The following is a 67261-nucleotide window of genomic DNA, read 5'->3' as shown; positions in this document are numbered from 1 at the left end:
AACATCACTCATCATCAGGGAAACACAAATCAAAACCACACTGAAATACCACCTCATGCAGGTCAGAGTGGCTAAAATGAACAAATCAAGAGACCATAGATGCTGGCGAGAGTGTGGAGAGACGGGCACCCTCCTACACTGTTGGTGGCAATGTAAACTGGTACAGCTGTTCTGGAAAACAGTGTGGAGGTTCCTCAAAAAACTATCCATAGAACTCCTTTATGACCCAGCAATAGCACTGCTAGGGATTTACCCAAGGGATACTGAAGGGCTGAGGCATAGGAGCACATGTACCCCAATGTTCATAGCAGCGATGTCAACAATAGCCAAAACATGGAAAGAGCCTAAATGTCTATCACCTGATGAGTGGATCAAGAAGATGTGGTATATATACACAATGGAGTACTACATGGCAATGAGAAAGAATGAAATATGGCCATTTGTAGGAAAGTGGATGGACCTTGAGGGAGTCATGCTAAACGAAATAAGTCAGGCAGAGAAGGACACATACCATATGTTTGCATTCATAGGTCTAACAGGAGAACAGGAGAAACCTAATGGAGGACCAGGGGGAGGGGAAGAGGGAAAGAGAGTTGGGGAGAAAGAAGGAGGCAAAACTTGAGAGACTACTGAATATGAACTGAGAGTTGAAGGGGAAGGGGGAGCGGGGAAAGAGGTGGTGGTGATGGTGGAGGGCACTTGTGGGGAAGAGCACTGGGTGTTGTATGGAAACCAATTTGACAATAAACTATTTAAAAAAAAGAAGAAAAAATAAAGACCTTTCTTAAACATTGCTGTCTTTGTAACGGCTGTCCTGAATTTGCTTCCTTGTCTGTGTGATTCCAAAGCACTTTGCAGATCTATAGGTTAAAAAGCACACTTCAGGGATGCCTGAGTCGCTTAACCAAGTGACTCTTGATTTAGTTCAAGTCTGGATCTCACAGTTAATGAGTTTGAGCCCCATGTCCAGCACAGAGACTGCTTCAGGTTCTCTATCTCCCTCTTTCTGGCCTTCTCCACCTCTCTCTCCCTCTCTCTCTCTCTCTCTCTCTCTCTCTCAAAAATAAATAAAAGTTAAAAAAAAGAAAAGAAAAAATTGAAAAAAAAGCACACTTCACTGCAACTATACGTATGTCAATTCACAATTAAGGAGAGGGGTGGCTTTGACCTAGCACAGTGCCTGGCACACAGTAGATACTTAATAAATTATTATTTCATATAAGCTTTCATAATTCATACATTCACTGATACCAATTGGCATGGGTTCATGAATTGGAGAATGTGGATTCTAAGCAAACTCTCAGACGTTAACACTTTTAGGCAGCTGAAATCTGAGGGGTTTATAAACTCAAATCTTTGCCTTGGATCACAAAGTCTGATTAAACAACAACAACAGTAACAACAACAACTGTTTTTCAGAGTCCAGCAGCCTAGGCTCAGATCACATCACTTCTTCCAAATGGTAAGATGGATTTTAGCTTGAACAATCATTTATTCAATTTCTACAGAGTACAGAGCTTGGGTTTGGATATATGCAGGCTATTTGATCATACCAGTTTAATTCTATTCTTAATTCCAGAGGATGCTAGGGGTCCCGGATGGAAACCCAGACTCGGTACCCTGAAGGGGTTCAGTTTCCGGCACATCCAGCTGTGTCTGAATGGCTGCCAGTGTGGAGTCACCAGCAATTGATTTCCTGGAGGTGTTCTAAAAAGCCTCATTTTAAGAACCTCACCCCCCACTCCCCCGTGATGGAAAGGTAAGGAATGAAATCCTATACGATGGCATATTTTGAATTTAGCAAGAGTATGACTTCTGGCACAATACTACTGGCATCAATTAAGTAAAATGTGAACTCAGACCATAACTACGTTTCTTTTTCTTACTGCTCACATACTGGTGACAGAAATACTTTTAGCCTTTCAGAAAGTTGCTCTCTGAAGTTGCTCAAAATATAGAAGTATGCCTGTAAATTTCTGTGTAAGCTACTCCCAGGCAATGCTGGTCCATAACTCCTTTTTCCTACATCCATTTCCTCAGAAAAAGAATCTTCCCACACAGCTACTAAGCCAAGGACAGCTGGCTAATTACTTGGTATTCATAGCCCTTCCCTCTTTCTTGCCAGAGTCCTCATTTTGCTCAGGTGTCCATTCCTGCCTCTCCTAGTCTATATAATTAAGAGGGACCTGACACAATCCCTGGAACCAAGGTGATGATAATTAATCTAAAGGAACCAGTCCATGGCATTCCCTTGACAACTGTTTCTGACACAGGAGAGTGCTTCTGGATTTTTTTGGCTCAGACTAAAGTGAAAGACATATTCCATCATCGGGCAGTGATTCTGCTCTCTTGCTCTCTCTTTCTAGATGTGAACAAGAGACCATGTTGCTATAGTTGCTGTTGGCAACCATCTTATGACCAAAACAAGAAGGGCCCGGAGGATGGAGCAAGCACGCTAGACAGCAGAGCAGAAAGTTAGAAAAATCTGGGTGCCTGATGTCTCCGCTTGAGCTACTGAATTCAAATCACCCTGCGGTTGACTACTGTACTTCTTGCCATTTGAAATAATAAAGTTCCTTATTGTTTAAGCCTGGATGAGTCATGTCTTCTGTCACTGCAGTCGAAACCATACCAATGAAGTATTGTAGAAACAGCTAATTAAGAAGGCTGAGAATGCAAACTTTTGTATTATAGACAAAAATTAAAGTTAACCTGACTCATTTAGTTATTTGCATAATTGTTATCACACCACATAATAACTAGATATAGATTATAAACAATGCACACAAATGACTAATTTTTCAAGGAAGGTGACATAGAGCAGGAAAAAGCATACCTTATTCAGAATCATGGGTAGAAATCCACTCCTATTTCTAAGAAAAGGAGCTACTTGTGAATTTGTGATCAGCTCCCAATCGAAAGGAGCTGCTGTTTATTGAGTACTTGCAGGAAGCTGGGCACTGTCCTGCGTGGTTTCACACAGCTGAATCCCAGCAGTCATTAAAAGAAGTCACGCAAAAAAAAAAAAAAAACCATTAACAAAAAGGGGGGCGTGGGTGGCTCAGTTGCTTAAGCGTCCGGCTTTGGCTCAGGTCATGATCTCACGGTTCGTGGGGTCGTGCTGACCGCTAGCTCAGAGCCTGGAGCCTGTCTTCAGATCCTGTGACTCCTTCTCTCTCTGAACCTCCCCTGCTCATGCTGTCTCTCTCTCTCAAAAAAAAAAAAAAAACATTTAAAAGAAGTCACACAAAACTCGTTCCACTGGTGCAGGTGCTGGGGCTGCTCAGTTTTGAAATGAAAGAGCACAGGGGCTACGTGTCTTCCCTCTGCTTCATCCAAATTCCACACTTGGGTTCCCAAGGCTATGGACTGTTCCCTAGCTAAGTCACTGTTTCCCAGTGCACTATGCTCCGAGGCCTGGCTCCAGAGGAATTTCCAGAATCAGCCAGTGCAGTGTCAGAATCGAATCTTCCATACAAACTGCTAGGCTCCAGTGTTAAGGCTTGGTCAAAAGCCGAGAGCTACCCCTTTCATCAAGGTAAATTGATCTCAGGTGCCCCCCCCCTTGTTATTTCTTCCCAAAGAAACCTGATCAGTGCAATTCCAGAAAATCCCATCAGGCCTCCCTGAGTTCTTGTCTGAAAGGCCTGTGCTTGGGCTGTGACTTCATAACTCTTCTGAGATCATGACCCGATCCAGCTATGAGAGGTTTTGTTTTACACCAATCTAAGAATGCTTACTTTTCTATGCTGGAAAAACAAGGGGCCTGTTCAAGTAATTCTTCATTGGATAAAAGATTTTAAATACTTACATAAAAATAACATTCAAATTATAAACACAAATTAGCATGGAAAATCAGATCATTACACAAATGCTGTACCATTTTATTTTTATTTTAAAAAAATGTTTATTTATTTACTTAGAGGGGGAGAGAGACTGTGTAAGGAGGGGAAGGGCAGAGAGAGAGTGAGAGAGAAGCCCAAGCAGGCTCCCAGCTGTCAGCCCACAGCACAATGTGGAGCTTGAACCCACGAACCATGAGATCATGACCTGAGCCAAAACCAAGAGTCAAACCCTTAACCTGATTGAGCCACCCAGACACCCCTATGCAAATGCTATATCATGTTAGTGGTCCTATGAAATTCCATCTAGAAGAATACCATAATTTACTTAATCTAATATTGAAATTTTAGATTGTTTCTAATATTTCTCTATTATAAATTTCTTTGCCATGAACACCAGATGCATAAGTTTAAATATTCCTGTAACATTTTATTTTTTAAATTATTTTATTTTATTTTGTTTTAGTTTTTTGTTCCTGTACCATTTTAAAAAGGCTTTTCAAATGGAAAGTCTGAATTTGGGGAAATCTATGATCATTATTAAATGAATTTGGGGATTGCTTTATTTTATTTGTTTTTAATTTTCATTTTTGAGAGACAGAGACAGAACATGAGCAGAGAAGGGGCAGAGAGAGAGGGAGACACAGAATCTGAAGCAGGCTCCAGGCTCTGAGGTGTCAGCACAGAGCCCAACGTGGGGCTCAAACTCACGAACTGTGAAATCATGACCTGAGCTGAAATCAGGCACTCAACTGATTGAGCCACCCAGGCACCTCAGGATTGCTTTAGAACATGTCGCTAAGTCTATCAGAAAGATTATGAACTAGAACTACATAGCTGTTCTTTTGCAGTGCAAACACTACCCATCCAAAGGATCCTAATTCCTATTCCTTGACTATTCCCTTGCCTCTGTCATGTTGGACCCCACTTGACCCCCAAATCTACATCCTCAGTCTTCCATGTCTCCTCATTGTGACCCTCAAGTGACTCTTCTTGATAAAAAAATGAAAAAATCTTTTATAATCTCTACAAGAAAGAAAAAGAATTTTCCTTGAGCCCGAGTTAGGACAGCGGTCCAGGAAACAAAATCTTCACAAAGAACAGAGTACTCTGGAGAATGGATAGTTTTTACTATTATATACTTTTTACATCTTGTAAAAGCTCAAAAGATAGGAATCACCAGTGTTAACATCAAAGAATGCAGTGGGTAGGAGCATTGATCGAGGTCCTAAGGACAAATGGTTTTCCTTTAGGCATCTCATTCACACAGCAGACGTACAACGCATGCTTGGCAGGCTGTAAGTGAGGCTTTTGGTTTAAACAAAGTTTTTGTACGGTCATGCTGACTTAGAAATCTAAAATGCCTTGCTTACATATCCGACCGTTAGAGAGTTTTCTTTCATCACCCTTAACCAAGGCCTTGCTGCATTTCACCCAGCCAGGCACTGGGCTGCTCCCATACGCCCAGGCCAATCCTTCTCTGCTTTCTTCCTCAGCTCTATTTAGGACTGACAGCTTGTATCAGCCCTGCTCTCAGGTGAAGCACAAAGAGCTGGACACACCACATGAGAGTTTAAAAGTATGCAGGGCTGGGGGCACCTGGGCGGCTCAGTTGGTTAAGCTTCCGACTCTTGATTTTGGCTCAGATCATGATCTCATAGTTCTGAGACTGAGCCCTGTGGCGGGCTCTGCCCTGACAACATGGAGTCCGCCTGGGATTCTCTCTGCCCTTCCCTGGCTTGCTCTCTCTTTCTCTCTCCCTTTTTCAAAACAAACACACTTGAAAACAAGGGAGGGAAGTGTTAGGTAGGGAAGAATGAAGAGCAGTGCTGAGGCCAGAGAGCTGAAAAACTCAGGGAAACCCACTTTTAGAGCACAGATCTGGCACTTTCCCAGGGACCTTTCAGCCATGACATTCCACCGTGGCGCTTTCTGTCCTTTTTCTGACCCAGGATAATGTGTCAGCAAGTGCATTTGAGCTGCAAGTTTCATTCATGTTTATTTTCTGTTTGCAAGTATCTGGGCTCCTACATTCTACTGAGATGCATTGGCTTCTGCCTCTTTTTCTCCTAACCCTTCTTGGATCTCCTGGGGCCCAGGGGCCTCTCTGGCATCAGGCTCTCTTCCCAGTGGAGAGGCCGCGTTGCTCAGTCACTTATGCAGTCATTCATATTCATAGAAAAGAGTAAAGACAGTTTTCTTAATTACACTATTTGATGCTGCTGTGTGTCTCCCAATTTTCTGTGTGTGGTTTCGTCTGTGTAACAGGCTCTCTGCACAAATTCAACACCTCTGATTGCTGGGCAACGTTCTCCAGGAGAGCAGGGAATATGCAAGAAGAGAAATGGACTTCCAGGATTCTGTTTAACAAATGCTTATTTGACTGATCTTATTGGGGTCAGGGGCCTGGCTGAGCTGCTGCCCTGTGATTCGCATGTGCGAGCCAAAATTAAGCTTCTAATTTGCATTCTTCGTTTGCTAATGAAAGTTCTCTTTTGTATTTACCAGCAACTGAAGATTTCGACCTCACTTGCTCCTGAGACCACTGTGAATGGAGGGAATGAGTAATTTGATGGTCTTTAACACATAAAGGGAGCAACGCTGTGGCCTTTTACCATAAAATTGAATTTTGTGAAGCGATCAGTAAACAGTTACAGAGTGTGGAGAAAGTAAGGTGTAGTAGATTCTGTGGCCTCCCTCTAAAGGCACTGAGTAAAATCAGTAAATCTAGATTTGTTGGTTAGAGTACTGTAATCTCAGTCTGGTCGATAGGATTTCAAAAGAACATCTGGAAAGCAAAATAAATACCACTGGATATATTTGCTTGTAACATCTTAACAGCTAAATTTCTCTAATTTCAAAATTCAGTTTTTATCAGATGTCAGTTGGTTAAACAAAGCAGATTTTTTTCTTTCCGTTCATTTATAGACTAATGAGAGTCAAATATGTTTCATTTTGGCCCTTCTGAATTCACGCCATCTGAATGCTCGAAGGCATCATTGCTTGAAAGGCAGTCTGAGGCCATGCACGATCATGGCTAACGTTAGTATCAAAACTTCTTACTTGGGTAGGGCTGAACTCAGATTTGAAGCAAGCTAAGACTCCCTTGAGTTTTTCTTTCCTTTAATATCTGCTCTTTCAAGTCTCCCAAAGAATGAACTAGCACATATATTTAATTTGTTTTCAATACAACTGTAATTTTCACTGAATCTAAACTGGGATTCAGTCTGTCACTCTGCTAGTCCAGGGACCTTCATCATTTAAATTCATGAGCTGATTTATGTTAAAGGAGTAAAAGACCAGAGACAGAAATTTTGCGAAAAGCATCGGAGAGCAGAGTGGAGGGAGGCAAAGGACCTTATGGTGTCCTTCCTCAGCCTTACCCCTAGGTTGGATTTGATCTTCTAGCAAGAGAATGTTTGCAGGTGGAAACTAGAGCCTATTTTCATGGACTCATCGTTGTACACAGTGGTCAACAGCTGGGTTTGTTACAAAAGATGATGAAAAATAGGGGAAGGAAGCATTTTATGTGGCGCAGGAAAAGTCATGCAGCTCTTTTTGGCAACCCAAGAGCCTTGTACCTTTTGAAGTCAAAAGAGATGGTTCCAAGGGTGAAACGATTTTGTCATGGTGAGAAATGGCAACTGAGAGATGCAAACCATTAGTGGCTGCGGTTAATGAGGAGGCTGAGGTTGAAGAACAGGATAACGCAGGATTGGAGCAATGCGATACTTCCCCAGGTCTGCACCTAATAACTGAGCTGGAGGTTGACACTCCCTGACTAGGCAGGTGGGTTGACCAGCCAGTGAAATTGAGTATTAAAGTGATTTCTTTTGTGTCTGTGGACTGGTAAAATCCAGAAAAGTTCAGAAAAGTGCTTCTATTTTTTTGGTAAAGTTTATTTATTTTGAGAGAGACAGGAATAATGTGAGTGGGGGAAGGGCAGAGAGAGAGGCAGAGAGCAGGCTCGGCACTACCTGTGTGGAGTCCGATACAGGGCTCACACTCAGAACCTGAGATTATAACCTGAGCCAATGCTTGGGGTACCTGGGTGGCTCAGTCTAGTTTAGTGTCCGACTTCAGCTCAGTCATGATCTCATAATTTGTGGGTTTGAGTCCTCCGTTGAGCTTTGTGCTGACAGCTCAGAGCCTGGAACCTGATTGATTCTGTGTGTGTGTGTGTGTGTGTGTGTGTGTGTGTGTGTCTGCCCCTCCCCGTCTCAACTCTGTCTCTCTCAAAAATAAATAAGTATTAAAAAAAATAAAAAGAGCCATATGTTTAATCAATTTACCCACCTGGGTACCCCAGAAAAATGCTTCTGTTTTAGACAGCACAAACACCTGCTTGGGACCCCAGATTTCAATTCACTTGGAAACAGAGACATTGCACTCTTGCATTAGGGAACTTTGAGTTAATGTCAAATTATTGGGAGAGAAGATCACTTTTTTGCTATATATCCATTATTTTGGTATATTTACACTTGATATCTTTTTCAAAAATTGGCTAAGAAAGACTTTTTTGTTTGCTTTGTGTAGTTTCAACCATCCCGCGGTCCTCCGAGGAGTGACACAAATAAATGCCTTTGGGCAGTCTGGATGGTTTGTGGGATGAGTTTGCCGCCCTTTGACAGAGAGAGGAGTGAGAATGGAGGAGGAGGAGGGTGCAGAAAGGGGGTTCTGGTGAAACTTCTAGAATGTGTCCTTACCGTGAGAACAGTAAGAAGAAGAGGTACTAAGAGAAACCCTTCAAACATTTAAAGAATCTGTCACTCTTTAGCAACCTAAATATACGAGTAACTGCTTATCTAGTAGTAGTAGTATATTTTGTGTGCCGTAGTGGGGGCACGTTGTAGTTGCTCGCTACCCATTTGTTTCCTTAAGTTGAATTATGTGGACGCCATTTTTCCTAGTGGACTGAAATCCCTCTCTGACTCTATAGGTAGATGGCCCTCACCTCAACTTCCTTCTCAGTGCTTGCTTCATGGAAGGAGCAGTTTTGATGCTGGGTCTCAATCCCTCTGGATCTTCTAAGTGTCACTCTATTTAATGTATCATACCAGTCATAAGATATGGCAATATTCATTTTTATAAAAATCCAAACATACGTAACTGACATAAGAAGTTAAAGTGCAGCAATTCATACTAGTTCAAACTAATAATGTACATCACCCTGTTATCAGCAAGCAGGACAGTATGAAGTGTAGCCTGGATGAACAATGCATGATGTGGGTAAACTTGGCAAATGCCCAATTTGAAAGAAGCTGTAGTTCACCATTTGGCTATAAAAATCAGTGTTTTCACATCCTTCATATCTTGGCATTAAAATGAATGTGTTCAATGTTCCAAGCAAAGGCACCGATTCTTTCAGCTGTCTCAAGTCCTTCTGGTAACTCATTACATTCTTCCCAGAGAAAATGATGGATTGTGAATGAAATAAGGGCACTTTTCATTAAATATTGAATATTAAACACTAAAAGAACTTTTTTCCCCCAATAGATCTAACACAGAATATGCTATTTGGAAGAGTTATTTTCATTGATCCTAAATGTTTTGGTTCTTGTTTTTTTTCCCTTCATCTGTTATGGAGGTATCTCAAGATTTTTCTGTATACCTCTGTCCGGTCACAGCTGATAGCATTAAGAAGCTAAACAAACAAACAAATGAATATTCTAATTATTATTGTCACCAATTTTCATTTTTTTCCCAGTTCGAGAGTTAGTCTTTCTCAGAACTTGGAAGTTGCCACAACCATGTCACCTACCATAATAAGAGATGTGACATTCAAGGTTAGTGGTATAAAAATTAAAACACTATTTATATGATCGATGCTGGAAGATCTCTGAGAGTAAGTTGGTATAGGCATTCATTTTTTATACCTGAGAATGACCAAAGTTGTGTACTAGATACATAATATATTTTAGATGATGAATAAATGTGTGGATAAAGTGAAGAAACAAAGATGTCTATGGTTATTCTGGGCCTCCTATTATTTTATATATATATATGTATATATGTATATATATGTAAATTCTGTAATCTGGGAGCGTGTGTGTGTTTGGCACCTGGAGGGAGCTTTTCTGTCTTACATTGCTGTGTAACAAAATATGAAGCTGATCAATTTGTTAGTGATTCTGATAAGAGGACTAGACTACTTTTGCCATTTGATTAATTTCTTAAAAAAACTATACATGTCAAAATAATTTTTGGACTCAGGGGAAACATTCTAGATCAAACTGCTATCCTCCTGAACATCCATTATTAACATTTAAAATTTTTGTAATAGACATATTATTTTGGAATAATTTAAAGTCAGGCTCAAAGGGAGTACTATCATTCTGCTTACTTTCTATTTATTCTAAACCAGAAACAAGTTGAGCAAAATAGTATTTGTCTTAGCTTATTTGGGCTACTATCATAGAAAACCATAGACTAAGTGGCTTAAACACTTTCTCATGGTTCTTGAGTCTGGAAGTCCAAGATCAAGGTACTGAGAGATGGGATGTCTCCTTAATAGATGGTGGCCTTGCTAGGCCCTAATCTGACAGAAGGTGCAAAGGAGCTTGTAGGGTCTCTTTATTAGGGCACGAATCCCATTCATGAAGGCTGTGTTCTCATGACCTAATTATTTCTTCATGGCCCCACCCTCAAATACCGTCACCTTGGGGGGTAGAATTTCAACATATGAATTTCAGGCGCAAATATTCAATCCATAATGGTATTATTATTTTCATGTCTGATATTTTAAAGATTTCTTTGTTTGAAAGAAAACAGCCCAACAAAATTCCATTTTTGAATGAGCACTACCTGATTTAGACTGTTATTTTGCTCTTTATACTCTATTGCAAACAAGTGAATTTTCCATTGTTTCTACCACACTTCTCTGTATCCACACTGTCTTATGCCTTCTCATTTGTTCAGGTGTGTTTTGAATGCCTCCCTTCCTGTCTTTTCCACCTAATATCTTCTCTGCTCTTTCGTATCTTACTCCTATTGAATGTTCAGCAGATATCCCACTGCCTCTCCAAGGCCTGCTCTTGCTGACTTAGCCTGGAGGACTTTCTCTCTCTTTCCAACTTCTTTTGCAACCATAATAGTTGGGGAATTCACCATGCATTTCCTTTTTCCTTTTCTTGGCGTTTTGAACTGCTAGTTAAATCTTGTGCTATTACCTAAATTTTAAATGTTTGCATTTGGTCTTTTCAGCCACTTTGTAAATTACTGCTCTACAATAATTCTTAATTGCCTTTTTGTCTCATCCTAGCACATAGGAAAGTGCCTTTGTACACAGCATTTCTTAGTGAATATTTGTAACTTGATATGGTTGAAATTCTTTGTTTTGAGTCTGATTAGTAACTGTTAGTGTTGAGTACATATCCTTGGCCATGTATCTTATGACTATTTTTGTGTATAATTTAATTTAATCCTCAGTGCATGAATAAATTAGGTGTTTCTTTCTCCATTTTATAGATTCAATGATTTTATGTTGAGTTGCATACTTACAAATTACATAAGAGAGAATGAGGGGACAAAAGTGAATTGATAGGATCTGTTATGTTTCAGTAATACAGAAAAGCAGCTTTTTTGTGAACCATAAAACTGCTATAGTAGAGGTGTAATAACTGATATACACATGCAATGTTAGCTCTTTGGGATCTTAGAAAGGCGTCTCTGGTTGGAAACACAATCATATCTATTCTTGGTGTCATTTTCTTATGATAGCATCTAACCTACTGCTCATTAGACATCCACTTAAAAAAATTATACACTGAATGGTATCTAAAGCAAAGCATCAGACAAGAAACTGGGTAGAATCATATGGAGGTAAATTCAGGAAGCAGAAGTGAGAAAGTTGGGAAAGTGCGACGAGGAATGTAGAAAAGTTAATGAAGGGTATGTTTTTGAGTTGGTTACAGTATGGAAAATGGAGGCTCCACCATGCTGAAGACCTAAAGAACCCATGCTTCAGAAATATTCTGAAGAGAGGGTGGAACATTTATCCATCATTTCTTTTCTCTCACTGATTCCTTCACGTTCCCCTCATCATTTCTTGTCCCTCTCTGAAGAGGCATTAACTCCTTTCTAATCCTTGGCAACCTCTGCTCAAGCTGAGTAGTTTCCGCAGGTTTGGAGAAGGCTGTGACAAAGAAAAGCAATCACTCTGGTTTGCTGGAGATGGGAGAGTAGCCTTGTGTGAGGAGCTGTCCACCACAGCTGTGCTGAAAAATGGGGGCTAAAGAGGAGATGGAGCACAAGCCTCCACAAGTGGCTGCTGCCCACCATGCAAATCTATTTGCACAGATTCATCTCCATTATCTCACCTTGATAACAAATCTTGAGGCAGAGTTGGCAGTTATGTGGAGTGGATGGGGTAGACACATGGAGCACTGAGTGGATTTTCATGTCAGACAAAATAGTATTTAATCATGAAATTGAACATGTTTTAAGATTAATATAAATAAGTGGATGGTGTTTGAGATTTAGGAGGTCTAGGACTTTTTAGTGTGTATATGCAACCTATAAACTTAATAGGTATTATCTGTGGCATAAAATTCTTTCTTTTCATTAAATTTAGTTCATTAATAAACACATTCATACATATCCATTAATAGATATTTGTGGAGCATTCATTATACATATGCCAGGCCCTGTGCTAGTCACTGTACTTTGCTGACCACAGTGAGCAAACACATGTCCTCATTGGTTTTTACAGCATTTTCAGGAGTTCTGAGAAAGACGGATACGCTACTTGGTATAATCTGACTACACTAATTACCTGGAGGGATTGAGAAAAATGTATATAGGCCGGAAGTACTATACATAATATATAAGAACAAATACTTTGAAAAGTAGGTAGTGTTAGTGGTGGCAAGGATGTTTTATTCTTGAATAAAGAGACTCAAAGAATCCTCTTTTGTTCAATGAATGCTACAGAGCTTCAAGTATATTTTTTATTTTCTTTTCCCTGTGTTCTCCAACTGTGGAAGAGTAAGGTCATTCAAGCAAAGCCTGAGATTTACTTCAGCAAGCATTTCCTTTCACATGCCAAAATGAAATTCATCAAATGGAGTCTGTTCACTAGAATGGTGGCCCTAGGGACTAACTAAACCCACTTTCACACAGATCTGAACTTTATAGTCTGTGTATTTTTGCCCTATTTCAGGTATATTGGAGATTACTTGGAATTAAAAGGTAATAGAGCAATCTGCTTTACAATAACATACAAGTATTTGAGTTTACTTTGATATTGTTTAAAAAGGGACAGTTAGAGACATTTGAAAGAATTACTTCAAACAGTGTTGCTCAAACTTCAGCTTACTTAGCCCTCATGGTTTTTGTTTTGTATCAACATCAAGTGAACTCATTGATATGAATGACATCATGAGTTTGATCAGGTAGTTATATTTATTCCATCCAATACACATTAATTTTATTATTGAAACGGGAAATGTCTGTGTATTACTTTTAATCCTCTCAAAACAAACAAACAAACAAACAAACAAACAAACCCTCAGTAGATCATGTTGAATGCCACTGGACTAAAATGAAGTCTTCTAGGCAAGTGGTTTCGGGTTAAGTTAGAGCAAAAATCAAATAATTAGGACAAAAAAAAGCTAAAGAGCCAGATGTTTCAGTTTGATTCTTTATTGTTCACAGTACACATATTGGAACACACACACATTTTCTCACAGCAGCACACACAATACTGCACTTTCTTGTAGAAGAGTCTTTGTCTCACAAGGACACAGCAGTTAATTTCCAGGTGATAAAGTGAGTCAGCATACAACTTTCTAAAACTGATAGAAGGAAGCCAGTACATTCAGAGCATACCATAAGCAACATGCAAGTCTATGGTGTTGTCAGAAGTAATCTAAAGTTAAGCACTACATGCTTTTCAATTTTATATTTAATCTTGAAGCTTAAGTTCATGAAGGGCCTAGGTCCCTGAGCTAGCTCTGATCTCTATGTTTATCACAATTTGATAAGTCCAGAATTGTTACGGACCCTTGAAGAATATACATAGGTATATATACTTTTAAATATATTGTGACAATATAATATAGAAACAATATATATGTATACACATATATTTTTTCACTTGGATTATCAAGACTATATGAACACTTTTAGAATTATAACACTTATAAGACAAACAGTATAGTATATTTTCTATAGATAGTAAGTGAAGTTCACAAAGTGTAGAAAACAAACAGGCTGACCTAGAAACTTTTATTTCTCTTCATATTCACATAGTATATGGGCGGATATTTTCTCACCAAAAAATAAGTTGACTTCATTGGTTTTTTTCCCTTACTTGGGGCTTTATTGGTGGTGGCAAATATTAAAGGACTAGATGTCTTCCCTAATTAATTCCTTAGGAAATGGACATGCTTTAGATATCTATCCTTAACGTCCAGAGGCCTTCTCTAAGGCCTGTTGTGTCTCCCTGCTCCCACTCATCTTATTTCTCCCACATGTATTGTTTTTCCTTTAATGACCTAAATCAAATGTATCCTTGAAAGAAGTCCTACCTTTTTTCCCAAGTCCTCATTAATTACTCCAGGTCCCATTGAGATCCCTTTTCCTCTGAAGCATTCAGTTATTTATAGTTTGAAATCACACAACTTGGCTTCCAATTACATATTTCGTATTTCTTATGTGTTTCTCCCTTCATATGTTGTCACTAAATTATAGTCTCCTGAGGGCAAAAACAATGTGTTAGTCTTCTTAATTTTTTTATTATTAAATTAGGATAATTATTAAATTAGAACATGAAAGTGCTATTGAAATTTCAAGCATTTTGCATATATAAGGGGTTGTTCTGACCACAATCAAATACACTTAATGCAGTGCCTTTTCACTGAGCTGAAAACTATTCAAAAACAAACAAAAAAACCTCAAATAGAACTAGTTATCTTATTGTGAGAATAGATATACAGGCAAATTGGATGTCACCAGATGATTTTAAAATATATTTCTTAGTTTGGGATTCATTGATTTGTTCATCCATTTAACAGATATCATCTGGGACATCATCCAAGTCTAAATAATTTGTGGAACACAAAGCTGAACTAGGCTTCCCCTCAAGAGAGTTTCCACACAGTTGCTTATTAAGAATTGTGCAATAAATAAGAGCCTTGAAGGCTCTACCTGAGGGACCAGGATTCAGTGATTTTCAAGTTGTGGTCAGGGGACTACAGGCATTGAAATCCCCTAACAGATGAAAATCTATTGGGGCAGGGCCAGATAAAGCACATTTTAACTTAAGCTTCCAGGTGATTCTTATATGTACAAAAGTGGGAATGGTTTATTATTCCTGGCTATGGAGTGAACACTTGGCTTCTTACTGGAGCATTTAATGCCATTCCAGGATATAGAGAATGTTCTTATTGACTTCTGAATTCAGACCTCTGGTTAGGTGGATTCTTATTCTGATGCCATGTTTTATCTGTTTCTCTTTTTTGGAAAAGCTCCATCTTTATCAGTATCAGTCCATAACATTCTTGAGAAAGTTCTTTTTCTTTCTTGCATGTCAAATAACAGTCACACACACACGTTAGGTCCATTATTCTGAGAGGAACAAAATCATCACTTTTGAGTGTTGCTACTGGGATCAAATAAGTTGCAGGGGCTCTAGCCAGCTCCACTGCTTAGGCCGTCCTTCTTTTATAATTTTCAAAGTACTCTCAATTTCATTATTCTAGTTGAGAGCCTATGACTTGACCCAGATACTCCTCCATGAGGTCATACAGGCAATCATGTGAATTTGCTCTTTATTGGCCACAAAACTGTCTTCTGTTTTCTTGCTGGATCCAGATTTTATAGTTCTGACAATATGCTGTTCCCGCTATACCATCTGACTAAGCCCCTTTATTTTTCCAGACCTGATTTGTAGAACATAAATCAATCACCCCGGTTTGGATTTTCCATGAATGTGGTTGGTGCAGAAGAATGTAAATAGGCCTCACAATACTGTAGACAAATATTCACAACTACTCCTTTCAAAAGAAATTATTTGAATATTAGAACCTACAAGATTTAGTTTGCATCAGCATAGCTAACTATCTCAGAAACAAAACTATCCCCCAATATGCAAGTTTGTAGATGAGATCTTCTGCTGCTGAATGAACTGAGATTATTCTTATAGACCAAACATATAAACAAAAATATTACAGGGCCTTATCTGACCTTTTAACCCCTGTGTAATCAATGAAAATAACATTTACATTAATTGATATTTCTAAATATAATTCATCAAGTAGAATCACAATACATGAAGTATCTTAACAACTGCTTCTTTAAAACATTTCTGACATCTCTGATTCATATTCTAAATATTGCTAACAGTTATGTCTTGAGATGATATCACATTGGTTTTGTATTTCCTCACTGGATTGTGAGATCCTTAAGAATAGGAAGAGCCTTTTGTTGCCTTAAACAAGTTTCTGCAGTAGTTTATCACATATGGAGTGAGTGTTCTATTGGCTTCTCACTGAAGCTCTGAAATGCCAAACCTCAGCTTGCTTCTGTGAGGAAAAAGCCACATCGGGCAGCTCATCACTACATCTGAGCCCCACCATGAAAATGGGGACATAAATAGAAATGTTAGAAGCATCAGTTTTTCCACACTTGAAACATGATCTAATGAAAGTTTTCAGAACATCAAAATATTTCCTTACATGTTAATGTATTTGAAAGAATATTTACACTTTCACTTAAGGTAATTCATGTTCAGGTTTAGTTTTGAATGAAGTCTGATGAAGTTGCCTGTTCAGAGGAAAGTCATGTTTTAGGAGAGACAAGAGTTTAATGGGGGGTGGGGAGGGAGGAGAGAAAAATGTATTTGTACTATAGAGCTCTGTGAGACTTCTTCATGAGTATTATTCCAAACACTTATATTCCCTCAGCCAAATCTTGGTTTTGATGGCTATTTACTGTGGACCACTAAAGATAAGCAAAAAATAAATTGCAAGAAATTTTCATCTTTTGCTTCCTCCAAGAGAAATGAGTGATTTCAAACATTTGAAAAAATTTCTTTGAACCTAGGGCTGACTAGTTGTTTATGGGTGCTCTCTCTTTCACATCGAATTTCCTTATTCCATGCATGAAGATTCTAACTCCTTTGTGAGTTGTAGTTGAGAGGCAAAACTAATGTTGAATATGGTATTTACAGAATTCACAGAATCATGGGTAGACTATTTAAAATCTGATTTTCCTCCAAAAAGTTGATATTTTCTCTCTTCTATCAAGTTTATAGATTTAGCATAGTTTAGAGTGCTGTAACTCCTTCAGTCTTTAAGAGCAGACCAAAAGTGTTTGGATTCAATTTTACTAAGAAATATTGTCCTTAGTATTCCAACACATTCTTCTGAGAATGATAGAATTCAAGTTTAAGATTCAGTTACACTAAACTTCATGGCTATTGTTTTCCATTTGCTTTACTAGTTATTTAGCTTCAACCAGCCACTTGTCTTGAAATATTTTCCAGGTGTATTGTTCTATTCACATGGCCTTTTTAAGAGTGACAATTGTTTGAACTTTTCTCATTTCTCTTCAAAATACCTGTGTTGGAGAGACGCTCTAGAAATACACTCACAATACAGATGGAAGAAGTCTTGAGAGGTAATTTATATTTGCTTGTTTTATTTGTAATCTGTGACCTTTACCTAATTACCTCAGGTGCAAGATCTAACCAAAGACACTTAGCAATTAATGAAATTGGAAGTAATAAAATAACTCCAGGGATTTTATTAAGGGAGGCCTTTAATAATATTGCTCTACTCCATCAGCAATTTTTTTCACATTCCTTATTCTTCATTTGATGGTGTATTAAGTTTTGATGATTTATGGAAATACTTTATGATTTAGTAAGTGTGATAAAGAAGAATATTTTAGAAAGTCATATCTTTTTTTGTGTAAACCTGATTATCTATTGGACATTGCATGGGAACATTTAATTTCATAATGGCATTTGCTTTAGAGTTGAAACACTATGAACTATGTATGTTCTTTTGAATGTCCCACATGGTCTAAATCTAACAGGTTATTAGCTAATAACTCTTTAAAAGTGGAAATGAAAAAACTGAGCCCATAAATTAAATTCCCAGCTGTGGGAAGAGTATATTATGTTCTGTGTACAATACGTAAAACTAATTGTAATTTTTTTCAACATCTAATATTACTACTCAGAAAAGTGTATATATATAGTTTAGTTATTCAGGCCATCAGTTCACAAGCTGTCATTAGCATGCTGGCTTAAAAAAATGAGACACAAAAAAGAAAGACATTTTTTATCTTCAGTATCTACACCATTTAGAGAAGCTGTATTGATCCTTGATCCCTGGTTTTATCCTCAGAGAAATCACAGCTGTAGTGAGACTGTGATGAAGATAATGTGGTTAAAGTACCTGCCAGCAAGCTTGAGACATGCTCGGTAGATGCTCAATGATATCAGTTCCCTTCCCTAATGAAAAAGCTAATATAGTCCAATGCCCTCTGTTAAGCAATCTATGCACGTGTGTGTGTGTGTGTGTGTGTGTGTGTGTGTGTGTGTGTGTGTGTTTATATGCACCTGCACATGTGCCTGTGTGATTTGGGGTTGGGTCACTCTGGTACTTCTATTCATATGATTACAAACTTAATATTTAGTCCAGGATGAAAAGTCAGCTCAGATAGATTTCTTGGTATCATACAGATAGACGTTTAGTGTATTTCCTATAAATATTTGCTTGCACTTGTTTATGGATACAGTGACAGGATAAGAGTGTCTTCCTGGAGTAGATGAGGCCAGTTTTCTCAAAAGCGTATTCTGGTCTGATGCTCTGGATGGCAGAGTCTCCATGTAGACTCTGAAGTTTCCAACAGAGAAATGACATCTTCTTCACAAAAAAGGTGGGGAGGGGTCATTGTCATTAGCAATTAAGTTTCAAAAAAAAATCCACGAAATAGGGATACAAACTGGAGCAGGGAAAATGTCAGTCTGGGGCACCCCGTACTTTTTGGCCCTGTCATTAAAAATGAACTATTACTGAACCATCACCAAGGAGATACACTTGGAGATGCGGATTGGCCAACTACCAGTAGGTGAGTCATCTGGAAGGAATTAAAGTAGGACCTTGACACGACGTCTTGGGTAGATTCACATTCACACCTCTCTCATAATCACAGGAAGAGAATAGCAGGTCTAAGTCATATTTAGAAAAAGATATTAACAATGAGATGAAATCAATTTAGCTCTATTGAAAGTAAAGCCAACAGAATTTTGCATGGCTTTGATTTAGAATCTATAAACAAAATATCACTAGCATAACACAACAACAACAACAACAACAACTCCCAATCCACAAATGACAAGCAGGTGGGAAGGAAAGGCGGTTGCAGACAAATTAAAAGCCATAGACTACAAAGCTCTGTGGGGAGTCGTCATCTGGAAGCGTAACAGTCAGACTCTGGTTGACTTATAATAGCAACTAAGCTTCGGAGAATGTTTCAAACTTGTTAAGCTAGATTCACTAGAAGGATTCGCTCAGCATGGCTCAGTAGTTTATACACAAGGATGCTCAAAAAGGATTTTCTCCTTAAAATTTTAGAGAAAGAGTAAAACCTTATTTTAAATACTTGGTCTTATCTTGGCTCTACATTTCAATATTACTAACGTGCTAGTTCCTATCTTTAGTTATTTAATCTATTTCTCCTGTCTCACCCATCATTTAGGAGGCTCAAAGAGTTGGTTCAGAGCCAGATTCATCTAAAAGTCAAATCTACATTGTCTTCTCAACTTGTAACTCTGGCAATATTGAGGTTTATTAAAGTTTATTAAAGTTGAATGACGACATCTACTTTATAAAACACAAGAATTCTCCAGGGGATGAAAGGTGCAGCATAGAGAGATAGTTGATGCTACTGTCCCAGCACTGTATGGTGACAGATGGCCGCTACGTCGGTGGTGAGCACAGCATAACATATACAGCTGTCAAATCACTATGTTATACACCTAAAACCGATGTGACACTGTGTGCCAGCTGTACTTGAATTAAAAAAATCATCTCAGGACTTTATAGGCATTTGACATTTGTTTTTGTTTTTCATACGTGAACGTATTTGTCTGAAATCTCATTTTTACTCAATAAACAATGTTTTTCCTATATTTCCCTGTAGTTTCAGATATGCATGAAACAGGACTGTACTTTGTTAAAATGAACTGCTAAATGCAAACATTTAAACATTTACATGTTGCAAATTACCAAATGTGCAAGTAATTTGGGGGAGTTTGAAAAATTACATTTATTATGAATAATGTTAAATCAATGTCTAGATTTAATCTAAGCTTCACAGCCCCTGGAAATATAGTGAGTTTCTCAAATTGAATGAAAAGAGCTTCACTTTCAGTTTCTACCATTTGGCTCTTTCACAAATCTGTTTCAATTTTTGTGAAACATTTTTATAATACTAGAAGGAAAATATGAGTCATTCTCATGTGTTAAGTATCTGGGGCCAGGATTTATTAGAGTGTCAGCAAAGACTTTATCTGCTCTGTCTTCACATACAAGTATTGGCTGTTTCCTCTTGGGCTGATAATGGCACAGATTCTCATTTACTTTGTGGTCCATTTTCTTCTTATTCACAAATCAGCTTTGGCTAAAGGTTATTTCAGAAGCTAAGCAGGTATCATCAAAAGACACTTTTGTGGCAGACAAATAAGTGTCAGTGACAGTGATATCATCAAGCTCTGTGCTGAAATGATCTGACCCCTTGATGACACTATAATTTAGGGCCACACTGTAGTTAGCAGGTTTCTCCACAGGCTTCTGTTTGCAGTTGCAGAGCTTTCTGAAGGCTGCACGGAATTTCTGGGACATGAGATTGTAAATCACTGGGTTGATGGCACTGTTGAGATAAATGCAAATTCTGCAAAAGAGCAAGAACCAATTTTCTTGGAAAGGGCTGGAAAGAAATGAGTTGACAACGACAAGAGTCCTGTAGGGCATCCATAAAAGGGCAAAGAGAATTACAACCACTGCCAGCATCTTGGTGACCTATGGAGAAATAAAGAGAAATGCACTGCAAACACAAACAGAACAGAACAAACAAAAATAAACCAACTACTTCCCCCACCAACCCCCACATTAGTTCCCAAGATGCAGTCCGAGACAAGGACTTAAATGCAGATGGTTTATATGTAAGATCATCCCAGGAAGAGGGAGTTAAGGGCGGGAATGATTGTGATGGAAGAGGGGAAGCTAAGACGGGGTGTATCATTGTGATGGCCCCCACTGTGTGCTTCAGCATTATCTGTCCAGGGAAAGAGAGGCCCCGGCCTCTGTCCACTGGCTGTCATCTCCCCTTTGTTGAGGAATGCCCTTAGGGGCTTTAACTGGCCCACACATCCAGAATTCTCCTGCTTGGAAACTCCCTGGGTCTTTAGAAAGAAGCAGAGAAGATAGACAGGGGACAGTGGATACTTGAAACAGGGTGTTCTCTGCAAACAGGAGCCATCTACTATAGCAATGGCTGCAATCAGAGTCCAGCTGAGAGAATGTGACACAGGCCACCAAAATGTCTGTGACAAGTGTTGGGAGACCTGGGGTCTAATCCCCTCCCTACTTACCTTCTATATGGCCCTGAGAAATGATTTTAATCTTATAGCTTGTCTGCAAAATGGTGCCAGTGTTGCTCCCCTAAATCTAAAGAATAACATGACAGTTTGAAAAGGAGAAAATGTCTTTCAAAAAAGCCAATAGTTATCGAATGTCTACTATGGGTCAGACACTGGCCTAGTTGCTTTGCATATGTTATCACGTTTAAAAAGCTGAAAACATGGGGCACATGGGTGGTGCAGTTGGTTTAGCATCTGACTCTTGACTGTGGCTCAGGTCATGACCTCACAGTCATGGGATCGAGCCCTGTGTTGGGCTCCACGTTGGGTAGGGAATCTGCTTAAGATTCTCTCTCCCACATTCACTCATGTACATGCTTTCTCTCTCTCAAACACACACACACACACACACACACACACACACACACACACCAAACCAAACAAGAAAAACCAAACCAAAAGGAAAAAAAACACCACATTATAAAACAGCTGAAAAGCTTCCAAAATAGGCATCACCTCTCCCATTTTTCAAATAAGAAAACTAACATGTAGGTGCCGGTGAGGACTTTGGCAGAAGTGGCGGAGTCTCAGAGCCGAGATCAGAGTCTAAGTCATCCTGGATCCAAACTTTTGCCCTTCCCAACTGCACAGCTTTTCTTCAGCATACAGGGAGATGCAGGACGGGGACAATAAACTCTGAAATTTTACATGGCGTTGACCCTAATTCTAAGAACAGCAACACACAGGAGGAAGGACAACACGTAAGATGGGCTTGATACCCAAGATTGCCCAGGGACAAGCTTCTCAAAGAGCAGCATTCAGCGGATTATTCTCTCACTCACCTTCGTGCTCGGTGACAAGTTGGGGACTGACCCTGGACTCAGAGTTAGGTCATTTGGGTTTGTCTATATTAGGTGGTCTTAAGACCTTAATGAAATAATTCATTTATATTTCCATTTCTTCATCTGAAAATATGCCTGACCATAGTGTTTCACTTACATCATAGATTTATTGAGAAAATAAAATTAAAAAATAATGGATGTGTTAAGAGCTCTGAAAATGTTATCCTTCGATGAGTGACAACGTAAAGAGGACACAATATGTCAGTTCTGTGAAGGGCATATTAAAATTGTAGCTGTGGGGGCGCCTGGGTGGCTCAGTCGGTTGGGCCTCCGACTTCGGCTCAGGTCAGATCTCACATTCGTGGGTTCGAGCCCCGCATCAGGCTCTGTGCTGACAGCTAGCTCAGAGCCTGGAGCCTGTTTCAGATTCTGTGTCTCCCTCTCTCTCTGATCCTCCCCTTCTCATGCTCTGTCTCTTCTGTATCAAAAATAAATAAAAGCATTAAAAAAAATTGTAGCTGTGGTTATCTTTTGGGTGGGGAAGATAATTGCTTTTCTTCTAAAGCAACACTTTACACATTCAAAAATAAGTTTTTAGGGCACCTGGCTGGCTCAGTTGATGAAGCATGTGACTCTTGATTTCGAGGTTGTAGGTTTGAGCCCCATGTTGGGTGTAGAGATTACTTAAAAAAAAAAAAAAATCTTAAAACAAACAAACAAATAAAATGTTCAGTTATTTTTAGATTCTCACAGCATTTGAGAATTTTCCTCGGGCCAGGCTTTCTAGATGTTCTGAGCTTGAAAACTATCTAAGTGGAAGGAACTGCTTCTTTCCTCCTCATCCCTCCAGACTTGCCAGCTGTTTTACTGAAGTTAGTGCCAGCAGCCTCTATCTTGCTCTGGGATCGAGGGGAGAATCCTGTTTTTAGAGAGGGCTTTTTAAAGTTCTTTAGTGTAGAAATAAAGATTCCGCATCTAGATATCTACTCTGGCATCAGTATCTATTATAAATTCATCTCCCAACCTTGTACTTAATCCTGGTAATAGAATCCATCTTGGTCTCCTGAGTTGGGATGCCTCCTTTTTATCCCCAGCACTTTTAGTCTTCTGGTCCTGGGGCTCTGTCTTCCTCTTAGCCATATCTCCTCTGCCTCAGCTAGGACTTCCCCTTGCATCCTACATTGTGGAAGTAATGCTCCCTTCTGTTATTCTTCCTGGCTCTATAGTGACTGTCTCTTTCCTTGGGTCTTCCAATATCATTTGCTGTCTAAGACTTTTCATCTATAGGTAAAAATGGCCTTTGGCTTTCTTTTTTCAAAACCATTCCTATCTCTTTTTGAACAACTCCTATTACTTCTTTGCAGTGATACCTATAAGCTATCCACCTCCTCTCAGGGTCCTGTTTCTCCCTTCTAGGGCCATTTTATCACTTTCTTGAAGCTCTCCCTACCCTCTGAGAATGTGTCACATGGCCCCTCTTCTGCCTCACTCATTGTCCCTGAGCTTCTCTTCAGACTCAGTGCACAGAGTGAACACTTCATATTTTGCTTGCTGGGGGTAGAGACATTTGTTCTGTAAGAGGGTGTAATTTTCACATTGATTCATACAATACCAAGTAAAATATTCCAGAGATTCTGACTTCTTTCAGAGATAAGAAGGATTTACTCAGTCAAGAGGTTAACTGAAGCCTACCACTTTTCTAAGAAGATTTTTAAGATTGCAAGTAAATACGTTAATTGGTCCTAGGAAATCAAATGCTTACTCCAGTGGTAAGTATCCCGAGCTTTGGAAGGAGCTATGGTAATTATCATCTTTATCATCATCGTCACTTCCATCTCTGCCTTTGTCTCCTCTCTAGTACTCCAGGTTCTCTGACATCAAGTCACTGCTGCACACCCGCCAACACCTTCCCACTCCTTGCCAAGGACTAAGCATCTGATATTTGAATCTGTGCTTCCTGCACGAAGAGATTGCTACCATCACATCTGAGTTTTTTTATGATGGCTCATCATAAAGATGGATAAGCATTATCTTATTTAATGCTTATAATAGCTCTGTGTATAAGCTAGTGTTAGCTCCATTTTGCATACAGGGAAATTGGGGTTTAGAGAACATATGTGATTTGTCTGAAGACACGTGAATAGTGAGTGACAAAGCTGTGATTCAATCTAAGTCTACATCAGCCAAAGCCCACGCTCCTTCCTGCTCCTTCCTTTGTACTTCACTCTCTCTCTTTGTGAAAGTCTGTTGCATTTCCCGTGCTGAGATTTCTACTGTGTTATCCCCATTCTGCTCACTTAAACCTTTAACTTCTTCTAAGTATAAATCCAGTATACTTATTACTGCTAAATTTCTAAACTTAAAGGTTGACTTTCATCTACTTTTGTCTACACTTGTCAAGTGAAACATTGAACCCACATTTAATACCTACCTACCTGTTTTCACTTAACGTCACCGAGGGAGCATTGCTTTAAGAAAAGCAACATGTTTCAAGGCTAATATCTCTGTCTTGTGCTTCTACAGTTCCCCAGGCAAACTTGGACATCACTACCAAGACTTTTTATTGCAATGAGCTGTATCTGTCCACTTCTCCAGTATATGGTAATCTTCTTCAGGGCATGGGCAAGTTTACTAATTTCTTTGTCCTCAGGCATTTAGTACAGTGTGGGATGTAAGATAGTCCTCAGTAAATGTTGAACAAAGTCAAGCATGAAAAGATTTCAAAATATAGCCATGATCCTTTCCTGGATTTTAATTCTCCAACATATTGTTAGAGGATTTTTGCAAACCTTTGACCTTATGATATTAAAAACTCTGTTTTAAGTGGAAATTGGTTAATTAATAAAATTAGTCCTAAATGCATTTCAGTTATGTTTGTTGAAATAAATATATTTTTAAAAACTCAAGGAAGGGTGGAGTTAAATATGTTTCTAAACTTGATGCAGTGGAAACTACATCTCCAGTGGGATAATAAAGAATACATTTAACTCCACTTGTAATTATTTTTAATTAATTCCCAGTATCTTTGATTGATTTAATCACTTTATAAAACATTCATAAATTTTTAGTGTAGCCCTAGCTTGCATTTTAACATCTCTTTTTCAATATAGAAGCAAACACCTAGGGAAAAATGTCCTGGCGTTTGCCTTTCATACCCAATTAATTTCACTGTGGTTGTTGAAGTCTTATTTCTGTTGCTATTCCTTATCCCAAATAAAGTGACAGAGATGCAAATTTGAAAATATCTTTGGGCCATTGTTTTTAAGCATCAACATTTTTTACTAGGGCAATGTATGGGGTATGTGATGAGGTGAAAGACTACTTCTTTACAGGCCTCTGTACCAGAATGTGAAGGTCCCTGAAAAACAGTATGACACAGTCTCCAGGGAAAACAATTTCACAATACATTGCTGATTGGGAAGGAGTTTATCCTTGCATTTAGGAGATTCATTTGCATCCCCACTGTGTGCCAGTCCAAGTCCTGGCTCTTGAGGATTTGGAGGTGATCCAGAGAGGCACTGCCAATGGCTTCATGTAGTTTATAATCTGAAGGGCAGTTAAAACACATTGTGATGAATCCTAAGACAGAGAAAAGTTTTGGTTCTATGAGAGCACCTGATCTGGAACTGAGGTTGAAGGTGGTTTGTGAGGGTTTTCTGGTCTCAGTGGCATCTAAGCCAAAATCTGGAGGTAAAGAGAGGCAGGAGGAGTGTTCCTGAAGACACTGGATGTGTACGGGAATCTGGCGGCATGAGATAGCGAGCATATCATGGGGGCCAGAAGGGAGTTAGTGCGCAAGTCCCAAATGCAGATCATGTGACTAAGTAGAGTTTCTCTCTTCCTCTAGGAAGATTTACAAAAAGCCATTATTTTTATTACATTACTAAAGCCATCACTTTTCTCTGATGAAGTGAGGTCGCACTGTGGAGTGCTTGGCTTTCCATGGCTAGGACAAAAGGAGATGCAGCTGCCAAAGGAGATACAGTGGTGAGTTCTGAAAATGTCAGCTCCCTGAAGCCTCATTAGTGAATGAGGAGGTAGGCAACCATTTTTGCACTGTGTACTGAGGGCAAGAAAAGGAGGCTGTAAAAATCAATTGGTTAAGACATAGTATTTAGAGAGAGGGATTACACACAGAGATGCTTATGAGAAGAGCAAGGGGGGAACAGGAGTAGCTAAGCAAGGGACTCTGTCTTTGGCCACCATAGTGACGGTTATCTTTCTCATAAGGATCAGCCTAAAAACTTTAAATCAAGCCCCACTAGGGGTACCTGGGTGGCTCAGTCAGTTAAACGTCTGACTTTGGCTCAGGTCATGATCTCACAACTTTGTGCTGACAGCTCAGAATCTGGAGTCTGCTTTGGATTCTGTATCTCCCTCTTCGTCTGCCCTTCTCTGGCTCACTCATTCTCTCTCTCTCTCAAAAATAAACATTAAAAATATTAATAAAATAAATCAAGCCCCACTATATATACTTTACTCTTCACTGGAATTACATGGAATAGTGGCCTACTGTTTTATAAAAGAGTTTGGCTTCCATCTATTTCAATACATCCTTTTGTAATCATTATAAAACCTCCTGATAAAGACTCTACTAGAGATTTCTTTTCTTTCTTTCTTTTTTTAATATGAATGGGACAGATTTCTATCTTCTGATTGTTAAAGTTGAAATTATGGTTCCTTCAGGAAATACTAGTTCAAGTCTGCATACATGTGCTGCATGTGGAAAACCAGGCTTTTTAGATTCCCTATTTCATCCTGCTAAGGATCCTTGTATTACTAACCACTATCCCTGTCACTAGTACCATGACTTTTATTGCAAATTATAAAACTATTTACTAATGTTTGTATATTGTTTTTAAGAAAGTGTTAGATTTATGTATGGGAAAGTTGCAAAGATAATACAGAATTTCCATATACTTTACACCAAACTCCTCCTATTATTAACACCTTATATTAATGTGGTGCATCTGTCACAATTAATAAACTAATATTGATAATTTTTCTATGGAGTTAGTTAACCTCATACCTTATTCAAATTTCATTAGGTTTTCCTGGTGTACTTTTTCTGTTCCAGGATCTTGTCCAGGATGACATGTATTAATCATCAATTTCATTGGGTGCCTTTGGGCAGTGACAGTTTCTCTAACTTTCCTTACTTTTGTGAAGTACCAGTTAGGCATTTTATAGAATATCCCTCAATTTGAGTTTGGCTGATATTTTTCTCATGCTTGGAGTGAAGGCATGGACTTGGAGGAGGGCCACAGACTACCATTCTCAACACAATACATCAAGGGTACATGTTATTAGCTGACTTATGACTAATGTTAACCTCATATATTGTTTTATTGAGATATAATTTACATATAATTAAATTCACCCACATTTAAAGTGTATAGTTCAAGTTTTTAGTATATTCACAGAGCTGTGCAACCATTACCACAACCTAATTTTAGAACATCTTCATCATCCTAAAAGAAACTCCACCCCCATTACAAGTCACTCCCACCTTCTGCAGCCCTAGGTTGCCCTGGGCAGCCACTAATATATTTATGCCTGCATAGATTTGCCTGTTCTGAACATCTTACATGAATGGAATTAGTCTTTTGTGGAATGAATGTCTTCTTTCATTTAGCATAATAGTTTAGGCTCATCTATGTTGTATTAGTACTTCATTTCTTTTTATTGCTGAATAATATTCCACCCTATGTATATGCTACATTTTATTTATCTGCTTATGTGGGTGGTATGCACTTTTTACCTAAAACAAATATACTGCTATGAACATTTGTGTACAAGTCATTAATGTGGATATATGTTTTTATTTTTACCTGGGAATGGAGCTGCTGGGTTGTATATTCTATTTTAAGTTACGAAGCATTCCAGAATATTAAACATTTAATCATTAGAACAGTTCTCAGAGACGATTTCTAATATAATGCCTGGTGAATAACACTAATTGACTTTATAGATATATCGGGACTCAAAAAAGATCCAGAATAAAGACCAATCTACAACAGTTGGGAAGGAGTCTTAGGCTGCTCTTGAGAATTGGAGAACAGCATGACAGAAAAACATGAGTGAGAGAAAATGGATATTTTTGGATAAATTTATTATTTATTTATACTTCTAAAATCTTTCATTTATCAGGCTAGCCTGTTTGAAGTGGGTTCAAGAGATGGGTTGAAGACGTGGATAGCGGCTCCAAAAATATCTTTTGAGAGTGCTGCTGGAAAGGGAGCTGGTCATATAGGGGAGGTGCCCAAGCGGGATGTAGAATCAATTGATTTTTTTCAAAATGGAAGATACTATATCTTTGTTTACTTAAGGAAGAACCCTATAGACAGGGGAGATTTTGTGATCCAGGGGAGAGAGAAAGAAGACAATTGGAGAACTGTGTTCTTGAATAGGGAATCGTAGAGGGTACACAAGTGGTGAGGCTGGTCTCTTCTCAGACGTATACATGAAAACATTTTATCAATATCTTCCCCTTTTTTCCACCACACTTGATCTAAGAGAGCAAGATAATGCAGGAGAAAATATCACTTTTACGTCAGTTCTGAATAGAGTCCTACTAGCAGCTAGTTCTTTACTTCCTTGGAATTAACGAAGTGCTTTCATTTTCATCAAGCCATTTTGTTTTTTCCATATGAAATCTGAAGGACAGGTGTTACTGTTCCCATTTCATTGAGGAGGGATAGAAACTGATAGAAACTGGGCTCAGAGAAGCAGAGAAATAAGGCCGTATGACTCATATATATGTATAAACAACTAGCAGCTAGTCATTGGTCTAAAGTCTTTTGATGCTACTGCTAGTTTTCTTTCTAGATAATTACAAAAAATCAACATATATAGTGAGTTGAAGACTTCTGTTGTTGTCAATAATGTTTATGAAATATTTGGAAAGCATAATATTATTGGCAGGAATCATTGGTAGCCCTGGGATTATGGTTTGTTTTTTGCCCCGAATTGGAGTGCTACATTTAGAAAGTACCGATTAGGGAGAAGAAAGTTGTCATAACAAGGCAGATAGGGATCCTTCACACCAAACTATTTCCTAGGAAAAAAACAAATAATAAAATTTAAAATGCAAAAGTGCTAAAATGGAATAAAAAATAAAATAAAACAGAAACTGTTTCAGGGGTCACAGTCCAATCAGTAGCATGTCATTTGTGAGGAACTGGTTACATGCGATTTGGGGACATTTTGATTAATTATCAGAAATTAGTGTATTAGTCTGTCCAGGAAGTCGTAGGGAGTTAATTGAACCTCAGTTCTCTGGAAGATTTGGTTGGAATTCTTGTATTGATTCAGAAAAAGATTCTGACTTTTGATTTTAAGTATGATTCAGAAAAATTCTGTGCATGGCCATGGGTCTTGCTATTATCTAGACATTTTTCCTTGGGAGAGAAAGGTGGTGGCAGACTCCTCCGTATGTTGGTGAGGGGCAAAGTGGAGTGAGTACAGAAGAAAGAGTTAGGGTTGGTGTGCAGCATCTTGGTTTCACAATCCATCTCTGACTCTGAGGAGATGGGGCAGATCACCTGACTTATGTCTGACCCTCATTTCCCAGAGCCAGTAAATGTAGAATCTATATTTATTTCAAAAGTCTCTTCAACATTCTAAGAAAATCCAGCTTATGTTATTCATGGTAACACAATATGCAGACACGTTTGTGCTCATTTCACATAATTGGGTTTTGTTATTTGGGGGTTGTGAGGCCAGGCAAAGGGTCCCTAGAGCATATGTGTCCCTCAAGGTGCTGATAATCTATAGGAATAAATTAAATTCCCAGTAACAGTGATTGTTAGTTATCACCTTAACTGCTGCATTCACAGAGAGGAATATCTAGTAAGTGCTGAAGAACTTACTAGAATTCATTTTAACTTCCTGTAGCTAATTAAGAACATGGTGCATCTTTAAACCCAGAGCCCTGGCTTCCTAACCTTTTATTATTTTCCCTTTTTAAAGTTTATTCTAAGGAGGACACCTGGCTGACTCAGTCAGTTGAGCGTCTGACTTTGGCTCAGGTCAGGATCTTGTGGTCTGTGAGTTCAGGCCTCACATCAGGCTCACTGCCGTCAGCAGAGCCTTCTTTGGATCCTATGTCGCCATCTCTCTCTGTTCCTCCCCTGCTTGTGCTTTATTTTTCTCAAGTATAAATAAACATTAAAATTTTTTTCCTTTGAAGTTTACTATAAGTGAAATATTGTTGAGAAAATTGAATTATAGATATGTATTGGGACATCACTTTAAGAAGAAAGCAAATAATTGAATCCTCTTTAAGGAGTACTGTCAATGTATTATTATTACCATTAGGATTATTATTTTTTTATTTTTAAGGAGTACTATCAATTTAAAGAAAAGTTTTGAAAGGAATGCTGAGCCAAAAATTATTCAATAACAGATATCAGGGGCCATTCAAACATTTGGCTGAAATTCAGTGGCAGAATATAAAGATTTCAGGGCAAGCTTAAATACTGGAAAAGATTTCTTAAAACTAAAACTTTAAAAGCTTTCTCAAAACATAGCTAAGTAACAAGTGATAACAACCATATCAGGAGCTTGTATCTGAAGACTATTTACCACTTCTATAATGAATGATCTTCAAGAGTATCATCACAGCTAACTTTAATTTGTGAATCATAGGCTCTTTATTTGTTTTGGATCCCACATTCTATAACACCAAAGTTCTGTTTTTGGGTTCAGGACCAAAGTAAATCAACACCAAACTTTTATTGGGTCTCTAATACACAAGTTTGGGAGAAGTCCTTGGTAAATATGCCTGGCGCATAATGAGTGCTCAAAGTACAGTTGATTCATTACTGAGTAACTATTTGTTTTTCTTTAAAAATTTTTTTTAAATGTTTATTTTTGAGAGAAAGAGAAACACACAGCATAAGCAGGGGAGGAGCAAAGAGAGAGGAGACACAGAATCTGAAGCAGGCTCCAGGCCCTGAGCTGTCAGCCCAGAGCCTGATGTGGGGCTCAAACCCATGAATCGTGAGATCATGACCTAGGCTGAAGTCGGCTGCTCAACCAGACTGAGCCACCCAGGCACCCCTATTTTTTTTAAATATTTATTTTTCACAAGTGTTAAAATATAATTGAGAAGGTATGTGTGGGTTTAGGACTCCTTAAATTAGCAAAGTGCTTTAGTTCCTGTACTTCTGGCTGGAATATTCCCAATTTCAAAAAGCATACTTCCTTCTGGACATATTTTCTTGGTTAATGAATATAAAACAGTTAGCTTTAATATTCCAATGCCATTCTTTGAAGAGCAGCAATACATTCTGTTTGGACCCTGTCCATGTTCTGCCACACTGCTACATTTTAACAAAGTGTTCTGGTACTGGGAATCTTGCTCTCAGACGGCCTTCAGCAAAGTGATCAATGACCCCTCGTATTTTGTTACATTGATTGAGCCAGTTGAAGAATACACTTAATGAGACAATTATATGAATCTGATTTTAGGGAAGCTTCTACACTGATTGGGAGCTCTGGGATTTTCCTCTTCCAGAGTGTTCTGCTTCGTTTTGACTTGGAGCCTGGAAACAGTTTTTAAAAGACAGTTATAATCAATGTGAGGTGCTTCATACTAAGGAGTGAGATCATTGGTGGGGTTTAAAAATTAAATGATGGGGCCACCAAAGGGCTTGGAATTAACTCAAAGTCAGTTAAAGTACAATAAAAGTGAATAAGGTCTGAGTGGTGATTCATGGTGGAGAGACCATGGACTGTCACATCCTGCCTTGTGGATTACTGACAGATTTCTTGGCAAGAAGCCACCGAGTCACACTAATGCGTGGGTTCTTTATTCCACCTGTCTAGCACTATAGCTAAATATTCTATTAAGAAGAATCACCCCAGCTGGAATTACAGAGTATTTCCTGGGCTCTGATTAAGAATGTCCATGAAAATATTAGCAGAGATTCACAGTAGAGAAATTTTGGTAGTACTTGGTGATGTTTGAGGAAGACATAGTGACTAAGGGAGAAGTAGAGATGAAGGAAATAAATAGTGACCCAAGATTTTTAAGTACAAATTTGTAAGTGTGGTGTATCTGGTGACATCAAAAGAAAACTTTCCTCCACAACTGAATATATAGGTGCTGAGAAAACAGACCTCTTAAGCAGAGCTGTTTTCTGAGTGAGCCATTTGTGGAGGCAGGAAATTGGGCTCCACACCCAGGGGGCTCCATGGGCCCGTGTGGTCACGAGCTGGCACTGCCCTTGGTAAGCTATCTGAGCACAGCTGAGGGCTGGAGTTATAGAAGGCCATGCTGCCATGCAGAACACCATGTGACTCTTCCTCTGCGACACCCCCAGTGCTCTGGGAAATTTACAAAGCATCACCAAATACCAAGTGTGAAGTACTTGTTATGGGAGACAGAGCTCTGCACCCAAGCCTGATGTGCCAGGAATCCTTAAAGCCTGTACTTTCTCTCATGAGCAAAGTTACAGAGAGGCAGAGACATGCGAAGTGTGGAAAAAACGGCTGGAGCACTGAGCTATTCCAGTCAGCGGAACTCGAGTTCAGGGCTAAATTATACCCAAACCTCCCGGGGTAAGAGAGGCATTGAGTAGCTGTGAGCCTCACTTTCTAAGAAACTCTGAGAGTCTCTGTTAGAGGAGCACGGTGTATTATTTCTTAACATGTTTCAGTCTAGAGTGAGAAAAACAGGATGAAAGTGGATGGCATTCTTTAAAAAAATTTTAAGTTTATTTGTGAGATAGAAAGAGAAAGACAGAGTATGAGCAGAGGAGGGGCAGAGAGAGAGAGGGGGAGACACAGAATCCAAAGCAGGCTCCAGGCTCTGAGCTGTCAGTATAGAGCCTGACACAGGGCCTGAACTCACAAGGTGTGAGATCATAACCTGAGCTGAGGTTGGACACTTAACCAACCGAGCCACCCAGGCGCCCCAGAAGTAGAAGGCATTCTAATCTAGCAATAGGAATTTGTAGTCGAAAAGGAAGTAAGACTGTGCAGGTAATATTCAATGCCTACTGTGTGCCAGGCAGTGTGTGTGGCATTTTCTTCCTAACAGCTCTACTTTGTCTGCGTTCTACTGGTTAAGACTGATGCTTAGAAAGTCACATGCTGATGGATGAAAGCCACACTTGAAGGGCATGTATATTTCACTGCAAGTCTCCTTATTCTCTTTAATACCTTGGATTTGAGGAAATTTTTTTTAAGGTTTGCAAAACCAAAAAACAAATCCTGGGTTGAGAGTTGGGAAGTGGTTAAGGCTGTAAGAGAATGCAGGGAGAATGGAAAATGAATTCTTAGCTGAACCCAAGGGTTTATGCCTCTGCCCCTAGCAGAGATTCTACTTCCTCTGTGCCACCAAGTTCTGAGGGAGCGTGTTTTTTTTAATGTTTCGTTTTAGGGGCTCTTCCGTTAATAGTGGAAAACGGCCCAGGGCTAGGCAACATTTGCAGCTAGTCTTAAGGATTTGCTGTAAAATATCCTGCAACACTAGCAACTACTATAATGTGGAGATTTCAGGATTAGTTACAGTCTGATAATTAGCAGTGATGGAAGGCTGGCTCCCCTCCTAATGCTTGTATGTTTCCTTGTTCACAAGGCACCGATGTTCAGAAACATGCCGGGGAGGGAAAAACTCAGCCAGCAGAACTGAGATTCAAATTATAATAACACCTCAATTTAGAAAGTAAAATGTCACTCTAAACTCTTTCAGCATGAGCCATACTGGAACAACGCTACAGTGTATCTGCTGTGGGTCGAGTGTGCTACTTAGCTTTTTCTAAATGTAAATGTTCTAGAACTTCCAGGTAAATTATTGATGAATGGCTAAGCTTGTGGAAAGCCTGTCCTACCGCCTGGCTTCGGTTTTCTTACTTCTGCTTTTGTTTAGTTCTCCTGGTCATTTTTGTCTTTGGAGCCAGACCTTGGAAATTCTTTTTTTTTTTTTTAATTTTTTTAATGTCTTTATTTTGTTTTGAGAGACAGACAGAGAGCAAGCGGGGGAGGGGCAGAGAGAGGGAGACACAGAATCTGAAGCAAACTCCAGGCTCTGAGCTGTCAGCGCAGAGCCTGATGCAGGGCTCAAACCCACGGACTGTGAGATCATGACCTGAGCCGAAGTCGGACGTTCAACCAACTGAGCCCCCCAGGCGCCCCCAGACCTTGGAAATTCGAATGAGGCATCTTGGCTGGCTCTGAGCTGGGAGTCCAGTTGCCGGCTCGAATGCTTCTACAAGGGTATGGATCCTTTCTGAGGGAGACCTTTACCAATCTCGTCTCTCCTCTGTGTTTTCCTGGCCACACAGCCTGGTGAGGGTTGACACCCCAGACAGTGACACAGACACACAATCCCCCAGCTCACCCAGCAGCAGATGGGAAATCAATGAGAATATTTTAAAATGTAAAATGTGCATGATGGAGGAGGGGAGAGAAGTAAACTCTAAGTAGAAGTAAAGCTCTCAGGGCTGCCAAAGTTTTAGTGGGCATTTAGTTGTCTTGCTTCTAAAGATCTTGGACAAAGCACCTCCTCGTGGGGCTGAGAGCACCCGGAAGGCAGCCACGTTCTTCTCTACCTGTGTCTCTTTCGAGAGACCGCCTGTAGCATGCTTGGGCCTGTCTGGAGTGGCAGGGCTAATGTTCTAGCTGTCCCAAAAGAACTTACAGAAACAGCCAAATGGGGAAAATATATTTCTTTTCTTCAGCAAGCCATAAATTCAGCACCTCTCCCTAATTTTTAGCTCTCTGGTGGGCTAACCATGGGACTCAGGATCAGAAGATGTAGTCTGAAATGTCAGCTTTACCAATTGTTACCACTCAAAGCTTGCTGCGCCTCGACGCCTGCAGTTCATATATGAAAATACCATGGTTGGAAATTAATTGCAAGGAGCAGGTGAAAGCACATTGAAACATACTAGACCTTTCTAATATGCGGTGCTGTTATATTCCTTATCCTGTCTTGAAATGTGCATCCTTGGTAAGGTGTGCTAACTTTATCATTCCTTGTTAGCCTAACAGATTGAGTAGAGCTATTTTGCATTTCGCTGCTTTTATCATTTTGATTAAAAACCTACTTGAGTCTACAAGGCATACGATGCAAACCACAGTAGGCTGGGCCTAAGCAATGATGCCCAAGCTTTTACCACAGATTATCATTAGTTTCTTGTCAGTGGTCTGGTCCAGGTTGTATTAGAATAGTGGTTGAAGGAAAAGGCTGGATTCTAATTCTAGTTCTGCCTCTTTCTAGCTATATAAAATTGGGCAACATATCTCATGCCTGTGAGCCTCAGTATACTCATCTGTGAAATAGGAGTAAGTGAAAAGGATACATGAAGTAATTTAGGTAAAGTACCTGTAGAGAGTATGGTCTTTAATAAACAACAGACAATTTTAACCATCTCTGGGAAAATGCGGAAAATTTAACTAAATGGCAGAGAAGACTCTGACGACGACAACAACAATAATAATTCCTATTGTACTCAGTAGATCTGAAACATAACACCAGGGGCCTTATTGAATTATATAATCTCTACAGTATTTATGAAGTAGGCATTCTCTTCATTTTATAGATGAAGAGAAAGAGATCCAGAGAAAAGAACATTAACTTTCTAGAGAGAGTGGCAGGTACTAACTTTTGTCTAGGTTGCTTTCCTGTGTATCTCTCTGTTTAGTTCATGTGTGCTAACTGTCCCATTCTGGGAGGACCCCGTTGCTTCATTTATTTGTTTCTTGTCTCTTTTTCATCCTTAGAATGATATCTCCTTCAGGATCCCTGCCCTACCTGCATGCGGGGAGCAACATGAAGTCTGGTGACTCAGTTGGTTAAGTGTCTGACTTCAGCTCGGTCATGATCTTGTGGTCTGTGAGTTTAAGCCCCGCACTGGGCTCTGTGCTGACAGCTTGGGGCCTGGAGCCTGTTTTGGATTCTGTGTCTCCCTCTCTCTCTGCCCCTCCCCTGCTCTTTCTCCGTCTCTTAAAAATAGTAAATAAATGTGTGTCAGCACAGAGCCCAAAGCAGCGCTGGAACCCACGAACCATGAGATCATGACCTGAGCGGAAGCTTAACCAACTGAGTCACCCAGGTGCCTCAAGATTTGTATTTTTAGAGCCCATCGCAATCAAGGATTCCTCCACATAATGAGCAAAGAATTTTCGTTGGGGGATATAGAGACAAGATGATATCAGGGGCTCCACTAGCTGCTAACTTAGATTGTCTGTGATAAGCTTGAACTTTCTTGTTTTCCTAGTATTTGTTTAATATTTATGATTTATTTCTTGAGCACCTCTTATGTACCATACTAAGTATATAATATTTTCACAAACTTTTATTTCTATTTATGTGTTCACTTGTTTGTTTGTTAAATATCTATTTATTTGTGTGTGTGTGTGTGAGAGAGAGAGAGAGAGAGCACACATGCAGGGGAGGGGCAGAGAGAAAGAGGGAGTCAGAGGATCCCAAGCAGGCTCTGTGCTGACAGCAGCGACCCCAATGCATGCTCGAACTCATGAATGGTGAGACTGTGACATGAGCCGAAGTCGGACACTTAACCGACTGAGCTACCCAGGTGCCCTATAAATAAACTTTTAAATAGGAATAGTTCAAGGACCAGCAAACCTACTGTAAGGTGCCAGACAGTAAGTATGTTGGACGTCATGGGCCCTACAGTCCCTGTCATAACTATTCAGCTCTGCTGCTGGAATGTCAGAGTGGCCATGAACACATGGATGAATAGGCATGGCTGTGAACTTTATTTAGAAACACAAGGGGCACCTGGGTGGCTCAGTCTGTTAAGCATCCGACTTTGGCTCAGGTCATGATCTTGTGGTTTGTGGGTTTGAGTCCCACATCAGGCTCTGTGCTGACAGCTCAGAGCCTGGAGCCTGCTTCGGATTCTGTGTCTCCCTCTTTCTCTGACCCTCCCCTGCTCATGCTTGCTTGCTCTCTCTCTCTCTCTCTCTCTCTCTCTCAAAAATAAATAAAACATTAAAAGATTAAAAAAAAAAAAAACCAAGCAGTTGACCTGGGTTTGGCCCATGGCTGTAGTTTGCCAACCAATGGAATAGTCAAAAACTTTCAATAAACTAACAAAAGGCATATAACCAATTTCAACTCACTGTTATGATTTATGGCTAATTTTTTTCAAATTATTCATCTAATTATCAAAGCTCCTATGAGAAATACAGACCAAATAATGCTGGCTCTCAACTTTGGACAAAAGCTGTTTTAAAATTTGATTTCTTGGGGTGCCTGGGTAGCTCAGTCGGTTAAGCAGCCAGCTTCAGCTCAGGTCTTGATCTCACAGTTTGTGGGTTCGAGCCCCATGTCAGGCTCTGTGCTGACAGCTAGCTCTGAGCCTGGAGCTTGCTTCAGATTCTGTATTTCCCTCTCTCTCTGACCCTCCGCTGCTTTCACTGTCTCTGTCTCTCAAAGATAAATTTCAGAAAAGTAAAATAAAATTTGATTTTTCTTATGGCAGAAGCATCATGAGCATGACCACTCTAAAAACTGACCTACAAAATATCATGCTGATACAGTACTTTCAATAATCCCGGAATCTGCTTTCCCAAGGGATGTGTGCTCTTAGGAATGATGAGTTCAGGCACTGCTTGGAGCTGGGGCACTTCCAGACTGAAGGTGGTGGACCCCGCGGGCCCAGAGTAAGCCAGCCCCTGGGATCTCATGTCAGACTCTCCTAATCTCCCCATGTCAGATACCCCTCATGCACAGCAGCCACTTTGTGCCGGGATCCTGGCTTCTGCAGTGACCGGCTGCTGGACTTCGGACCCCTTTCTATTTCTGAGTTCTAGTTTTCTCTTCAGTAAAAATGGTGAAAGACATTTTACCTGTTTCCCAGGGTGAATAAACTAGATCATGTTTATCCAGTGCTTCTATAGTGTTTGGAGCATGGTAAAAGCTGGAAAAGCAAAGCTCATTTTGAAACTAACAATAAAAATCACTCATTACTTACTGCGCATCAGACCCTGTTCTAAGTGTTTCATTTACATATCAGCTCATTTAATCTCGACAATAGCATCGTGAGCTGCTGCTAACCTCCATTTTACAAATGTGGGGACTCGCATTCACTTACAGGAGGCAAAGCTGGGATTGGATGTATACAGTTTGCCCCTCTCTGTGCTTCCCCACGCTGGGTGCTGTTGAAGAGATGGAAGTCCCTTGTTCTGTCTGTCCCTAAAAAGGCAACTGCTTCTTACTCCTCAGGTGGAAATATGAGTGACATTGTCATATTTTCTCTTACAAAAAAGAAGAGAACAAGCACTGTATACAGGTAAAGTCACACTGATTGCAAACTTCTCTCAATCTCTGACCCACCCAGAGGCCTCTATTCCCGCCATTGGAAAATGTTTTGGATCTGAATTAGAATGAAGAATGGCTTTGCTTCAGAGTAAGTGTTATAAAAGTTTATGAAAGATAATTGAATAGTATCACAGCTATACTTCCTGTGCATAAAAGCTAAATGATGTATGTAGGCCAGCCTGGTGTAACGTTTACCTAGTGGGAAAAGTCCTGTTGTTTCGGGCATTGATTTATAAAGGACGTTGGCTAGTGTTGCATATGGAATCAAAACTACACTGTGCTCTGATGATGGGCTATGAATTTTAAATTGCTCACTACCCAATTTAAAATTGTCTCACTCTTATTTCAGCATTTCGTATCACCCTCATATGCTTAGTTTTCTCCAACATCTGACATACTATGTGTATATGTTTATATACAATGTATTCATTTTGTTTCTTTGCTCCTCTTTAGAATGGAAGCTCCACCGGACAAGGATTTTTCTCTTCTTTGTTCACTCTTGTGTTCCTAAATTCTGAAACAGTGCCAGGAACACTCAAGATGGAGTTCAGTACATTTTATGGAATAATGAATCAATGTAATTGTCACATTTATAAGAAATTCTCTTTTTCTTAGGCAGGTATGGCCTCAGATTTGTACCTCATCTCTGAGACACTAGTACTGTGGGCAAGTGTGTGAGGAAGTAGAGTGAATGTTACTGTCAGAAGCTTTAGATCAGATGCCAGGATTAGATTCCTGTTCTTCTATTTAAAAAAAAAAGTTAATTTATTGATTTTGAGAAAAAGAGAGAAAGGGAGAGAGAGACAGAGAGTATGCACACAGGGAGGAGGGACAGAGAGAGAGGGAGAGAGAAATCCCCAGCAGGCACCACGCCGTCAGCTCTAAGAGTTCACAAGGCTGGATCTCACGAACCGTGAGATCATAACCTGAGCAGAAATCAAGTGTTAGATGTTTTGCGGACTGAGCCATCCAAAGTACCCCTCCCTGTCTTCCATTTCCTGATTGGAGGACCTTGACGTTAAGGTTGTTAGATCTCGGACTCCTCACCCTTAAAACTGAAATGATAAATTATATCTGTGCTATGGGTACAAATGTGATGATGTGCAAAAACCCCTGCGCAGCATACCTAGCACGTGGAATGCGCCCAGGAATCCCAGCCATCTGAAAGGTGGATAAGTGACTGCCACCCTGCATGTGGGACACGCTATTTTCTGGGTTCCACTGGCAAGAAGCAGCCTGGTGCCTATATTAACTGAGGAATCTCAGCTAGAATACTGAAACAGAGACTCGCGGGGAGGTTTGGAGGATCACTTGGGGCAAAGTTTCAAAACTCTCCATGATCCTGGGGAGTTGGCAACATTGCGTCCCTTTACAGATTGAGTTGGGATGTGCTTCTGGACTGAGGGGGATGTGTGCTGCTCCTCGGGGGTTTGGGAGTAAAATAAAAGCTGACAACCAATGTACAATACATCACCAAGGTGTAATATGATCAAATCTTTCTGATGACCATACATGGCATGTGTATGAAATACAGGCTAGTTAGTACACGAGGGATGAATCACTTCTGACTCAGGGGCTTTTGTGCACAGCGTTTCCCTAGCATGATTAGCTAACAGCTTACCAAGATGTTTTACTGCCTTTTTAAAAAAAGTTTTTATGTATTTGAGATCGAGAGAGAGCACATGAGCAGGGTAGGGGTGGTAAGAGGGAGAGAGAGAGAACCCCAAGCAGGTTCCATGCTGTCAATACAGAACCTGCTGTGGGGCTCGATCTCATGAACTGTGAGATCATGACCTGAGCTAAAACCAAGAGTAGGATGTTTAACCTACTGAGCCACCCAGCCACCCTAAGTGTTTTGCTTCTGAGTGAAGACATTTCTATTGCTCTTTAGGGAAAAATGATTTTGTCAATTTTATCATTGCTAATTATCATATTTCAAATCAGCTTTATGACAAATTACTGTTTTTGAAATAATTCTTTATATTCCTCAGAATATAACTAAAGAACTTGACTCTATCCTTAATAGTGAGATCTTATTGGGTCAGTTTAGCTGAAGCCGGATAAATGAAACTCTAATTAGAATAGCTTTACTCTAACTCTTTCTGAAAGACAGCAGGACTGCCTTAAAGTGGGCTTACATTTAGGTATCAGTTTGTCAAAATGAGAGTACCTTCCTTTAGTGCTACTAAGAACTTCTTTTCTTAGTTTTTTTAACATTTATTTAATTTTTAGAGAGAGAGAGCAAGCAGGGGAAGGGCAGAGAGAGAGGGAGCCAAGAACTTCTTAATGACCATTAAAAATTATTTGAGAAGATAATTCATACTGTCACAGCCCAGACTTTTCTGTCTTTTGACTAACTGGGCATAATAGGGGCATGGGCTTTCTTTCACTACCTCAGTCTTCATCATTAAAAAAGTAAATTCAAGACTACATTTTCTACCTGTGGTATACACAGGGATAATTGTCTATATCAAAGCATGTTTAGGATGGGTACGATGAGCCTGATGTGATTTAATAACCATTTTTAATTAATTATTCTGAGGAAACGAGTAGAGTTGGCAAGGAGCCAGCAACAGGAACTATTCATTAGCTTAAAAGCCATCGTCCATAATGGAGTTTTCCACGTGTCTGAAGTTTGGGTCTGCACTGGATTCTGAGAGGCTGGCACAGACCCCTTGCATTGGGAGAGCTGCCCCGGAGCACCCAAACACCGTGTGGGGTCTGGTGCACTGATAAAGAGAAGGTTATTATATGGAATGTCTCTGCCTTTTGCCTTTAGTATCTCTCAAGGGTATTGGTGAGGCACAAGAATGCAGTATGCTTGCATAAGAACGAGAGGGGTCAAGCACCCTTGATCCTGCCAATCCCTGTTTATTAAGAGTGTTTGCACTTCATAATATCCTCTTTCTATGAGACAAAGTCAGGAGCAAAGTAAAGTCAAGAACTGTCTGCAGAATGGAGGTGTGTTACTTTCGTCAAAAGGCTAATTGCTTTTAAGTATGTTTCCAGCATCCTTCAATGATAAATTGGAAAGAGCCAGGATGTTTGATGACCTGGGGAAGGAAAAAGACTGTGAATGTCAGACACATCAGCTGAGGGTCTGATAAAGGAGACCCGGCTCAGGATTGTCCTGTTCACAATATTTTTGAGTAGGGGGATTTCTGAGGCCCCAGCTTCTACCGATTTGGAGCAGGACTTCAGATGGAACTTTTTGGCAAATGTAGAAATCTCTGCCCTTGGAAATGCATCAAATCTTATCTAGTTACACCCTTTGTCATAAGATCCTTGCCTCAACAAAAGGGAATGAAGTGCTGAATGTAAATTGTACTAGCTGTGGGTGTGCCCTTCTTTGCAACAGAAAAGGAAGCAACCTTGAAGGCAATGAAATGGCTCATCTAAATATGGCACCACACGTGTAAAGACCTTAAGGATTAGTGCTTTTTGGTTGCCCGAACATAGGGATGGATTTTCCTAATTTGCTTGCGATGTTTACTGGGATTGAGCCCCAAAACCGGCCCATTGCAAAGTGTTCGAGGTCACCAAAAAATTCAGAGTGCCTGTAATTTACTATCACGCTAGTGCCTTGTTTCTAACCATGAAGGGAACTTAATCCTGTTATCATTCCACCTGTCCTCTGCCTCGCCCACTCCCCACTGTGGACATCCACCCTCCGCCACTGCCTCCTCATGCTCAGGGCATGATTTTCCACTTGGTTTCATTGAGAAAGAAAGACCAGCTTGTGAGAACTAACCACCACCTCCTGTCCGATAACCTAAAAATAATCTGCGGCCATGATCATTCTTATCTCTCTTCCTGTATCATTCATATTCCTTCTTTAATTGACTCATTTATCCATTAGTTGACATTCATTGACACTTGTATGTGCCAGACACTGTCCAAGATGCCGCAAATGGATCAGTGAATTAGACTCAGTCCCTGCTGCCAGGAAAGGATAGAAGTCCCTTTTCCCTCCCCAAGGTGATTGTTTTGCCTTTTGCTCTTTCTGACATTCCTTCACAATTCCTCAGGGACCGGGCTCCGTCAACTGTGAGTCTGGCTCCTGTGTCTGCAATAATTCCTCCCACTCTGCTAGCTCTTTCCCATCAGGATATAAAGCCTTAAGGTTCCTCCTGTATTAAGCAGTAAACAAAATAAAACAAACAAAAATACCCTGTCTTTTTTCTCCCTGTCTTCACTATGCACACCCCCACTTCTCTCTTCTAATCAAATTTGTTAAAACAGTCATCTACTCACACTCTCTGTCTGGTTTTCCCCTCATCGGTTCATTCACAACTTCATGAAATCTAATTTAGTTCCTCTAACACTTCATGAGAATTGTATTTGCAAAGGTGACCAATGCCTGTTTGGGGGGCTTTTTCAGTTCTTATCTTTACCTCTTCCTATTGACCTCTGTGGAAAGTCTCCTTTGGCTGTTGTGACTCTACTTTCTCCTGGCTTTCCTCCTCCCTCTCTGGAAAGTCCTTCTGCTTACTTTATAGGCTCCTTCATCCCCTTCTCCCCAGAGTTCTAACCTCTCCAGGGTTTCTTTTCTATTCCACAAAGTTTCCCCAATAATCATGCCTACCCCAGAGTCCCCAACAAACCATCTGGACACTGCCCCAAATCTGTGTCTCCAGGCCAGGTGTTTCTTCTGAGCTCCAAATCTACACTTCACACGGCACCCTTGTGTTCTCTAGCTACTTGAAATGCAACATGAGCAAAGCTGAACTTAATATGCTCACTGCCCTGAAATGTGTGTCTCCACTAATTGTCCTCATTTAGGAAAATTACACTATCCAATTAATAATAACAGTACCTAGCATTTATCATTTCCATGTTCCAGGCACCATGCATAGTACTTTATATGGATTTCTGCACTCAATCCTAATAATTACCTTGAGAGATAGATCCATTATTAGTGTCCTTTTTACAGGATGTGCAAAGTAAGTCAAATTAACTTGCTCACATCACATAGTCAGTGGCCAAGCCCGGCTCTGCTGTAGGACACAAGTCTCCAGAATGCAGACTGTCAACTATTACACTACTTTCTCAATTCAAGTGACTTATCTTTGATTCCTTCTGTCCCACTTTCTGCATATCTACTCACACCCCATCTATTGATTAGATTGTAAATGTATCTAATTTCTTCTATTCTTCTGGCCATTTACCTTATAATGTGATGCCTTTGTAGAATCATTCAGATTATACCATCCATATTGTTGCAGCCCTCTCCCAGCCAATGCCCTTGCCTTTGGGCCAACCCTTCACCTATATCAGGACAGCAATCTTACTCAAGCACAAATCTGATGATACTATGCCTCGCTTTACAATCCTTTGATGACTTTGCATAGCCCTTAGAATATTGTCTAAATCTTTCAACATCTTAGATAAAGATTTTGTTTCCTGGTCCCTTCCTGTCTCATTAGACTCATCCTTTGCCACCCAGTTTTAATGAGCCATGTGCACTCCTCTGGGCTGATGGTGCTCTTTCTGGACCCCCGGCCGTCCCCCCGCATAGTTCCCACTGTGTAAACCATCTTTTTTCCCTCTTCACCCACAAAACTTCTATTAATTCACAGGGTGCAGCTTAAGAGTCCTCTTTTCCGGAAAGCCTCCCTGGCGCCCATCTGCCCCTAAGCCATCTAGGTCAGGAGAACTACAGAGCACCACTCTGTGCTTTTTCTGATGATAACATGTATTCCTTTGTGGCTTTGCTTATCAGTCTACTTTCCTGTTTTCCTATTAGACTGTGAACTTTTTGTAGGCAGGAACTGTAACCTGTTCATGTTTGTATCCTAGCTCCTAACACAGTGCCTGGGATATACTAGGCTTTCAATTAAATCACAGATGAGTAGGTGCAAATCTGTCCTCACTTCCACTCTTTTCCCATTCCATATAATAACACACTAGAGGGATGTAATAATTTAACAAGGATAACATCTCCACCGATGTTACCACAGTTGGTTTATACAGAGTATTGATTTGATTTCCCTTAATTAATTTAATAGAAAAATGGCTGGAAATCCATGCTAGCACTTTATAGTTTCTGGTTAAATATTTCTCCTGTAAATCCACCCTGAATCTGAGCCCATTCCCATCTTTCCTGGCAGAACAGAAAATATATCAGTGCACGGTTTTTCTCCTGCCCTCCCGCACCCACGTTTTCTGTATGCATAATCTTTCAGGTTCACCAAGTCGAATCAACCACAAAGCCAAACTCCTACTAGAGCGAGATGGCACGGTGTTAGTCCTCCACGGACCGGAGGCTCCAGTTACTTGACTTTACAAACAATCCTTAAAAATTCACCGGTGCTCTGCATTGACCCTGCTTCTGTTCTCTCTCACTCTTACGAGGGTGCTGCCTTCTCTAAGCTCAGAGCTGCTGCCTGCAGAAAATATGCTGAGCTCTCCCGCAGCCACAAATCCTGATAAAGCAAGAGGATGACGGTGCAGAAGGGAGAGGCAACGATACCTTGCAGTCACTACACAATCCTGCTCAGGCGATTGATCCTAGAGGGACAGCCTCAAGTCACCAGTACTGCTTATGAAAGGCTGCAGGACTTTCTTTTCCAAAATGACTTTTTTTCCTATTTCTATTTCAACTAAACAGGGCTGTCAGGTGTTTTGCAATATTCACTCTATTTTGGGTTTACTTTTCAGAGCGAATGTAATTGGTAGTTGAAGTTCTCATGCACCTTGCGTGGGGCTATGAAGGGCTGTGTTGGACGCTGCCGGCAAGGCCATGACTTTCCAGATTTAGATAAACCCACTCACTCTTAGAAACTTCCGTCTCTCCTTGGCTCATTCTGCTTTCTTTATTTTCCCTTCCAACTGGAGACAAGCACCTACCGTAACTCTGTCTTTGGCCCTGTGGCCATGTCCCAAGAGGGAAAAATAGGTCTTTGTATCCAGCAACAACTCCAGTCTGCCTTCAGCCTCCTAATTACACAGATTCCTCTGGAACTCAGTTTTTGTCAGTCTGTTCTGTGCTTTCTTTAGATTCAACCCAAATTATACCTTCTTTCCATTATTCTAATGATCTCTGAAGGCACATATTTGGTCCTGACCACTCCACTCACCGTGTAAAGTTTTCCAAGTCCTAAATACAGTCGAAAATGATCCTCCTCTGACAGTGAAGATTTCAGACAGTGCTTTTGAGACCACTCCCTCAACGTTTCTCTCAACAATTCCACCATTTGCGGGCTCCAGAAAAGAACTGCCGGAGTCATATCTGACTCTTCCTTCCTCCTCATCCTTTACTCCCAGTCCTTACTCGTTCTGCCATTTATCAGTATGTCCCCAGGCACCGCGACAGGCACTGCGGACACAGAAACGAACGGGATGATGTTGCCGCCACCGTGGGACACACGATCTGGTGGCAGAGACATCTGAACAAATGATTACAGCAACACAGTGTGCTGCACAGATGTGAGAACAAAGTGCTGCTGGGGGGAGGGAAAGCCTCGACTGCTGGCTGCCAGAGGGCTCTGGAAAGCCTGCTCCGAGAAGTGATCAATGGCGGGTGGGTCGGAGGCACCAGGTCCAAGAAGGGGCTGCAGAACGCTTCCAGCTCAGAGTTGGCTCGCTGGCTTGGACGCATGACAGAGCGGGGCCAGTTTAGGAAACTGCTCGTGGAATGGGTGCTGGGGACTGAAGATGGGTGTGGGGCAGTAGACAGCAGCTCATAAATGTCCCAGTATGCCACGATAATGTTACATTTACGCCTGTAAGACCCAGGGTATTGGCGATTCCAGCCATTGCAGGCATGTTATCAAGTGTGCATTTTAGAGGATCTGAGCAGCACTCTGGGGGATGACCCGGAGGAGGGAGATTAAGGGCCCAGGGACTGGTTGAGAAGCCCAGGCAGGGGCCTGGCGAGGCAGGAGCCAGCCTTCTGGTCTGCAGGGCAGAGGGGCATGAGATGCAGGGGTGGAGGAAGTAGGCTAGAGAGATGTCAGCCGTGGGAGAGCTTTCAGTGGAAAACGTTGCGGGTATAATGGTATGAGGAGATCAGGGAGCTTTGAAATAGGCATTTAAAACACAAAAAGAAGGAACTGCTAATAGTCCCATAAAGGGACAGACAGAGGTCACCAAGGCCGGAATGGAAACTCCAAGGGCGGCCCAGCCACTTTGTACATGCTCCTCTGTGGCGTTGCACAGTGGAGAGACCACGGAGCCACCAGCCAGGTCCTGGTGGGGAAGCTGCACTGGGTTTCCGGTCTCATCGATCCATTCCCAGCCTGCGTGTCCTCCACATTTATTTCCCATGTCTCCTTAACATGGACCTTTGGCTCACATCCAGCTAATGCCATCAGGGTTCTTCAGACAGAACATGCATTTTTAAATTCTGGGCTTTTTCTCCTCCTGATAATACCGTCACATCCTTCTCTTCTCCCTCCTTATGTGGGAGGACCTCTCTTCTCTCCTTCTCTTTAACCCTCTGGACCCCCTTTATCCTACCAGCTTAAGCCTCGACCAATCCTACCTTTATTTGCTTTTCTCTTGCCCTTATGGTTGATATTCTATCAGCTCTGGAGCAGGAGTGTGAGTTCAATGCCGGCTTTGCCACAACCAGCTGTGTGACCCAGAGCGGGACACTGAGCACCCCCAATGCCTTCACATCCTCTTTTATAATTATTACTACTTCCTGGGATTGTTGTGAGGATTTAATGAGTTAGTGCAAATAAAACAGCACAGAATACATAGTAAAAAGCCAGTGACACTTAGCTTCTGTTAGGTGTGTGAGTTTTGCACTGCATTTATGCTTCTCTCTGGACATATAGTAGGAGCTCAGGAAGTTTTTACTAATTTGATCTTGTTAATATGCTGTGAGATGATCCTGGAAGATCTATCTCTATTACAACCTCTAAACTTTATCTTCCTCAGGAAAGAATTACCAGTTTACATTTTTGCTGTGTCATGAATAAGGAGGAAGTAAGTGACATTTCAAATATAGCATTCAATTTAAATACAATAAATGCGAATTACTGAATATTTGAATATTTGTTATGGACTAGGCATTGCCTTGTAGCAATCTTATGAGTGGGTTTCATTTGTATCCTATTTTACATATGAATAAACTGAAGTATCAAGAAATAAAATAAATTATCCAAGTAAAAGAGCTGGGACTTATGTTCCCCTTCCTTCCTTCCTTCCTTCCTTCCTTCCTTCCTTCCTTCCTTCCTTCCTTTCTTCCTTCCTTCCTATTTTAGAGGGAGAGAATGAGGGAGGAGAGGGGTAGAAGAAGAGAAAGAAAATCCCAAGCAGGTGTGGAGCCCAATGCGGGGCTTGACCATGACCCTGGGATCATGACCTGAGCTGAAATCAAGAATCGGATGCTCAACTGACTGAGCCACCCAGGTGCCCCTATGTGTTTCTGACTCAGAGCTCACGCTCACCTGCCTTCCAGTACATGCCCAATATATGGACCTCTTGATCCAACTGCAGCCCAAGGTTGAAATGTGAGATGCAAAGATAGGTGTGAAAGCATCAAGAGTGGGGAAGGCATTACAGGTGGGAAAAAATTGCATGAGCAAGATTGAAAATATAAATGAGACTAGCATGTGTGGGAGAATCTGGTATGAGATGACTGAATTGATGGGGAAGGAATAAAAACAGGTAAGTCTGCTCTCCTTTGTTCTGTGTAAGTGACTTACTCTGTGGGAGGCTTGCTTTCCAGCCTTAAGCACCCCGTTCACCCCTCCCTGTTGCCTCTGCTGCGCACTGTACAGCCTGACCTTCTATTTTTCCAACTGGTTTTAATGGCAATCTTTGATACTTCACTCAAAGTTCCTTAAGATATTGACTACCACTGTTTTTCCAGAGCAATGCCTGGCATGTAATTGGCACTCAGTAAATGTTTATTGAATTGAAGAAATAATGGATAAAACAATGATGAAAGTGTCAGACTTTAGAGAGTTTAAGAGCTACTCAGAGGAGATTGGGGATATTCCTTTTGAAAGAAGATGATGTGTGCAAATTGTTTTAGGAAAATTAGTCACAAAGGGACACTTAGATTTATTCTCATCTTTATACCTCTGCTGACATTATCTTCCTTCCCTGAGTTGCGGTCCCTCTGCCTCTCTGGCCATCCTGTTCTGTGCTGCTTTCTCATTACAGAGGGGATTTTAAAATCTCATCAGAAAGCGAACAGGATTTTGTATAAAAGGTAAATTATTATTTGAGTCTGCCATATTTCTAAGTTAGCCTGTCCTGTCTGGGAGGGGAAATCTTCATAAAATCTACTCACACAGTCACCATCATACCAGGTAATTGCTAGTGTGGCTAGTTTGGAATAAAAAAGGGATTCAATAGGGGTGCCAGGCTGGCTAAGTCAGTGGAGCATGGGACGCTTGGTCTCGGGGTTATGGGTTCGAGCCCCATGTTGAGTGTAGAGATTACTTAAAGTGAAATGAAATACGACAAAATATTTTTTTAAAAGGCAAGATAATTGCAACTAAAATCAGAGAAAACTAGAACATAAATTCACAACAATTTTTCATGGAGCAAAATATTACTGGAATTGACCAAACCCCAAAGTAAGTATGCATGTACTTTGCACAAATATTTACCAACCAACTCTCCACAAAAAGAGGGAGACACTGAATTGTCATATTTGCTGATTTCTGTAGTTTAAAAAATGACACCCATGGCCAATTGTAAGCAACAGCGTGCCATCACTGAATGTAGAGCTGGGAAGACATGCTAACAACCTACTCTTCCAAAGCCTGCATTTTTGGGGCTGCAATGCACGACTATGTATACATACTTCTGGAAGCCTGCTCTATGTCCACACAGTGCTGAGGTCACTGAGAACACAAGGTCCTTCTCTTAAGGATGTCAGTGGCAGTGGAAGGTGGACAGACCAAAAATAATGATGCTAAGAATTGCTAAACTAGCAGTATATGCCAAGTATTATAGAAACATAGGTAGGACATCTAACATACATAGTTATAGATAGGCATTTAGTTACATAAATCTGCCTGAGAAATTCAGGGAAGATTTGGTGGGGTACCTGGGAGCATCAGAAGATAATTGGGAGTTTACCAGATGAAGGGCATTCTGGCTGAGAGAACAAATTCAGAGAACGACAAATAATTCAGGCTCACTACAGCATAAAGTATAAGTTAGGAGAGCCACAAGAGAATAAGCTGAAAATGTAGGAAGGAGGCAGGATCTTATCTGTTAATGCTAAGATATTTAAATTGTAGGCCTCAGGGAGCCATACAAATCACTCGGATAACATATCTCTGTGTTGGAGCAATGCCCTAGTGAGAGACGCGCATAGAATGATTTGGGGGAGATTGGAATTGGAGACGGAGGGGCCGCTGAGGTGTGTGCTGAATTAGAGCAGGTGGGCAGTGGTGAGTGAGGACAGTGGTGGCATGTGTGGGGGACATAAAATAAGAGAGGAGCTAGAATGACTCAGACTTGGGTATACAGGGCAGAGGGCATCTCAGAAGGACTCCGGAATTTCTGGGTTGGAACTATCAAATAAGAAAGAAAGAGGAAGATAGGAGTTTATGAAGAAAATAATGGGTTTAGTCTCAGACATATTGGATTTGATGCACTTACATGATGTCCAAAAAACAATAAAGTGTTTGCCAGAGACTCATAAGTGAGCACGGACGAGAGCAGGGAGAATGACAAAGGGCAGGGTTGTGGAGGCCAGAAAGGAGTCAGGTGCAACAGGGTCAGACTACCTTCCTCAGACAACTGCTCTTTGTCACCCACTGCAATGACATCAGCACTAGACCGTTCTATCCCTGAACCTGCCCAGCCACTTCCCAGCCTGTCTTCTGTCAAGCTCTGCTTCTTCTTCCTCTCCTGGTCTTCTTGGCATAGTTTTTACACATTCTGCCCATCTTTACAGACTCAGCTCAACGCCACATACTCCAGAAAGCCTGCCTCCTTTCTCCCCCATTTCACCTCTCCTCTCCCGATGCTGTGTCCTCTATCAGAACACAAGGGGCTGCTCAGCGTTGTGTGTGTGCATTGCCACCAGGAGCTTCTTGAAGGTGAAGAGGTCATCTCTATATGTCCCTGGAGCCTCCACACTTAGGACAGTGCTAGGTGCTTCTTGGATTATGAGTGGATGCTTCATTAAATTGAGGAAGATATTGATTATAAGGTGCTTGCCTGCACAGTTTTGTGTGGTGTTGACCTCGCTCTAGCTTTATATTTCTCTCCCTTCCCCCACCCATAAAGAAAAAGGAGCCGAACGACATGGCGCTGGCCCAGCCTTCCTCTGTCTGGAGCTTGGGAGATCTCCTCGCAATTTGAAGAATTCACAGGGGGCTCTGTAAAGCTTTACAGTTTGTCATTATCAAGGTTAGCTGATTTTAAGGTGTGTGTGTGTGTGTGTGTGTGTGTGTGTGTTTGGCCAAATTAAGAATGCTGTAGGAGTATAGGTTTTTCCCTTTTTGTAGGCATATTGGAAAATTTATTTTTCTCTACTGGTGAAATTATGGCACGGAGCCGCAAGTATAAAACTAGGAATAAACAATGTTCATCTAACCAAGGGACACAAAGCACATAACTGCAGGGGATTTTCACTGAGTTGGTTTACGGGGTATGTACAGAATCTTTTCTTACACAGGATGTGGATGGGAAAATGGAAAGCTATTCACTGATAATAAAAATAAGATGGCTCACTTAGACACCTGTATGCCAAGTGACAACAATCATACTTTCCTCCCATCTTAGAGACCTTTATTCTAGGAAGGATAGAGTTGAGGCAGGACAAATGAAGCAAATAAAACAATTAGAAATAAAAAAAGGATCTGTGAAAACAGTCACAGTAAAACATGAGAAACCTCAGATTTAGGCCAATGCTGAGTAGTTTAATATAATTAATTTGCCTGGTAAGATTAGCCATTGATTAAGCTCCCTAGACAACTTTAAAGGATTCTATGCTTCCAAATACCAGCCCTACTGCCTGATATTATACCATTATATCTCCTTTCACTCCCTTATGGCCCCTCCAGGGTCTTTAAGGATTTTCCTTGTTCAAGGTTTTTTCTTAAAAAGTAAGTAGTCAATTAGGGTGCCTGACTCTCAGTTTTAGCTCAGGTCATGATCTCATGGTTCTGTGAGTTCAAGCCCCACATTGGGCTCTGTGCTGATGATGTAGAGCCTGCTTGGGGTTCTCTCTCTCCCCCTCCCCCTGCCCCTCTCCTGCTCTACTATCTCTGTCTCTCTCTCAAAAAAATAAACTAAAGAGAATTAGGGAGAGCGAGGGACACAAATCATGAGAGACTATTGAATACTGAAAATGAACTGAGGACTGAAGGGGAGTGGGAAGGGGAAAGGGGGTGATGGTCATGGAGAAGGGCACTTGTGGGGAGAAGCACTGGGTGTTATATGGAAACCAATTTGGGGGCGCCTGGGTGGCTCAGTTGGTTGAGCGTCCAGCTTCACCTCAGGTCATGATCTCACAGTTTGTGGGTTCGAGCCCCATGTCAGGCTCTGTGCTGGCAGCTAGCTCAGAGCCTGGAGACTGTTTCAGATTCTGTGTCTCCCTCTCTTCCTGACCCTCCCCTGTTCACGCTGTCTCTCTCTGTCTCTCAAAATTAAATAAAAAACAGGAAGGAAAAAAAAAAAGGAAACCAATTTGACAATAAACTATTATAAATTTTAAAAAGAAATAAAAAATTAAAAACATGAATAAACTTTAAAAAAGCTTGAAACACTTTTAAAAAAAGTAAATAGCACTGGAGGCAGGACTTGGAGGGAGGCATGAGGAGAAGGGAAAAGACACATTTAAGCGCTTTCTTTATCTCAGTTCTCTATTTTGCAGGAGCCCCTCTCACCCCTGGAGTGTGCCAGGGGCTGGAGATCAGTGTGAAGGCACAGGTGGGCAGAGAGCAAAGATGAATTTTGTCACCTGCGTGTCACTGGGTTTGAACAAGGAGTCTATGAGTAATTGTTATTCCCTTGTTACAGATGAGAAAATCAAGGCTAAGAGAAACTGAATCAGTCTTACCCACTGTCTTTTACTCTGCTATTCTCCTTGAGAATATTAATGTCAACATTTTATAGAGGGGCAGAGTGTAAATTATATATACATATATATTTCTGTAATTATATACAAAAGATCAAGTGAAAACATAAGAAAAAGAATAGAAGCAAATGCTAATAAACTGTGGTTTGGAGAGGTGGGGTTAGAGATGCCTTTTTCTTATTCTCAGTTTTCTGTGTTTTCCATAAAATGCACAATTGTTTTTGTATTGTCATCAGCAATAACAATAGCAAAAACAACCAAAGGCATGTGTCACTTTAAAAAGGAAAACTGTAGGGTACCTGGGTGGCTCAATCAGTTAAACATCCAACTTAAGCTCAGGTCATGATCTCATGGTTTGTGGGTTCGAGCCCCGCGTTAGGCTCTGTGCTGACAGCTAGCTCAGAGCCTGGAGCCTGCTTCAGATTCTGTGTCTCCCTCTCTCTCTGACCCTCCCCTGTTTGCTGTCTCTCTCTCTTGTCTCTCAAAAATAAATTTAAAAAAAAATTAAAAATTTATTTTTTAAAAAGGAAAGCTGCTTTTGTTTCTTGGGCTAGCAATGTTTCTCTGGTAAGGTAGAAGGCTAGTAAGAAATGTATAGAAACAAAGATTGGAATTTTAAAGGATTCTTTTTAGGCCAAGAAAACCCATAATGAAAAATTTGCCATAAACTCAGAGCTTCTATTTGGACTCTGTTCCACAGTTTTACCACCAGAGAAAAGAGGAACTAATTAGAACAAATGAATGCAAAAGAAAATTGGTAGCCTGATCCATACAATGCTCTGTGCACCCTTTGGAAAGTAAACACTTGCATTGAATGTATGTATCCATAGTATAGTCTGTTACCAAGATGTTTCAGTGCCTTCAAAGTTCCAAAGGATGCAATCAATTCTTTTGAAAGATACAGTCAGTAATAGAGATACTTGATCTACACCATGCTCCACATGGGAATTGGCACTGTGTGAATAGAGCTGAAATGTGACAAACGGGACCATTTACTTCTTATCTCCTCAATATCAAAACAACCAATTATAAAGCAGAAGGTTTAGTCAATCAGACAAATATTTTTTCTACGCAGGTCCAAGCCTTGATTTTGAGTAATTTATTTCACTGAATTTACAAAATATTTAGTCGGTTTCCTAAAATGTATTTAAATCTCTAATAGGAGGAAAAAAAAGATCTGATCTGGATTTTCTGCATGGGGGATACAAATTGAAAACAAAAATGCACGTTTGTCCCTTACATATAAATGCTCTTTTATTTCCTTTTTAAAATGGAGTTCTCTTAGGCTATGCACATTTTACTTTAATAACTTGGTTAGAAAGACCTGGCCCAGACAGAGTATTTATTAAAATTAAATTAAACTTGCCTGAAAGGAAAAAAAGAGGCAGAGAAAATGTTGAAATAAAAGACCCTGGGTTATAGTGGGTGGAGGTTTGAGCTTTTTGAGGATTTAAGAAAAGAACAATTTTAGGAGAGAAAAAGGTCAAACGAGAGGTGCATTGATTTTGGACAAAATGGCTCTCCTGCCTGCGTCTCACTCCCGCTCGGTGATCCGGGCACTTGCGTCTTCTAGGCTCAGAGCCCACGTGCTGTGTTGTCTCCCCCAGGGCGTCCGTTATGTTCACGCCTCACCCTTTCTTTCTTTGAAACCTATCTCTTGTTCGCACTTACTTTACTTTCTCCTGATAGAGAATCTTACTGCCTCATGCCTGAATCACTCCCCACCATTTCCAAGTGGCCTTTCTGCCAATGGTCTCCTGCCCCTGAATCTGTCTCATCCACACGTTGATCACCACCCCCAAATTGTGTCACTCACTGCTGTTTCCTGCTCATCACCCACAACTCCTTGCTCTGCCTGATCCTTGGGGTCCTCCACAGCTCCTTCTCTGTCTTTTAACCCCTCCACCCCCCCATTCCCATTAATACAATCTTTTTACTGCTCCCCCAAATACGTCACTCATTTTAATCAACCAAATCACTCAACACCATCAAAAATCCCACTCCGTGTGCCCTTCCTTGTCTCCTCCAAACCTATAACATTCTCATCCCAGCCAGGTCCTGTCCTCTTGACTTTAACTTTCCAAATGAGCTCCATCTTTTCAGAGCCTTTTCATTTTTTTAAGTATTTTTTAATGTTTTATTGATTTATTTAATGTTTTATTTATTTATTTAATGTTATTTTTGAGAGAGAGACAGAGAGAGAGAACACAAACAGGGGTGCAGCAGAGAAAGAGGGAGAATCAAAATCCAAAGCAGGCTCCAGGTTCTGAGCTGTGAGCATGGAGCTCAACATGGGCAGGGCTTGAACTCATGAACCACAAGTTCATGACCTGAGCCGAAGTCAGATGCTTAACCGACTGAGCTACCCAGGCGCCCCATTCCAGAGCCTTTTCAAATGCCACCTCTTCCATGAAGCCTTTTCTGATCCCTTTAGCCCCATAATTTCCTTTCTTTTCTCTGAACTGCCATTGCATCTGTAATCAAGACTGAATTTCATGACGTGTCACTTAAATGCACTTCTATCAATTTATACGCCATCCTGTGTTTCTTAATGAGGGCATCACTGGCGTTTGTGACAGGGCGCTTCTTTAACCTGCAGGCCTGTCTTGCACATTTTGGGACATTTGGTGCCACCGCTCTTGAATGCTATTGGACAGTGATGTTATAGAGACAAACCCAAATGCTCCGAATACATTCCCCAAAGCTTTAATTATTCAAAAGATCCTTAGAGAGATTACTGTGTCATATACACAATGGTGACTGTACCTGGTATTCTAAAGACGGAATCCTTAACTCTCTTACAGTTGCCAACAGCTTATAAACCTAGAAGGAGGCTAACTGATGGTCGGGTGTTAATCACCGTTCCATTTCATAAGATGTCCCATTGAACCCTCATACCAAGCCCGGATGCTCTATTTATCTTCACTTTATAATGAGGAAACTGAGGCTCACAGTGTTCTGCTTATTCAAGGTCACTCTCCTGTTTGATTAGAGACTTGGCATTTAAGCCCAGGATTGTTTGGGGCCAAATCTTTGACTTTTTCTCCTACCTCCAGCCTCTATATAGAACCTATCTGTAACAGCTTTGAAATACGAGTGTGAACATGTAACATAATTAGCAGTTTAAAGCACATTATTAATGCTGATAGGTACTAATGACTATAATTGAATAGAAGGATGTTAGTACAAACATTTTTTTTAGAATTTATAACAAGAATATAAATTGGAGTCTAATGAGCAAATTTACTTGCTGACCCTCTTCGCTGTAGACATTAAACCATGTTTGATCTCTAATTGAGATGCACATATTCTTTACTTTCTTACTGTATTTGTTAATGTTTGTCTTGGCAGCTGGTCAACAGATCTCTCTAAATTTCCCTTAATCAAGTTTTGGGTAATGGATGGCCAGACATGCCCGGCATGAGCTGGCATTGCTAGACCCAAGGCAGTAGGGATCTCAGAGCCGGCAGCTCCCACGTCTTCTCTGCCTAGGATGGAGTATTTTCAATCATAAAAGTTCTATAAGTCAAATCTCACAGTATTATTTAAAATAATTTAATTATTAATATAATAATAAATATAATTATAAATAAAATAAATATTTAAATAAATATAATAATTTAATTATTTAACTCTTTTTAAATTGTAGTTTCTTATGTATTTCATGCATATCTACAACACCGATATTTATTAGTAGCTCATTTCAGTGTGTGCTCATATGTCCAATTAAAATTCTTCATATCTCAGCTAATCTAGAGTTTAGGAAGTAATAGCATGTATAATTTATATGCGTACTTTTTAAAGTATGCTTCCTCAGTTTCTATCTATGCACACAGGAAGAACTGCATTTCCTGCAGGGAGAGAGAGTGGGAGAAAGACACAGAGAGAGAGAGAGAGAGAGAGAGAGAGAGAGAGAGAGCGAGAGAGAGCCAGTACTGTTGATTTCAAGTTTTCTTTTTCAGCTATGAGAATAAATGTTTACCACGTGTTTATTCTGTTTAGCAGAGAAGGAAAAGGAACCAAAGGCTAAGTTCATATGTAAATATAGCTGAATGTGTACAAGGTATAAAAGTATTTTATTCCTATATTGTTTATAAGCCTTTTATACTATGACAAAGTTGCACTCCATCCACTAATAAAACCACTATTCAATCATAACCACATCCACAGTTGGTGATCTGAAAGCATAAAGGGAATTTTAGTTATGCTTACCAGGAAAAACAGACATTTAAAAAAATAAATCATTTTTTGGTGACAAATTGAGCTTGGTGTTAGCCTTTTTATCAGAACATTTCCTGAGCAAAGTGCATTTTCAGGCTCTGCATGCTGGGACATTTTGCAGGGAGCTGGGGGAGAGGGTGACAGAAACTTTCCCCACTCAAACTCGGAAGTCCAGGAAATGACCCCCTCTCATTTATGTCTCAGTGAGCAATTGTCCAATTATTGCTTTGACTCATCTTTTCTCAAACTGTCTTATCAAATCTTTGTCATGTAATAGAATTCTTAAAGAATTCTTCTGCTCCCCACAGAAGCCACAAATGGTGTATTTTGATAGCATTTCCCAGAGAGTCACAGACATTTTAAAGGTGGATTTTTAGAGTTTCTGTTTATATTTGCTTCTATCTTAATAGCACCTAAATTGATACCTGCTGATATGCTATCACATTTTCCCCCACCTATTTTCAGAGATGGATTTCATATGTAAAGCAGAAGCTTATACTGTGAAACATTTGCATGACTGTATTTTGGTTTTGCCATCAGCTAAGTAAGGCAGAGTGGGTCCCGTCCCGCAAGGGACTCTATCCCCCATTCCTTCTGTGGGCTCAGAGGCTTTGGTTTGCTTACCTGCTTCCTTGAAGACACTGTGCTGTTGAAGCATCTATTAGAGGTCTTTGAATTCATATTCTTGTTCTGATGGGTCGAATCATTTTTCGATGTCTTAGAGTTTTCTTTAGGATCTGAAGGGATGGGATTTAAGAAGAGGATCCTCGCTATGAATCCATAGAGGACGGTGGCCAGTATCATCGGCATAACGTAAAAGACACCAAAGTCTATTAGGTAAATAGGTGAGTAGTAATTCCTGGAGATCCTGTAGCCACAGGACACCACAATAGCATCTTTGTAGGTGCTAATATTGAGATCCAGCAAGAAGAACCAGAGCATACAGTAAATCGACGTGAAAGCCCAGACAAAGATGATGATCTTTTTGGCTCTGGAAAACGTGCAGAGAAACTGGGCTTTGATGGGGTGGCAGATTGCTATGTACCTCTCAATGGTAAAGGCTGTGATGGAACAAGAGGAGGCGTTAATGCCCAGGTACTGGAGGTAAGTGATGCAGAGACATCCCACATAGCCGTAGACCCAGGACCCATAGAGACTGTCTGTTACGTTGGGGAGGCCCGCAGCCACCAGGACCATGAGATCGGCTACTGCCAGGCTCACCAGGTAGCAGTTCGTGGGGGTCCTCATGTGCTTGGTTCTCATGACCACCAGGACCACCATGATGTTGCCCACGATGCCCAAACCACAGATAATGAGCACAAGGAAGATGGTGACCACTTGGTATTCTAGGGCCACCACTGCTCTGGGCTGAAGCTGCGTTTGGTTCAGTTCACTTACTGTCTCGTTTTCCATCTCTAGTGACTTGAAGTTTCTCTGAAACACGGCTCAAAACATCCTCTTCCTGGTGTCCTGCCTTTATCTCAGGGTTTCTCTCCCCCTGTGAAGAGTTATAGTCCAAATCTGTCACTGTTTCAAACGGAGCTAGTCACTGACAGGTAGCTCTCTCTTCCTCTACTTTCACCTCCTGTGTTTCTACAGTAACAGGGCTCACATGTACTTCTGAAAACTCCCTTTAAGGTAACTCTCGTGTAGGACGGAGCAACTGTTTTTGACCAGCTTAATAAGAGGCACCTGTTTCCTCTTAAGGGTGAAAAGCACCTAAGAGAAACAGAGAAAGCTCCCTATTTTGAAAGACTGCCCAAAAGGAAAAACTGAATGATACCTGCTAGCTAAAAAATAAATACAGAGAGACCTCTTAGGTGCTTGGGAAATGTGTAAAGAAGACAAACGTACCAGGGGGAAATGGCCAAGAGGCTCAATGATGAAGCTTGGTAGGAATTTAGCGTTTGCCTCCTTGGCTCTCCCATGGTGGGATTGCCTGGCTACAAAATAGCAAGTCCGTGCGCCTACATTTCCCTGTGCCCCTGCCCTGCCTTCCCAGTAGCCACCAATTTCTTCTCTTACCTTTTCTTCTGTGGCGCTGCCTGCTTTTTCCAGGTGGATGAAGCAGTAATAAGTCCAAGTTTCTAATCGTGCAGGAGGTCTCGTCTACTTTGTTCACGGGGAGACCGATTAAGAGCGCCCAGTCTTCAGACCCGCAGTTCCTCTGAACCCTCGCAGCCCTTTCCAACTGCTGTCAGACCGCACAGCCACTGCGGGAGGCGGGAGCAGCGGCAGCGAGGCTGTCAAATCACAGAGCGGCCCCTAATGAGCACACATGCTCTCTCTCCCTCCCCCCTCCCTCCCTCTGTCTCTCTCCCTGTCTCTCTCTGTCTCTGTCTCTCTCTGTCTCTCTCTCTCTCTCTCTCTCTCTCTCACACACACACACACACACACACACACACACACACACACAGGCCAGTCACTCCTCACTGATTCATAATCTCCCCTTGAAGGATTTTTCCTTTTAAACGTGCTGAGTGCTGGTGACACAGTCCTCAGTCTGGAAGGCTGAAATCACAAGCAAGGGGGCCAGAAGCAGCTGGGACTGTAGCCTCTTTTGCCCAAGTACTGCAGGAATTCCAGCACCTGGGCAACCCTGAAATATGTTTACACTCCCTGGGTGATAGGACTTCCGGGATAGTAAATCCTTCTCCCTCCAGACATAGCCCTTGAAGCTTGAAATAGCTGTCTGAACTGAAATCAACTTCTTTCTCTACTGTGGAAAGCCTTAAACTATTTTTCCAGTGAACCAGTGACATTGGCTCCCTCCTCTCATATTATATGAATGGAAAATGAGTTAAAATTGATTTTAAACTATTGCAGCTACAATCTTCTGAGGCCTATAAAAATTATTTTTCAAAAAATTCTTTGAGCTAAAAATATTGACTTAAACCTACATATGATCTGTTAAGTCTGTTCTACGACTCTGGCTCTGCATAACTTATTAGAATCTCTAACTGCTCTGGGTGCCTTCTCCCTATTCATCCACTTCCGGTATGCCAACCACACGTACTACCCAGCAACGTTTTGTGTTCATTTATTTTCAGGTAGAAAACACATCCAGTGGAAATCTAGGCCAGGGCCACTCTGCTACCACACCTCTGAAACAAAACTTCAAGGATTCCTCCCCCCCACTTTTTTAGAGAAGTGTGCTTCAGCTTGATTTTTATTTCTCTAAAGTAGCCCATAGGCAAATCCTTACATTTTTTTAATAGAGGCTCAGAAAACATGTCTTCTATAGGTACCAACCAAATAGACGAAATGTTAACGTTTGTCCACTCTTTCTTTATTAATGAAAAACAGCCTTCAACCAAACACCCTGTATGTAAATGGTTTGATTCTCTGTTTTAAGATGTTTGGGTGTTCTTCTTTCTAGATGTCAATGAAAGCACAGATTCTGAGTATACAGAATCATGGGGTGATCAATGCTGGGTACAAATAAGATGAAGGTGAACTTCTGGATCATACTGAGTAATTCCACTCTCTGAACCTCCGAGGGCTCTTTGACAATCTCCTTTTCTTTTCAAATCATCATATTACAAATTAATAACCCACGACCCAGATTCAGCTTTGAGACATTTATTGTTTGGCTCGTACAATGTAGGCTCAAGTGTGATTTAAAATAATTAGATTATTGTCTACTTTTCAAAACTGGGAGATTGTATACTAAACCTGAATTTCCACCTCTCATAAAAATTAGAAAGATCTGGCCAATGTGGGCCCACATTCCTGAATAGAAATAATCACCTGAAGTTGAGTAGTGCTTGTGGGCAGTAGTTTGTGGGGGTCCTTGATACCGGATGTGCCCTCTTCTACATCCTTCCTCTGCACTTCCTCCCTGTTGTCTGTCACACATGCCCGCTTCACTTACTAATCCCACATCCCTGATCTCTGTAACCATCTGTGTTTTGATTCTTTATCATATGCAAGTTCCTTAGAGTACGAGCCAAATACACATTCCTTCACCATGAGTAGGCTTTCTGCTGGGGTTATAATTTCCTCCCCCAATTTGTTTAGCAGACTGGATAGGAGACGCCCTCCATGCCTCTCTTTCTGGACTAGAGGACAGGGATTACCCTGAGCATACCTTTTCTTGCTTAGCCTTTTACATTCTGGAATAAAAAATGCTTTCTTAATAGAAGGCATTGCCTCCCTACTCTGGTCCAACGCCACCATCTCTAACCCAAAACACCTTTTGAAAAGTCATCATTCATATAGCACATCTTCCCCTTCATCCTCCCCAGGAGTTTAGTTGGCTTTCAGGGCTCCTGGGAAGACCTTACTTCAAGTCTTACTCTTGGGTAGTAAAGATGAGGAGAGAGCTCATTTATAACGCTATCTGCTCTGGCAAACCCACTTCGACTCCAAATCTTACCACGTTCTTCAGCGTTTCTGCACCACGTCGTCATTCTGAGTCTATATTCATTTTTTAGTTCGTAACTGTTATGCTCCTACTGTGTACCAGGCACCTTAGAATGTAAAATTTTGTTTTTATCTTCAAATAGGTCATGGTCTGCTTGGAGAAAGCAGACTTACAAGCAGTTACAGGAAGATACGCAGTAAAAGCTTACATGGAGAGAGTTTTGAGTGCAGGCGAAGGCATCCGTGGGGGTGAGGGGCGTGAACCGAGCTGAAGGGCCCAGGAGGGCTTCAGAGGAAAGGCAACATCAGGGAACATTCCTGAAGAGAAGTACAGGTACTTTTTGGTCGGTGGAAGAAGGCGATAGGATAAAGTCCAGCTGGAAGGTGGCAGTGATGGGGAGGACAATTTTATGATCTGGCTCGGGCTGTGAGGAGGTGGCGTGGCAATGAGCCAACCAGTGATGGTCACCTGGTAGGTTTTCTTGTGAGGAGCCCTCTCTTCTTTCTGCCTCAGACCATCCTCCCTGCCGCCCCCTCAGCCCCTCCCCCATCCCCCCCCACTCCTCTCCCCCCTCCACCCGCTCTGCTGCTTACCTTCTGTTCCTTCAACTCTGGAGGGTCCAAACTTCTGACTTCATCATCCCGTGAAGTGGTTCTGTCTGTTTTCAATCAACTTCGTGCTCTGTGCAAAATTATATTTTCAAAGTTTCAAAGTAACTGCGATTTCATAAGCTAGGCTTTTCATTTGTAAAGCTCAGTCAGATAATATCAAATACATGTTCCCTATGTGTAAAGAACTGCATGAAAATTGGGTTCAATGAAAATAAACCTTATATTTGAGTGGGTTTTTTTCTCACAATCGTATCTTAAATTATAAACCAACTGTGGCTTTTCTATCTTGTGAGTACTTCTGACTAGAGAGAAGTTTGAAAATAGTCCAGGGGCATCTGTTTGGAAAAGAAGGCTGATAAGCCCGGCTAAGCCGTGTAGACGGCAGAACCACACACTGCTCGCATTCCTCATGCCCGTTTCAGTCCCAGACTATTTTCTCTGACTTTATGCCTTTAGTGACACCTTCTCACCCATGTGCCAGCCAGCCGGCAACAATAAAAATGAGCATCAGGCTTCACAGATTCCTTTGTAAGAATGTCCTTGGACTCCTAGCCAGGGCTTTCTTTTTGGTCTGGACTCATGCTTGGCCTCTTGAGCTTCAGGAAAGATTTAGCACTTCCGCTTCCCACTCCTGGCATTTCGTTTCACACAGCTTGCTCTCCGAATCTGGCTTTCCTTTTTGGTGAGTGTTTGTTCCTGGGACACATTGGCTAACATGATATCACACTGGCGGGGCCGACCTACCTCCGCACAAGAAGAATTAGGGCAAGCCCCACCCTCTTCTCTGGAGGCGATCTTCGATCTTCGCTATCCAGGGGGTAGGTGGCTGTCCACTGGTCGTTATGAATCCAATTAATAGATACATGACTAGACAGCCAGCAGTTCTCTAACTGTAGCATGCATCTGAATCTCCTGGAGAGCCTATTAAAATCTAGATTCCTGGTTCCATCCCCAAATTGCTGTTTAAGTAGTTCAAGGATGGGACTGAGCATTTCTTATAAACTTCCAGGTGATGCTGATGCTGCTGTTCTGTGGGCCACATTCTGGACAGCACCGTACTATATGACTTAGCTCAGTGATTCTGATGGGAGAGGTAGGGAGCAATGATGAATCAGAGTCACCTAGTAAGAATTTAAAAATGTACCTATTGAGGTGTCTGGGTGGCTTGGTTGGTTAAGTGTCCAACTCTTTTTAAAAATTTTTTAGCATTTTATTTATCTTTGAGAGACAAAGAGAAACATAATGAGTGGGGGAGGGAGACAGAGACAGAAAGATACAGAATCAGAAATAAGCTACAGGATCTGAGCTGTCAGCACAGAGCCCGACGCAGGGCTTGAACCCACAAACATGAGTTCATGATCTGAGCAGAAATGAGATCTTTAACTGACTGAGCCACCCAGGTGCCCTAACGTGTACCACTGTCTTTTTTTTTTTAACGTTTATTTATCTTTGAGAGACAGATCATGAGCAGGGGAAGGAAGAGAGGGAGACACAGAATCCAAAGCAGACTCCAGGCTTTGAGCTGTCAGTACAGAGCCCAACATGGGGCTTGAACCCATGAACTGTGAGATCATAACCTGAGCTGAAGTTGACACTTAATAATCTGAGCCACCCAGGTGCCCCTTAAAGTGAACCACTCTTGATTTCAGGTCATGATCTCATGGTTTGTGAGGTCTGGCTCTGCACTATCAGATGCTTTGGATTCTCTCTCTCTCCCTCTTTTTTTGCCCCTCCCCCACTCATGCGTGTGCGCGCGCGCTCTCTCTTTCTCTCTCTCCCCCCCCTTTCTCTCAAAATAAATAAATAAACATTTAACAAGTCTAACTGAAATATTAATAAAAGCAAAAATATACATACTAGCTTAGTCCTCCTACATCTTTTGGGTATATGTGTATTTCCTAGAAGCAGACTAAGACTTGAGAAAGAGATGGGGACTCCGGACAAAAGCAACTGACTTGTTCTTCATGTATATACCACTGACCTAGTGGGAAGTTCTACGTCATCTCTGACCAGGTGCCAGTTTTCCGAAGTGAGCCCAATTTCTCACCTGCTCACTACAGTCAACTGACACCAGGGTCAGAGATAATGTAGACCATTCGACTAGGTCAGTGGTCTGGAGGACCCTGACCAGGATAAGGAGAGTGCAAAACTTCAGGGGCGCCCCAAACCTCAGCACATAATGTAATCAATATTCCCATGGACTATTTTTTAAATTAGCATAAATGCAAATAAGTCTATGATGAATAAAATATCAAAATTTTAAATAAAGACATGATAAATATTATGAATTTTTCCCTTTCAACTCAGTCTTCAAGCCTTTACTTAAAATTTTGCCCTTTTGCTTATTATGGATTTAAAAAAAATAGTACACTACTGTTATATCTTGATTATGGTTTTTGTGGACCCCCCTTAAATTTAGTACCCTCCTTTTCTTCACTCTTTTCTCAGCCTTCTCTTCCCTGTCTGATTTTGAGAATCATCTGGAGGGTTTGTTTATTTATTTATCTATTTATTTATTTATTTTTAATGTTTTAATTTATTTTTGAGAGAAAGAGAGACAGAGTGTGAGCAGGAGAGGAACAGAGGGAGAGGGAGACACAGAATCCGAAGCAGGCTCCAGGCTCTAAGCTGTCAGCACAGGGCCTGACATGGGGCTTGAACACACAAACCATGAGATCAGGACCTGAACCAAAGTGGGACACTTAACCGACTGACCCAAAGGCGCTCCAAGAATTATCTGGAGGGTTTATAAAAAATGCAGTTACAGGGCGCCCGGGTGTCTCAGTTGGTTAAGTGTCGGACTTCGGCTCAGGTCATGATCTCATGGTCCATGGGTTCGAGCCCTGCATTGGGCTCTGTGCTGTTAGTTTGGAGCCTGGAGCCTGATTCCGATTCTGTGTCTCCTTCTCTCTCTGTTCCTCCCTAGCTCACTCTCGGTCTCTCTCTCTCAAAAGTAAAATAAAGACATAAAAAATTAAAAAAATTAATAAAAAATGCGGTTACTTACATCTCACTCCTAGATAGTCATATTTAATAAGACAGAAAGTGAAGCCTATGCATAGTGAGGGCAACAGTGGTCTAGACTCACTGAGCTATGGCAATACATGCTGGTGTCTGGGAATGAAGGATTGGTGGTCCTTGGCGGTCCAGGCTGTGGGAGGATGAAATAAACTGCATGCAAAGCATTTACAGGGATTCAGAAAGGTGACAGCATCAGAACAATTTGGCAACAGAGCACTGGCACAGGTCCCAGGTAGAAACTGCAGAACTATGCAGGTTTCTAGGTTTAGACGTGCTGAACATGGTATGCAGTCTATCAAGTTAAGACTCAGACACAAAACCAAGGTAAAGGCTTGGTCACTGGAAGGGAGATAGGCAGTCCGGGTTCTGGAACTAGAAAACAAAGTCAAACAGAATTTGATGCCAAGTCACCTAAAAGCTGACCTAAGGGTCCTCCAGTGTCCTCTGTGCAGGTATGGGCTTTAGCCTAGAGCCTGGAGTGGGAGAAGGCATTTGGCAAACTACAGACAAATGTCAAAATCCATTTTTGCTGAAATGTAAATATTAGCTAGGGAAGATGGTTGGCTGTTGATCAACAAAATTAAATACTTTATGTAATGGGGTTATGAAGTTGCGTTTGTGCTATTGGAAAAGACACGGTATCTTTTTACCCTACATGGTAAAGTAAGTCGTATGGTAAATGTGTCTTTTGGGCGCAAACTGCCCTTCCTTTCTGTTTCTCTATCACATATACTTTTGTATTACCTAATGTCCTGGTTTGGGGGAAAATGAATCTTAGATTTAAAAACAAAACACAGTGGGTGTGCTTGGGTAGCCCAGTCGGTTAAGCATTCGACTTCAGCTCGGGTCACAATCTCGTGCTTTGTGGGTTCAAGCCCCGCATTGGGTTCTCTGCTGTCCGCACAGAGCCTGCTTTGGGCCCTCTGTCCTCTCTCTGCCCCTACCCCACTAGCACTCTCTCTCAAAAATAAACATTAAAAAAGAAGCACAGTAGAACTCACCCTAAAAATACCTAAAAGTGAAAAGTATAAACACAAACACACAGCTCTAGCTTCTTTGTGGTCTGTGGCATTTGTAACCTGGTCAGGTGAAGCCTGTTTAGGAAGAGTTAACACAATTTAGAAGTTTCCTCGAAGTGCCGCTTGGAAACCTGACCCAAGTGGGAGATTTAAGAGTAAGAATTTTAATCACAATTTCCTACTCCTGAGCTTGAGATTACTCTTGATTCACTGCATGCTTTATGGTTCACTAGATTTATTTTTAAATATTTACATAATTCAACAATGTACTGCAATTAAGTTATTATGAAATTCCATCTTGTAGCTGATCGTATTTTATTCTTTTTTCCAGCTGCTAGGGATCTCAAGTCTGGACGTATGTCCTTACATGAATAGTTGTATAAGGCCTTCCCAATATAATTTGTTTTTGCCTACTAGATCGATTAATTTAGTACTCAACCTTTGTTTCCTCCTTTGTTCTTATTTCTTTATTACGTCATACACACAAATGCAGACAGAAAATGCTGCTTCCCACAGGTGTATATATAATTTTTTAAAATAAATTTTATTGAGGTACAGTTTACATAAAAAAGAACAAATTCACTTTAAGTGTAGAGTTTTGTGAGTTTTAACAAATACCACCACAATTAAGGTACAGAAAACTTGCATCATTGTAAAACGTTCCGTATGATCCTCCCCAGTCAGTTCTGTATCGCTTGAACAATTCTGTGTTCCGGTAAATGCTGTTCAGCTTTCTCTGTCAAGATTATATTTGTCTTTCAAAGAGTTTTGGGTAAATGAAATTATATGGTACATACTCTTTGGTGAATGACTTCTTTAAATCAGCAGGTTTTTCATAAATATCCCTTTGTTGCATAAATCAGTAGTTTGTTCTCTTTTAAGTTTATTTTATCTATTCTAATCTATATAGATGACAGCATGGGAAGGGCAGAAAGAGAGGTGAGGGAGAATCCCAGGCAGGCTCTGCACTGTCAGCACAGATTCTGATGCAGGGCTCGAACTCACGAACCATAAGATCCATGACCTGAGCTGACATCAAGAATCCGATGCTTAACCAAGTGAGCCACCCAGGTGATGCATAAATTTCATTGTATGAATATATGGAGATACCATATTTTGTTTATACATTTACCTGCTGGTGGACATTTTGATTACTTTTAGGTTTGGGTCATTATGAATAAAATTTTTATTAACATCTATGCAAGTACAATGTTTGTGGAAATATTTTGTCAGTTTTCTTAGATAAGAGTTACTAAATTCCCAAGGAATGAGATTGTTGGGACACAGATTTGGCATATGTTTATATTATTTAAGAAATTGCCAAAATATTTTCTGAAATGACTGTACCATTTTCATTCACACCTACATATTTTGTTTTCATAAAAACCTTCATAATGGCTCGTGTAAAAATTCAAAGCAGAAAGTAACCATGGATGTTAAGGGC

General features: G+C 40.8%; 1 protein-coding gene across 1 annotated transcript; it reads right to left on the bottom strand.

Annotated features, from left to right (window-relative positions):
* Nucleotides 1-20467: 20467 nt before the first annotated feature.
* On the bottom strand, nt 20468-58213 carry TRHR (thyrotropin releasing hormone receptor). Its single transcript, XM_029924060.1, has 2 exons — nt 57425-58213; nt 20468-20875 (listed from the first exon to the last, which is right to left on the bottom strand). The coding sequence occupies exons 1-2, from the start codon at nt 58211-58213 to the stop codon at nt 20468-20470; spliced, it is 1197 nt and encodes a 398-aa protein (XP_029779920.1).
* Between the last annotated feature and the right edge of the window lie 9048 nt (nt 58214-67261).

This window comes from Suricata suricatta, chromosome 15 (genome assembly GCF_006229205.1).
Source record: "Suricata suricatta isolate VVHF042 chromosome 15, meerkat_22Aug2017_6uvM2_HiC, whole genome shotgun sequence".
NCBI lineage: Eukaryota > Metazoa > Chordata > Mammalia > Carnivora > Herpestidae > Suricata > Suricata suricatta.
The sequence above is the reverse complement of the archived record's forward strand: the minus strand, read 5'-3'. Positions and strand labels throughout refer to the sequence as shown.

What these genes read in the sequence shown, in the direction of transcription:
- TRHR (XM_029924060.1), bottom strand. Translation starts at nt 58,213, where the DNA reads ATGGAAAACGAGACAGTAAGTGAACTGAACCAAACGCAGCTTCAGCCC. An exon ending in CAGTGTCTTCAAGGAAGCAG is followed by an intron (nt 20,876 to 57,424) that starts GTAAGCAAACCA and finishes ATTTCTCCATAG; the next exon opens with GTCACCAAGATGCTGGCAGT.